The sequence below is a fragment of the Lissotriton vulgaris genome, chromosome 1_1, assembly GCF_964263255.1.
Source record: "Lissotriton vulgaris chromosome 1_1, aLisVul1.2, whole genome shotgun sequence".
Taxonomy (NCBI): Eukaryota; Metazoa; Chordata; class Amphibia; order Caudata; family Salamandridae; genus Lissotriton; species Lissotriton vulgaris.
In genome coordinates this window covers 1,060,500,702-1,060,572,790 of record NC_141685.1, presented here as the reverse complement: position 1 = coordinate 1,060,572,790, position 72,089 = coordinate 1,060,500,702, and positions in this window count along the sequence as shown.

Here is a 72,089-nt window from a genome sequence, read left to right as displayed (position 1 = left end):
GGAGAAGCACAACCTCTGAATTAAAAATGGAACACCATAATTGGGTGTTCCTGGGAATGCCCAGGATGAGCCTGGTGGCTGTGTTTTGGATGGTCTGAAACCATCGGCATTCACTGGGACTCACTCCACAGACCAGTTTGGCTGCTGGCACAACAGGTATTTCGACCTGTATCTTGAAAAAAAGTAAATACCGAGTGAATACTGCATGGAGTGTGTGCCACGCCTGTAAAAAACTACAACTAAGGGGTCTGTGCCTTTTGTCGTGCACTCACTACAGAGTTAGCCATGTGTTAACTAGAATGTAAAGCATCGCTCCACTACAGGCGGGTGTCATATAAGTGAAGGGTGCACAACAAAGGTGAAGGGTGCACATCGTACCCGACCACAGCAACCACACCACTGCACAAACAACCTGAGCCAGGAGCACAAGGCTTGATGACATAGAAAATAAACTTTCAACAGACAATATTGCACCCCTGGGAGAACTGGTATTATTAAAATACCAAAACCAAAGTATATCCGAAAGAGATGAAAAATGCACGAACAGTCAAGAATGTCAGTGATTACACAGAAAGGGGTTAAGGTCAAAGGGCAAGGCCCTGCCCTACTTCCAGCCTCCAGGCCCAGAGCATTGCACATGGTGCTGGCGGCATGATTGCGCGGACTCGAAGTCTGTTTACCAAACTCGGTGACAGTCACCATGTTCATAAAAAACAGTGTTGGTTTGGGTACTTACTGGGTTATGTTATGTTATGTTATGTTAATTGCAGCTTATATAGCGCATATTCACCTGCAGGTCTCTTAGCGCTTATAAAATAAACTCAGATAGATACAATAGTCCTAGACACATGCAGAATTATACTGTAACAGGGCTTCCCTGAACAAATACGTCTTAAGGTCTTTCCTAAAGGAAAGGAGGGCAGAGTCTTTCCGAAGGTTCTCCGGTAGTTCATTCCAGATCTGGGGAATTTGGACTGAGAACGCTCGGCCACCTTTTGATGCCAGTTTGACTTTTGGAAGGGCCAACAGTCCTTCCGTGGATGATCGCAATGTGCGTTCCGAAACATAATTCACCAGACGTTACTTAATGTAGCTTGGGGCCTGACCAAAAATAGCTTTGTGTGCAATGCAGTGGTCCTTAAACTTGGCTCACTGTTTAACAGGGTTGTAACCAACCACAAGGGCAGTCCAGCAAACCTGGACCATGGACAATCAGTCTATACACCTAACACTTGGTTCAAGAGAAAGGTCATTAACAATATGCAATTTCACACAGCAAACTAAGATTTGCAAACCGTAATAAATAAAAAGAAAAGAGAAAGATAAAGAAGCCCTTCAAATTAAAAGCTCTGTGTGTTCAGTATCAAAAAATTATTATTTATTACATATAGTATAAACAATAGGAACAGGTACGTTCAAGACAGGGTGCTGATATACAAAACAACATATCACAAACCAGACAAGTGGCAAACAGAAAAATTACATATTACAATACAGGAACAACATAAACAGAAATAATGTGTCCTTGTGTAAATTAGGCCACAAAAGCGTCGACTGCGTTTCGACCGCTGTATCACTGCACAGTCATCTTCAGGACTCAAAGATTACTTGAGCGTTACAAGTCTGTATAAAAACAATCAATCGGACCAATCTTCCATTGATGGTCGTCCACAAGAATCCTCAAGATGTAAACCACTACAGTAGCTTCAACAGATCACACTGTGTGGTGGACAATAAATTCAATATGTCCAAAGTATTAGGGCATGACATTTCAAAAATCCACCGTATTTGCCGCCCATTTAATCAGCGGTTCAATTCCGTATCCTGCATCGACCGTTCCGGACCAGTCTAATCAAGTCCGGAACGGTGATCTTTGAATCCTGAAGATGACGTACCTGTTCCTAATGTTTTTACTACATGTAATAAATAATTTTTTGATACTGAACACATAGAGCTTTTTAATTGAATGGCTTCTTCATCTTTCTCTCTTTTTCTTTTCTCTGTTTAACAGGGAGCCAATGTAGCCTGTGCAACAGGGGGGTGGCATGAGCCTATCTAGGCAACCTAAAAATCAGCCTGGCCGCGTCATTCATGATCACCTGCAGCTTGCTGATTAATTTCTCAGGAAGACCAATATACAGAGCATTCCCATAATCCAGTCTAGACACGATCATGGCAGATACAATCATTTTTAGAGTAGTATGTGAAAGGAGGAGAGCCAGCTTCCGCAATTGTCACATTCGACCCAGGCAGGTGCCAACCACCGAGGACACTTGATTAGTCAAGGAAAGGTTGAAATTGATCTGATGTCCAGACTTTTAACGACATGCGCTGGCCTCGGGGCAAAGCCAAGTTCCTGAGGCCAGAAGAGATCGTTCCATGGGTTCCCTTTAGTGGAGATCACAAGGATCTCAGTCTTGTCCGGGTTAATTTTTAATGAATTAGCTGTCATCCAGTTCACAGTGTATCTGAGAATGTTCTGAGTGCTGGACTGAGTTTGCAAAGAATTATTAATTTGCAGAATAAGTTGGGTATCAGCTGCATAATTAAATACTTGACAGTTCATAGCAGCTAGTGTTGCCACTAGTGGCTGCAGATGCACGTTGAACAGAAGAGGAGACAGAGCTAAGCCCTGGGGGACTCCACAAGTAAGGTCTCCCTTGTTTGATATTTGGTCGCCCAACTGGGTCCTTCTTGACCTTCCTGACAGAAAGGACTCAACCCATTGATGGATCAACCCGCTGATGCCCAAATTAGTAAGTCTCAGCAGGAGTTGTACATGGTTGACCGTGTCGAACGCTGCAGACAGATCTAACATAGTCAGTGCGCTCGCGTCTTTATTATCAGCTCTAGCTCTGAGCTCATTGAGCCCGGCCACCATCACAAGTTCAGTACTGTGATGGGCCCTGAAGCCAGCCTGCTCCCTTGAAGTAGATTATTGTGGGAGGGCAGGTTTGATAAACAGGTGACGAGGCCTTAATATTTGGTGTAAAGGAGGATTTTTATTTTTAATATGAGCAGTGACAGGAGTTATAGGTGATTTTTCCTGTTCTTCATCCGAAGTGTTCTGTGAAAAGTCTGAGCTGGTTTGGGATCCCACGGAAGGCTGGACTGGCTCCTCTTGCTTGGTGGAAGGGTGGTCTCCCCGAAGGCTCATAGGAGAAGTAGAAGAGGAGGAACCGTGAGATAAGGGATTGTTTCAATAGAAGTTGAAATAAACGTCACCCCACCGTTGTGTAGATAGAATTCTGTATGTCCTGCTGGGGGGGGGGGGGAGGAATAGTGAGGGAAGGGCATTTATTCAGTGCCTAAGGAATCGGGGAAATAGTGATTTGTGCAGGTCTTTAAAGTTGGTGAAGAATATATAACCTGAGGCAAAGATAACGTCAGAAGGCTGACGGGATATTCGCGCAGAGTCGCTCTAGCTCTGAGCTCATTGAGCACGGCCACCATCACAAGTTCAGTACTGAGATGGGCCCTGAAGCCAGCCTGCCTCTCATGAAGTAGATTATTGTGGGAGGGCAGGTTTGATAAACAGGCGAGGAGGCCTTATTATTTGGTGAAAAGGAGGATTTTTATTTTCAATATGAGCAGTGACAGGAGTTATAGGTGATTTTTCCTGTTCTTCATCCGAAGTGTTCTGTGAAAAATCTAAGCTGGTCTGGGATCCCACGGAATGCTGGACTGGCTCCTCTTGCTTGGTGGAAGGGTGGTCTCCCCGAAGGCTCATAGGAGAAGAAGAAGAGGAGGAACCGTGAGATAAGGGATTGTTTCAATAGAAGGTGAAATAAACGTCACCCCACCGTTGTGTAGATAGAATTCTGTATGTCCTGCTGGGGGGGGGGAATAGTGAGGGAAGGGCATTTATTCAGTGCCTAAGGAATCGGGGAAATAGTGATTTGTGTAGATCTTTAAAGTTGGTGAAGAATATATAACCTGAGGAAAAGATAACGTCAGAATGCTGCCGGAATATTCGTGCTGAGTCTACACCCCCGCATATGCACAAAGCTCTCCCTTTAATCGTAGCCTGTCCCGGTTCTACCACCCGCTTCCCACAACCCACCTTCCCTTGAGCCGTTATCACTCACCGGCTCCGCCGCAACTCTCCAGAGGTTTGGCCACTCCCCAGCCTCCTCCAGACACCACCAATCTTCGCCTCAGGTTTCGTCCGGTTCTCTGGTTTCGGTTTCGGGTCCCGTGTCTTCTCTCTCGGGTCCAACGTCTTCTCTCTCGGGTCCCGCGTCTTCTTTTCCAGGTCTCGTGTCTGGGCAGTTCCACGCCCAGGGTCCGTCTTCTTTCCTTGACTTGCTTCCTGTTTTCAGCCGCAAACCGTCTCCGACCCCTCCTCTTGCTGTACGCTTCCTTTCATTGGTTCCAAAAGAGTGTTTCTGGTGTCCTCATGTGTTGTTTCCGGGTTGTTGGTGACGCCGACGTTTTGCTGTGTACAGACACAAGAGGAGCATGGTTGTGGTAGTTTGATTAGGTCCCGGTTTCGGGGTGTAACTTGATGTGGCGTTTCTCCCCAGGATGACGTCCCGCTAAGTCCATCCTGATTATCCCACTTTTCCTCACAATTATGTTCCTCAATAAAAGATGACAATATTATGAGGACATGTTTCTCCAAAATCTTAGCCAGAAAGGGGAGCTGGGAGATGGGCCTATAGTTTTTAAGGTTGGCCACAATCGCCCCTGGCTTTTTCAGCAGAGGGGTGACTCTGGCTTCCTTCATGCTAATGGGCAAGTATCCTGTCTCCAGGGAATGATTGAGTGCTTAAAGGATCATACTTTCTAGCCCAGGAAGGGCCATACAAAAAATCCGTGTTGGGCAAGGATCGGCGGGGGAGCCAGTTTTGACCCTATTCATCAGACATAATATCCTAGCTGAATTTGGGTTAGAAAAGGTAGTGAGCCTCACATCTGGGTTACAGGGGAGTTGGATCTGGTCTATATCTGACTGAAGCATTGGCCTGTTGTCTATTTCAGTGAGGATGCCCCTGACTTTCTGAAAAAAAAGTCCTGAAATGTATTGGTCTGTTGCAACCGCTGCCAAGTTTTGTTCTGACTTCTGGCTAGGCTCCTTTAAAATTCTAAAAGTTTCCTTCTGTTATTTGCGGCCTCGATTATTCTGGCCTCATAATATTCACCTTTCCTGTCTATTATTGCCTTTTTATATAGCATTAACAGGGCTTTATAGTGTGTGAGTGTGTCTGGATTGTAGAATTTACGCCATGCTCTTTCAGCTTGATGGAGGATTTGTTTTCTCTTTCGCAAATATTCCTTATACCAGGGGGGCTCCCTTGGCCTTATCTCTTATTCTTTCCATCTGAACTGGTGCCACCTGATCTATAGCCCTAAACAGATTTCCCATTAGTGCTTCACACTCCTAAACAAGGTTTTCATATGAAGTAGAATTTGGGAAGTTATTGGACAGGGCAAGAGCCAGGTTGTCTGCTTCGATCTTGTTCCAGCTACGTACCCTTCTCCACTCAAGGGGGGGACGGAACAGTTGGCTAATAGTGGCACTGCCTTTTTTAGGCCTGCTGCTGCAGACACACTGCTGCACTATACGCTGGCTGCTTATAATACTTAAATGCGTCACGCTGTACTGGCAGTGACTCGTGCAGTGCTTGTGCGGGCAGTGGAATTTTGAAAAAAAAGTTACGCATGCGCCGACGCCCCTACCCCACATAACCAAATCCAGTGCAATTAGTGACCTGCTCACCGGCAACACTGAACTAAAGGGAGATTCGTGCCGAACCACAGATATGGATTTATTATCGGCACAGCATAGCAGCACTCTTCACCAGGGACTCAGGAGACTGTGATGGAGTGTTGGGCTGAAAATTCGTTCCGCTCGCGGAATTTGCGAATTTTCCACGATATTGCGGTAAATCCGCGAATCAGCGGGGACGAATTTTCAGCCAAGCACTTACAGGGTTACAGCAGCAGGTGCAAAAGTTGAAGCTAATTTTTTGTAACCTTTTACAAAAGGGTTACAAAGAAATTAACTTCAACTTGGGCACCTGCTGCTGTAAGCCTGTAAGTGCTTCCTGGCGCCTCGTTCCCTACTTGCAACTATTCTCTGACCCTGCTCTGACCCTTGAAGCAGGGTCAGAGAATAGTTACAAGTAGGCAATGAGGCGCCTGTCACGAAAATTAAACCTCAACAGGAAGCACTGACAGATATAAAAACAAGCATTCGCAATGCAATAGGTCTCGCATTAGGAAAGTTTGTGTCAGACTCCACGCCGCCAGATCCGATTGATGCACATATAACTCCACCTCCCGATCTCACCAACACGCTCGTATTAACAACACAGCGTGTTCGAGTGATAGGGCGAGGGAAAACAAGAAACAAAACAAGGAGGGGACGGAAGGGAACTGCAGGGAAGGGATAGCTGAAAGACAAGAGAACAAGCATACAGATTATAATTGGTTACCAGGAAATCCTACTCTCATTTCTTTCTCGCTAAGCACGCATAGAAATTCACCTTTACAAAAGAAGGGCACTCCACCTCCTCCCTGGTTCTTGAATAGTGTTAACTGCCACACTAGTCCCTAAGGAACACAAACACTGGTTACTGTCAAATATCTCACAAAACCTTAATTCAATACTCTCTGGTGGTATTTTACATACCCTGCCTTGTGTTGTAGTGTGCTCAAATAATAAACATGTGCATGTCCCACAACCTTTGTGAATTCCAAAACGATCTTCTTCTCTTGAGAAGCTAGTTCACCTATGTACAAAAGTTCCAATTCAATCCTTTAAGGACACGGTAAGACGTAGCTTCCTACTACCGTCTTCCGCTCTCAAATACACAACACAGAGTTCTTTAAATGATCCACTCCAAATACGGAAAGGTGTAGGTTCCCCCCCCCACTACCTTCCGCTTTGGCACTTACTTTGGTAGACACTAGTGACTCGCTTCGTAACGGTAGTACGCAGATAGGGTTAATCCCGCTGTACTCCGTTCTCACGGTATTTCTCCAAACAAAACAATCAATCCGATTGTGGAATCACTTTTGCGCACTCAATTCCCCTTTGCCGGTTAGCAGACGGCCGCCTAAGAATAACGCTTCCGCTCAGGCAAAACAACGCGTTCAAAGTCACGCGCTGCTCAAACACTCACTGTACTGGAACAGCGTTTTCCCGGTCCTTCTTTCTCAGCCCCCTACACGTTGCCGGTAACAGGAACACCAATATTAATCCACTCCGACAGGAAGCGCATTCCTCGCGCTACTGGAGAGATCACACCGCTGAAATCCAAAGCGCGATTTCCTGATCCCTTCGCTCGTTACCACAAACTCGGAAACAGGAACCAAACCCTCTCTAATTCTTCCAGAGAGGAGCCCTATGCAGCACACCTCTCAAGTCACTACCAAACACTGTGGTTGCACAAAATCACGAACAGAGTGTAGAGGGTCCGCCCTGCCTATATAGTGCCACGCCCCCTCTCTGGAATTCTGGGAGATGTAGTTCACTAGTTAGGTAGGCGCATTTGGTGAAACCTGACAGTTTGAGCTATTGGTCTTGTAAATGACAATTTTTTAAATTTATGTGTTGGTTTTGAAAATAGCTAAATTAATAGCTTTGTCATTTACAATGCCAATAGTTATAACTTTCGCAAATGTGACACCTATAGCATTTGTAATGCAACATGTTTTGTATTTACGTGACTTAGATGTATTGATATTACATATTACAATGGCTTTTAATTTTTTTAAATAATTAATACTTGAATAAAAGTGATTTTAATTTATGATGGCAATAGCTTAAACTTTTGTTTGTTGTTTGAACTAGTTGTTGTTGAATGGTTGCACAGATTGATGCTGGGTTGGCGCTGAGTGGTGCTGTGGTGGTGCTGAGTGATGCTGGGGTGGTGCTGAGTGGTGCTGTTGTGGTGCTGAGTGGTGCTGTTGTGGTGCTGAGTGATGCTGTGGTGGTGCTGAGTGATGCTGTGGTGGTGCTGAGTGATGCTGTGGTGGTGCTGAGTGATGCTGTGGTGGTGCTGAGTGGTGCTGTGGTGGTGCTGAGTGATGCTGTGGTAGTGCTGAGTGATGCTGTGGTGGTGCTGAGTCGTGCTGTGGTGGTGCTGAGTGATGCTGTGGTGGCACTGAGTGATGCTGTGGTGGCGCTGAGTGGTGCTGTGGTGGTGCTGAGTGGTGCTGTGGTGGTGCTGAGTGATGCTGTGGTGGTGCTGTGGTGATGCTGAGTGATGCTGTGGTGGTGCTGAGTGATGCTGTGGTGGTGCTGAGTGATGCTGTGGTGGTGCTGAGTGATACTGTGGTGGTGCTGAGTGGTGCTGTAGTGGAGCTGAGTGATGCTGTGGTGGTGCTGAGTGATGCTGTGGTGGTGCTGAGTGATGCTGTGGTGGTGCTGAGTGGTGCTGTGGTGGTGCTGAGTGATGCTGTGGTGGCACTGAGTGATGCTGTGTTGGTGCTGAGTGATGCTGTGGTGGTGCTGAGTGATGCTGTGGTGGCACTGAGTGATGCTGTGGTAGTGCTGAGTGGTGCTGTGGTCGTGCTGAGTGATGCGGTGGTGGTGCTGAGTGGTGCTGTGGTGGTGCTGAGTGATGCTGTGGTGGCACTGAGTGATGCTGTGGTGGTGCTGAGTGATGCTGTGGTGGTGCTGAGTGATGCTGTGGTGGCACTGAGTGATGCTGTGGTGGCACTGAGTGATGCTGTGGTGGTGCTGAGTGGTGCTGTGGTGGTGCTGAGTGATGCGGTGGTGGTACTGAGTGATGCTGTGGTGGTGCTGAGTGATGCTGTGGTGGTGCTGAGTGATGCTGTGGTGGTGCTGAGTGATGCTGTGGTGGTGCTGAGTGATGCTGTGGTGGTGCTGAGTGGTGCTGTGGTAGTGCTGAGTGGTGCTGTGGTAGTGCTGAGTGATAATGTGGTGGTGCTGAGTGATAATGTGGTGGTGCTGAGTGATGCTGGGGTAGCGCTGCGTGATGATGTGGTGATGCAGAGGGCAGAAAGGCACAAAAAGCAGTCTGACAGAAGGGCAGAAAAACAAGGGAAAAACGAGTCTAACAGAGGGCAGAAGGGCACAAAAAACGAGTCTAACGGGGCAGAAAGGCACAAAAACGAGTCTAACAGAGGGCAGAAGGGCAAAAAAACAAGGGAATAACAGAGGGTAGAAGGGCACAAAAAACGAGTCTAACAGAGGGCAGAAGGGCAGGAAAACAAGGGAAAAATGAGTCTAACAGAGGGCAGAAGGGCACAAAAAACGAGTCTAACAGGGGGCAAAAGGGCAGAAAAACAAGGGAAAAACGAGTCTAACAGAGGGCAGCAGGGCAGAAAAACAAGGGAAAAACGAGTCTAACGGAGGGCAGAAGGGTACAAAAAACGAGTCTAACCGGGGGCAAAATGAATCCCGCCCTGCGAGTTTGTCCACGAAGATGCCACCTTTTTGTGCAATACCTCTACTCAACTGGAGTACTTTCTACTGTCTAATCAGTAAGTGCTCCCTCGTTGGCTAAATGTAGGGGCAGATTTACAATAACTGGCGCATCCCCAGGGATGCGCCAGTTATTGTGGGCCGCAGTTCCGCCACCCATGGTGCGCCGCATTTACAATGCGGCGCACCATGTGGCAAAAACGGCACAGATGCGTCACGCATCTGTGCCGTAAAAGCAGGATATTGCTGGAACTGCGTCGCAAGCGCGACGCAGCCCCAGCAATGCTCTGGGGGGCCCTATCTCCCCAATGCTGCGTCAAGCCTTGCGCCTGCTTCAAGCAGGCGCAGGGTTTTGACGCAGCATTGGCCTAAAAGTGTCTGAGTGAAATCTTGTAGATTTCACTCAGCCACTTTTAGGAGGTGTTCCTGCGCAGGAACGCCCTCCCCTGCGCCGGAACGCCTCCTGATGGCACAGGGCTTTACAACGTGACGCATCTCTCAGATGCGTCACGTTGTTAATACCCAGCACCATGGTGCATCTTTTGTGCTGCCGCTGCATCACAAAAGTGACGCAACTGCGGCGCAAAAGAGGCGCAAGCGGCTTGTAAATCTGCCCCATAGTGCTTTTACTACACTGTAGCTCCGTAAAGGGCCAAAAAATGTGTCTCCAGTGACCATGTGTGCCTGTGTTACAGGCACACATGGTCACTGGAGACACATCTTCTGGTCCTTTACGCAGCTGCAGTGTAGTAAAAGCACTATACATTTACCCAATGAGGGAGCACTTACTGGATTAGCAAGTAGAAAGTACTCCAGGGCAAATCGCAAAAAAATCCGAATTTTCGTGGGAAAATTCACGAATTCGCTGATTTTTTTTGCGATTTCGCGGGGAAATCCGCGAATTCGCAGAACGTGAATTCGCAAATTTCGCCCATGCTTACAGTGAGTCAACTATATATATTGTGACATATCACGTGCAGTTGAGTAGTTGATATGAGTTGGCAGTGGCACTCTGGTGTAGACCTGGCCCTGAAAAAAAAGTGCTGGTGCTAAGCACCGGAAACCACTGGCACAAATTAAGCACTGGCGTGGGGAGCCATTTGTAAATCTTTCACAGCATTCTGGGGATGAGGCAGCAGGATGCGGTCACAGTAATGGCCGGTTTGTTCATCGTGAGTTTGTCATCAAGGTTGTAGCAGAGGTTTTTTGCTGGGGGGTGGGCGTGGGACTTAATACGGTTTTCCATCCAGAGGAATTCCAAGAACAGCTCTTGTTTCCGAAAACCTGGATCTCCATTTTGTCTGTGTGGAGTTTAATGCACATTCACTGTCCTTTTCAGAATACACTGTAGGTGATTCTCTGACCCTTGTGGCAGTTTACAAAAACTATGGATGACCATGCTTCTTCTCTCCATTTCTGTGCTGTGAATTTCTAGCACTCTACAGTTATCTCGTTTGTCCCTCTTTTTCTGGTGTCCTTTCCTTCTTCTGCCATGTGGAGCCCTGTGGATGGAAAGCCCAGGCCTGAAAACATCCTCTTATTGTCATTTTTATTATGTGTTCACTTCTCTATGTTTTCACTTATTGTTTTAGGTAATATATTTGGTCAAGAGCTCGTGTTTCTCCACCATATTCCCGCCCTTGTTGCTCAGCTGGGCAGTTAACCAACTGGACTGAAATGTCAAGGCTCCGACTGTTCCTACAGGGCCACCAAACCTTACTACATCTGTGTCGTGTGGCTACGCCCATCTGTCCTATGTTCGAGGCTGTCTAATTTGCCATGCGTGTACTCTTAATCAGCCTGTGGGAAGTTTTTGTCAGGCTAGTGAAATCTCTCATAACTCCTGAATTTTGGCTCACCATAATGTTATTTTTTTTTTTACCATAATGCAGACCAGGAATTTATTTTGCCCTCAAGAGACCAATTTCTAGAGAAAATGTCTTGCCTAGAGATCTTTCTTCCTCAAGGAGACATTGGGCCTGATTCAAAAAGTACACTCGTAAATTTGCACCCATAATACTTCCGCGAACAGGTGCAAATTTACTACATTTAGGAATTCACAAACATTCCACAAATTATGGCTGGAAAGCTCCAGCTCAAGACGCCTGTCACGTGACCATTTACCCAGTTCCCCAATACTTAATTGTACAAAGTGTACAATTACCCAGTGGGGAAATACAGCCCCTTGTTCAGTTAAAAAAAAAACTCTCCACATGGAAAAACAGTTTTTTCACGTGGATAATCCGCTCCCTTACACCTTCTCGTTTGAGAGTGATCCATTCCATTCCCAGCCTAAAAGGGATGTTACTCCAGGACTTTTCTGGAGTAAACGTCCAACAGTTTAGGAAAGGGTCGATTCGAAGCTGGTGAATACCAACAAACTAACGCTATTTTGAGCATTTTTAAACTTCTCTATTCAAACTAGGATCCACCCAGAACCTAAAGTTTGCGGTGCGTTTACTACTGCATGCTTCGTCACACTGGTAGCAGAGTGTCGTACTGCTCAGCAGGCGCGGCGAGGCCCAATGCAAGTGAGGTGAGAAAAAGTACACAGTTTGCTGTCTGGGCAGGAAGTCCTGTGCGACCTCCGCCCGTTTATTTATAATCTCTCTGGCCACGTCTAGCCAGAGAGTGATACATTGGGCATATGCCCTTCTGGGCAAAGGGTCCCTGCATCATGTGCAAGCGGCAACTAGACCACTACATCCCATCCCAAGTCAGTGTTCAAAGAAACAAAAGAATCGACACATAAAGTCTATGAGCCTCTGACTTGGCTTTGGGTTGGGTCTCAGTTCGTACCTCCGGTGGCGGCCTCCCCGGCTCACTTGAGATCTGTCAGGGGTCAAGAAGGTGTAGGTGGTCGCGGTGTCGTCGGTCTCTGTGGCCACGGGTGAAGATGGGCTTCCTGCGGTTTTTTCTTTTTCCAGACCTGGTAAAAGGCCCTCTGCTGTGGCCTCTCCACCTTGTGCCAGCCTCAGAGGTACTTGATTATTGCTAGCTTCTGGTGTTCGCTTGAACCAGGAGATGTTTTGGGCGATGGGCTCATCACCTCTTTGAGCTGTGATGGCGGTTCCGTTGGTCTTCAGCGCGGTCCACGCTCTGGGCTCATAGGCTGTGCGGAACTTTCCTCCGCTGCAGTGGTTCCTTACTAGGACTGTGCACCCTGGCATAATGATCCTGGTCTTTGCTCTTCTCTTCTTACTAGCCCGCTCGTTGGTTGCTGTTCTTCGGACTTGGACGTTGGTGGGGTCCTACTGTTCCGGGACCCAGCCATCAGCTGCGGGGATGGTGTCCTGCCAAGACCCAGCCAGCATCTGTGACCAGGGTGACCTCTGCATCGTGCAGTGTGGAGTACTGCGGTTCTCACGTAGGAACTGGTGCTCCCTGAAAAGTGGGTCCGTTGTCAGTCTTGATGTCATGAGGTAGCCCGAACAGTGAGAACGTCTTCTTCAGCACTGGTTGCAGGTGGGCAAATGCTGTGGATGGGATCACCTTGACTATGGGGTATTTGGTGTAGCTTTCGACTATTACTGCAGTTACCCTGCCATCTAGGAAACTACCGAAGTCCAAACTGATCTTCGACCACGGGGATGTCGCTGGGTCTTCTGTCAAGATGGGAGCACAGGGTTCTTGGCTGCTCATGAGCTGACATGGTCTGCAGTTCCTTACTAGGGTGTCTACGTCAGCTTCCAGCCCCGGGAACCACACTTTCTCCCGCATGCGAGCATTCATCCTCATGGTCCCCTGATGCCCTTTGTGGGCTAGGGATGTGGCACTTTCCTGTAGACTCACTGGGATGACTATTCGGGATCCTCTCAATATCACTCCATCCGCGGTGGCGCTAAGCTCGCTTCTCCCCTTCCAGAGCTTGCCCAGCCGGTCCATGTCGACCATGTTCCAGCCATTTGCTCCGTGTAGAAAGTCTTCCCAGGATCCTTTGTGGAGTGATTTCAGCACTCTTGTCAGGACGGAGTTTGTGCTAGTTTCCGCTCTGATTTCAGAGTGAGCGCTTGCGGACAGGCCCACTGAGAGACCATGTCCACGTACTCCTCCATCTTGAGCTCTTGGTCACCTCCGTCTCCTGCCGCTTCTGGCAGGTGTCTTGATTTACCGTGGGCAATGAACTCCACTCCGCTAGCAGAGGTTGCGGAGATTTGGTAGCTATGCATTTCATTGAAAACACGGAATTCATGCAATAATTCCGACTCCGCTACGTAGTGGAGTTAGCTACTGCACCCAGAACCCTTTGATAAAACAACTTTACCTTTACAGGCTAAAAAGCATATAACGAATTCACAAAAGTGAAACTTAAAAAATACCAGGTGTTCGAAATGGGATTTCTGGTTGGCTGGGGCTTGCACCTAGGCCATGCAGAAACCACCACTCTAGTCAGGGCAGGGGAGTTACATGCTGAAGATAACCCCTGATCACCCCCTTGGTAGCTTGGCATGAGCAGTCAGGCTTATCCCAGGGGCAATGTGTAAAGCGTTCGCGCAACACACACAAAGCAGCAATACACTAGGCACACCACAAAAGGAACTCCACACAAGGTTATATATAAAAATAGCATTTGTATTATCCAAAACACATTAGAATAGTAATCACACAATATACACTGTACCAACTGGCACTAGGCAATATTTACAGGGGATTATATACACATGGCAGGGCCAATTGGGCTACTGTCAGAACCATCACAAAGCACAAATAGTAAATGTAGAAGACAACCAGTTACTACTGGGAAAACACTGTACTCCGCATTTTATCCTGCAACGTAAATCATATTATGCAATCAGTATCACATCAGGCATAAAACGCATTCTGCGCCAACTTCAGTGGTGGCTGGTGACATTTGAAAGTGGTGGGGCGGAAAATTATTGTCTTACTGCATTGCGGCATGTCACACAAAAAGAGTGGCCAAATGGTGCATTTTCAAGCAAATTTGAGGAAGCAGGAAGGTTAATAAAGCAATCCCAATACAGAACCAAATGGTTAGGTTAACTTCATGTAGTTTGAAAGTAGAATATAGGAACGGGTGAAGTTACTCTTGAGTGATTTATAATGGATACGTGGAGCATGTGGAGCGTAGTCACAAGTCTACCAAATACACACTGCAGTTTCAATGTTAGCCTATGGGCTTTGTGCGCCTGCATGCATCTTAATGACTTGCTTCTTGCAACTTTTGTAATAGCATTCGCCATGGCCTGCGGATTTTAACATTTAACAGAAGAATATTTTGCATGCCCACGGGCAGTGCAGCCCAGGTGTGAATTTCCTTATTATTCAGCACATATATTCGTGACTCACAATCGATTTAAAGTAAATTATGGTCACCCAATGACACTACAATTTAAATCAAGTCTAGGCATCACACTCTGCAGCGGTCGTGCAAAATTAGGATACTAATTGTGTACCCTTTGTTAATTTATCCTTTACCAAACAGAAAGAGGCTTCATGCTGAATGTAATACATTCCTGAAAGCAAGAAACCTGACAACTTCCTGAGGCATTGGAAAACTAAAACTTCATCTTCTCATAACACAGCTGCTGCACTTCTAGAAACCCCAGAATCGCAATTGTGCATGACACAGAAAATGAAAATGCTGCCCGTCGTGATGCGAGGAGGAACAATAGCTTTATCGATGTTCAACCATGCGCAGGATTAGCCAATATGCTGTGAAATTGTTTTCTCCCATTATGTCCAGTGCAAAAAATAAAGCCGATTATAAACAATGTTATTCAGATATCGGTGCAAATAATCAAGCGCAGGTCCCCACATGAAGGCAGCCACACGGCCCAAACTCCACTCCAGTTCCATATCTAATCAAGCTGAGGCATTTATCTATTCACACGAGCCCGGCACATTTCAGGATAGGTTGAGGCTTGGCACTGGTTTGTATTTATGTCATAGCATAGCACAATGCTTAGCAGTAGCACCATGCTAAAATTGCCCTACTTCCCCAAAACACAGCATTGCACATTTTTTTTAATGTTCGCTCAGATGGTCCGATCACGGTCCTAGGCCGTGGTGAGAATGGATATGGAAAGGGCCGCGAGCTCCTCTCACGGGACAGGCCTCTCTAGAAGAGTCGGGTCAGCCTGCAGCAAAACTTTCCTTCGATATTGCTTTTCCACAATTTTTTTTTGGGTTTAAAGCATTTTTATTAAGACAAAAAAACATGGGGTAGGGGAGAGGAGGTTAAGGTTACATACAGTATAGCAAGAAGAAGCGTGTCTCAGGAGCGTTGGTCAAAAGTAGTCCGGTGGTCCAGAAAGGAAATACAACAAATATAAGGCAATTAGGCAGTTTGTGTGACCTTCTCATGCACTCCAGCACCCCACCCAAAGTCGAGCGCGAGTAGCCATCAGCGATCCAATAAGGCCTAACCCCATCCCTCCATGCCCCCCACCCCCGATAAAGGAAAAAGAAAGGAAACAACACCCCAACTCCCCCGTCCAATGGCCCTGTCTCGAGATGACCCGCCGCAAACAGCCCACACCCCACCCCCCATGCCCCTATCTTCTGTACACGCTAATCCGCCGGGGTCACCGGTGGCGTAAGCCTGAGAAGGCGAAGGTACCTCGGGCAGGTGAGTTCCCGGAATTCCGTGGACAGTAGTGCTAGGAATGGTTGCCACAGTTCCTCAAATTGGTCCACATCCCCAGCCACTGTAAGCGACATCTTCTCCATACCCAACACCTGCCAGAGTCTATGCAACCAGCCAGTAATGGAGGGGGCAGTGGCGGTGCGCCAGTGAATAAGAATATTCTGGACAGCTGAGCCTAGCGCAATAGCAATCTGTCTACCCCTGCGGGACTTCAACGCGTACATCAGGTCATTGGGAAGGCCTAACAAAACATACGCTGGGAAGCGTGGCAGCTCAATCTCAAAATGCTTATCTACCTCATCCAAGACCTTCTTCCAATAAGCAGTCAGCACCGGGCAAGCCCAAAGAATGTGCGAGAGAGTACCCTCCTGTCCGCAGCCCCGCCAACACCCCTTGTCAGTGTGTTTATGCATTTCGTATAGCCTCTCCGGGGTGTAATACCAATAAGTAGACACTTTAGTAAATGTCTCTGTAAGTCCAGTGTGGTATGCAGAGTGCCTCGCCCGATATGCAATTTTGTCCCATTCTTTATGACTAAGTGTTCTACCCAATTCTCTGTGCCAGCGCTCCCTCCCTGGGTTATGATAGTGAAACGTCGGGGGTTGAAGGAATTTGTACAAATCAGTAATTAGCTTGGCGTCCGAGGTCCGGGTCACCAACCAACGCTCATATGGTGTGATTTGGCGAGCTGCGGTGTCGCGCACTTGGGGTTGGAGAGCTCAGTGTCGGACCTGCATATAGCGCAGTCTGTCCATCTCCGTCAGGCCGAAGTCCTGTCGAAGTTGCTGGAAAGGAATAACGCCATCCGGCCCATAGATCTGGAAAAGCGCCCTGCAACCCGCGCTCACCCAGTGGGAAAAGGCTCCCGGCTCCAGGCCCGGTGCAAAATCCGGGTTACCCACTATGGGCGTGAACGGCGAGGGGAAGGTGGTCAAGTCACGGGCTTCGCAAACCGCGTCCCACACCCGCAGGGGGGTCCGCGTGACAAAGGAGGCGTAGAGATTAGCAGGTCGATGCGTGCGGCGCAAGAACGGAACCTCCTGGAGGGTGCGGCCCGCCACTGCCTGGTCTTGAAACAGCCAGTGCTTATCGGATTCCCACCTGCTCCACTCCACCAAGTATCGCAATTGTGCCGCTTGAAAGTATTTCCGGAGGTCCGGGATGCCAAGACCTCCCGCCTCCGGAGCAAGCGTGGAGAGGACCCTCTTCATCCGCGGCTTGCGGCCTTGCCAAACGAAGTGGGAGATGTCAGCTTGCGTTTGCTGTATCCAACCCACAGGGGGTTGGAGAGGTAGAGTGCGGAAGAGGTACAGAATCTGGGGCAGCACCGTCATCTTAACCGCCGCGATACGACCCAGCCACGACAGCAGACCCTTGTTCCACCGGCCAAGTTCCTCCTTGATCTTCCTATGAGGGAAGTGTAATTGGCTGTGACCATCTCGGACAGTGTGGGCGCCAGCAGAATCCCCAGGTATGGCACCGCAGACGAGGACCACTGCATTGGAAAAAGACGTTGGAGGTCTCTCCAGGTGTCCGCAGCCAGTGACACGTCCAACGCCACCGACTTGCTCATATTCATTTTGAAGCCGGCTACTCGCGCAAAGGCGTCCAGTTCCTGGACGCAAGCAGGGAGTGACCTCTTGGGGTCGTCTAGGGTCAGCAAGACGTCGTCCGCGTAAAGGCTGACTGTGTGGACATATTGGCCCATCTTAACCCCAATGGCGTCAGGATTATTGCGAATCCTCTGAGCAAACGGCTCCATATAGAGGGCGAACAGAAGCGACGAGAGGGGACAACCTTGTCTTGTACCGCGTTCGATGGCAAAACTACCGGAGCTGCACCCATTGACTCGCACCGACGCCGATGGACTTTTGTAACAGTTGAAAACCATGGTGCGGAACTTCTCACCGATACCCAGTTTCCCGAGAACCAGCTCAAGGTACGGCCAATGAACCCTGTCAAAGGCCTTCTCCGCATCAACTGATAGCAACATCCGCTCCCCCGGGATACGCGAGGCCTTTTCTAATACATGCGTCACTCTTTTGGTGTTGTCCACCGTCTGTCTACCGGGTACAAAGCCCGCCTGGTCCGCCTCCACCAGTCCCGCTAAGTGTAGACCAAGCCTGGATGCTAGAATCCCTGTGTATAGCTTGAGGTCAACATTTAAGAGTGAGATGGGCCTATACGAACCACACAAGGTCCGGTCCTTCCCGGGTTTCGGGATGACTGACACCGTGGCGTTGCGGAGGTCCGGTGGGATAGCGCCCGGCTCGGAGAAGGAGTTAAACAGTCGAGCCAGGATTGGGGCCACAGCGGTGCAGAAGGTCTTATAAAACAAAGCTGTGTAGCCATCGGGGCCCGGGGCCTTACCGTGCTTTAGTCGCGCTATAGCGGAGATGACTTCCTCAACATGGATGTCTCTCTCTAGATGGTCCGCCTGGGCGGAGTCCAGCACCGGGAGGGCTACTGACTCCAAATAATCCTCGGCGTCCCGCAGCGAGGAGGGCTCCCCAGCGTACAGTGACTCGTAGAAGCTGCGAAAGGATTCCGCCACCTCCGCGTCACCAGAAACAGTAACCCCGTCCGCTCCCACCAGTTCCTTCACGACATTACGCTGCTGCGCCACCCGGAGTCGATGGGCCAGGAGCTTACCACACTTGTCTCCCCCTGAATAAAAGGCATGCTTCAGGCGCAAAGCGGCATATTCCGCCCTATCAAGATCTAGCGCTGATAAGAGCTTCCTCGCTGCTTTCAATTGCCGCCAAACTCTCGGAGCCCCTGTGCGGCGGTGAACCTGCTCAAGCTCCCTGACCTGCGCAGTCAGTTCGTCCCTCTTACGCTGCCGCTCCCTATTTTCGGCTGAGGAGATGGAAATAAATTCCCCTCGGAGGACCGCTTTCAAAGCTGCCCACTGCGTTGCTTGAGACGTGTCGGAGTTGCCATTGTGGATCAAATAGTCCTGAATGACCTCCCCTATGCGCTTCACAACCAACTTCTTATGTAAAAGAGTATCACGAAGACGCCACGTCCCTCGAGAGGGAGAGGCCCACGGCCACTTGAAAACGCCGGAAACTGGCGCATGGTCAGACAGGGACAGGACCCCGATATCCGCCGCTACGGCGGCAGTGCGCATCGGTCCACTCACCAGAAGGTAATCCAGCCGCGAGTAAGTGCGGTGCGCGTGGGAGAAGTAGGAGTATACCCTATCAGTGGGGTGCAAAGAGCGCCAGAGGTCGTGCAGATCCATCTCCTCAATCCGATCCTTCACCGCGCGGGGAAGTTCCCCGGTCTGCGGGGAGCGTTGCGCCGACCTGTCCATAGCCGAGTCGAAAACGATGTTCAGGTCTCCCCCCAGGATAACATGGCGATCGGGCGAGGCAGTAACGTCCACCAACACTGAATCTAGGAAACTATCCTGGTGATCATTCGGGCTATAAATGGAACCAACCGTAAAAGCTGTTCCACCCAGGCGCATGCGATATGCAAGGAGACTCCCCTTCTGTTCGGCATATTTATACAGAACCTCGCCTCTAAAGGAGCTATCTAAAAGAATGGCCACCCCCGCTGTCTTGGTCGCTGCTGAGGAGAAGAACTGAGTGGGGAACTTGGCAGAGCGCAGCCTATGGCAGTCCCTGGGCAACAAATGGGTCTCCTGCAGGAGGCATATATCCGCCTGCGTCCCCTCCAGCAATGACAGGATCGCCCTACGCTTCACAGGGTTATTCAGACCCTTAACGTTCAGGGTCACTACCGTTAGGGACGGCATTCTACCCGGGGAACAGAAGCGCTATGCAGCAGGCATGGGGTTGATAGGCGGGGCGCACGGGACAGGCGCGCGGAAGAGGCCAGGACAGGCCATGCGTAGGCATGGGTAACATCGGACGGGACCCTCCCAACAACAAAACAACCCTTACTCCCCCCCAAAACATACTCATGGCAACTAGCCAAAAACAAAAACAGATGTAAACACCCCATTGTCTCAGTCAAGCCCAAAAAACGGGCAAGTCCGTAGGAAACAGAAAAGTGGACGTCCAGCCACTCACCTCCAACCGCCCCCCCCCCCCCGGCCACAAACCCAGCGTCGTAGAGGCTAAGAATCTCTCCCCCCGGAGTGAATTCAGGCCGTCAAGGCCACGCCACTGGAGTCGGCCAAGTCCCTGGCCGCTGCCCTCAAAGCATCTGCCATGTCCGCCCTGATAGTAGGGGAATCAGGGCGACTTGCACTCGCTTGTGACTGTCTCCTCGTCGACCTCCGTCGGCTCCGTCTCTCTGGACGCCTCCAGGACGGTGTAGCTCCGTCTTCCTCCGTGGCCGTGAGGCCCAGTACTCCGCAGATGTCTTGTAAGGAGCGCAGTTGGTGTAGCACCCCGTTCCACCGAAAGATCAGACGGAAAGGGTGTCCCCAGGAGTAGGGTGTCTCGTGTTCACGCAAAAAGTCAGTGGCAATCCTGAAGAACCTGCGCTTCTGAAGCGTGATGGCGGACAGATCTTGGTAGAGCGCCACAGGCCGCTCCCTGAAAGTTAAAGGCTGCTTCTTTCGGGCCTCCGCCATGATGCGTTCTTTCAGCGGAAAGTCGGGCAAGAATGCCAAAATGTCCGGGGGGGGCGCCGATGACTGGCGCTGTCGACCCACCCTATGCGCTCTGTCAATGCGGACAGGGAAGTCTGCTTCTTCTCCCAAGATCTCACGGAACAGGTCCTGTAGATAGGCCACCAAGTCGGTCCCCTCGTCCGCGGACGGGACACCCCGCACCCGGATGTTGTTCCGCCTGGACCTGTTCTCAAGGTCTTCAGAGTGGGCCTGGAGCTCGACACATTGCTCCCGGAGGCGGAGAACGTCCTGTTGAAGATGGACTATCTCTTCGTCTCGGCGCTGGCTCGCCAAGGCCTTCCACCTCCCTGCGCACTTCACGGACTTCACTAGCCACCTCTCGCTTCAACGTCTGAAAGTCTTCCTTGAGGGAGCTGAATAATTCCTCCATAAAGGACCTCGTGACCGGTGGTTCGCCTCCAGTCGCATCCGCTGAGGCCCGGGAAGACCCCGGCGACGGTTGCGTTCTGTCCCGCAGCTGCTGGGCCCTGCTGAGCATATCCGGCAGGGTGCGGTCCCCCTTCTTTGAGCCGCCTCTACCAGTCATCGTGATCGCTGCAATGGACAAGGCCTAAGTCCGGCCGCAACAAAGTTGCCCAGCTGCCCGTGGGCGCCAGATGTGGAGACAGCTCTGCAAGCGAGAGTGCTGCGTCACAAGCAACAAAATGGCGGTCCAGCTCGGGTACCACCAGTCGCGGGGTCCGACCAGGGCGGCAACTGGGATCCAAAGCAAGGGTCACTCTTGAGCACGCCCCTCGGGAAGTCAGTTCAGTAGTGGAGGCGACAACAAGTGCCCGCCAGCCAAAGGCACCGACGGAGGCCACCAACACCAGCTCCTCAGGGACAAGATGGCGGCAGGGCGGGGCCAGGTAGAGCGGCCCGGGCTGGCAACACCGCCGGCGACCCTCGGGATACAGCGATCCGAGAAAGCCCACAGCCGTTGTCATGCAGTTCCATCTGAGGGCCCCGACGGGCCGATCCCAGTGTCGAGGCCTCCGGTCGTCGTTCACGGGGCCGGGACCCGCACAGCACAGTGTGTCGCTGTCGCTAATCGGGGGGACAAGGCGCAAACTCAGTTCCAAAGTCTTCGGAGTCCCCAAGACACCGTCCGCGGGGCACTGATATCCTCCAGTGCGCGGCGGGTCCGGTCCCCTCCGGATCGGCAGCTTTCAGCACCAGGCCCAGCCGACGGATCGGCAGCTTTCAGCACCAGGCCCAGCCGAGGCGCCTGGACAGCATTGCAGTTCGCTCCGCCCCCTAGGTTCTCCTCCGTGCTCCGATCTTTGATCAAACTTTCAAAGTGCTTCCTCCGAGGCGATGTGAGCCAAAGTGGTATCAATGTGTGCACCAGAGACTCCGGCACACTCCTCTCGCTCGCTGAGCAGCAGCGGGGGGAGAGAAGCGCAGAAAAAGGGGCTCGAGCTGAGCCGGGCCGGAGGAGCTACGGGAGGAAGCGTCCGCTCACCCCGCCATCTTGGCCACGCCCCCCACAATTTTTTTTTAATAGAAGGTGACAAATGTATTTTTGTGTTTATTCAAACTTGGATTAAATCTTTTCCAATGTATTCTGCAGCTAAATTACATTTTGAAGTGTTCTATCCCTGTCATACCAACCGTTTTGGGTGCCAGCCTTCAGTCTTGCCCCAGGCTTCTAAAGGTCACACGTGGCTACTTAGAGGTTTCTTTGACTTGCCTCTGAAGACTGTCTTTGGTTCGATTTTTAACACTGTTCAGACGTAGCATTTTTAAACGCCTTTTCCCAACTTCTTCCTCCTCAGCCTCTCTCGGACATTGTATGACTGTAATAAAAACGACCTGGCCCTACTAATCACCGTTCTAGATAACCGCCAACCTGTACGGTTACCGCTATTTCCAAGAAACTATAACATTATTCTACGTTTCGTTAAAGAAATGCCTTTCCGTTTTAAAATGAAAAAGGTGCGTGCTCTTCTGTATTTAAACAAGTTCAGTGAGCTGCTCTGTATCTTTTTTCGTGCATTTAAAAGTTTTGTTACCCAAACTTTCACGCCCCAGGGGAAGCAAAGACTAAAATAATGGCTGCTATGCCCCAAGACGAGGGAAGAACATAGTCATTCCTCAGGCCAGTGTGTAAGTGTATTCAGTAAACGCGGGCGACTTCTAGCGCGTCAGCTTCATGATCGCATCTAAATGCCGGCTCCTGTCTTTACAGCAGACTAGCAGAGCAGTCGCGGCTCGCAGGGGGGGGGGGTTCACGTGGGGGTAGGTGGCACCGTGGCAGGGAATTCAATTAAATAAAGAAAAGAAATGGAAAACTTACCTCAGCTCGCCGCCGGCCCGCGCCACCTCTGCAGCTTGGCGCCTTGTTCAGATTCACGAACGGCCCTGGAGGAGTGCCTCCTCTCAGCAGCGCCAGGCATGGCAAAGGGCACGACTAATTTTTGCCCGAGGCACACCCATTAGGAGCCAACAAGGGATAACACAAGTGCGCATGAGTGGGCAAGGTGCGAAAATTCGCCCTCCGTCCCCACTCATGCGCACTTGTGTTTTGCTGCTACCCCTGGTGACAGTCGTCATGTCAGTCAACATGACGCCAGACCGCCCACCCCCTTCGTGGGCGGTCCGTCCGACGTCATGCTGACTAGTTCTCCCTCGGCGTCTTAGAATTTAAGTAAACTGATTCAGTTTACTTAAGTTCAAACGCCGAGGGAGCTGCGGGGGGGAGGAGGGGGGGGGGCTACGCCCCCACGCCCCATTGGACGCACCGCGGCTGGCCAACCTCATTAGCATAAATACATTTTGCAATAAACCTCACCAGCATAAACACAGTATGCAATAACCTCATAATCATAAATCACATTAGGGCCATAAATCAGGGTGCCTAAATCACATTTATCATAGGCACTACATAAATCACATTAGGCAATAACCTCATAAGCCTAGACCTCATATTTGGGAATAACTCTATTAGTATTAATCACATTAGAGGCATAAATCAGGGTGCATAAATCACATTTCCTGGGCACTACATAAATCACATTAGGGCCTGGTGCCCTACCAACCTCACACGGGCCCCCTGCCCAACTGGCCTTCTCAGAGGGCTCAAAATGCCCTATGTCCCAAATGTCAGGGTGTGCTGCCAATGCAGCAGGATCCAAAGTGCACAATTACGCTGTCCAAAACGTGGCAGCTGCTGCTAATTGTGGTACAGCCGTAAAGATCGCTGTGGGCACAAATTGAAAAGGGGCACTGGCACCTCTGTGCCCTCTGGGTCCCCACTGGGACTCTCTAAAAACAAAAGTGCCCCAACGTTGCAGCTGCCCTCTATCAGGCGGGGCAGCTGTGAAAATAGCCAAAAAGAAGGCACGGGCACCACTCTGCCTCCGGACCCCCACAAGGGCCCTGTGCACAAATTATGGCCAACGTTGCAGCTGCCCGCTACGGCGGTGCAGCTGTGAACAAACAAAGAGGCCCTGCTCTGGGGCTCTCTAAACAAATCTGCCCCCATCGTTGGAGCGGCCCGCTCTCTTGCAGGACCGCTTGGGCACCCGGGACTCCTCTCGTGCTGGCGGCATGAAAAAGAGCCCCCAGTTACATCAAAGAGCCCCGCTTACCGGGACTCGGAGTGTTTCCTGGAAGCTGGTCCCGCTCTCCTGAGGAGCCCGTGAGGCTCCCTTTTCACTCTCCCTTCACCCGGTCCCTCCCCTGGAACACAGGACGTTGGAGGGGAGCCTGCGAGGCTCCGAACGGTTCCGGCAGCAGGCGGGACTTCCTCTGTAGTGTACTTCCTATATTCTTAATAGGCTCTGCGCATTGGAATAATATAGCCTATAGATGTGACGAAGGTCTTATGTCTACTAGGTCTCTATCGAATATATTAGACTTAATTGTGAGTGCCAGCTAGCTCAGAGGTCACTAGAAACTTTCTTGAGTTCACAAGAAGAGATTTAGTTTCTGACAACTGCATAAACATGACAACTTTGTTTCCCCAAGATATAACTGATCTTCAGAGTCGTGGAAACAAAAGATAGATATTTTACTCAGTCATTCGTGCATGCTTCGTTTCACCAGAGTTTGCAGAGAAGTAGATAGACGGGCATTTTCAATAAAAGGTATTTATTGAACAGTCTTCTTTCTCAAGCAGAAGAAATGAACTGCTACAATCGTAATACTGGTGGCAAAGTATAATGCGTACAGTAAAAAGGGAAGGACAAAATAATACTGTAAGAGCATTGTATGGTTCCTAGTCCATAGATAAATACATACATAAATAACAAAGGCTAAAAAGTACTCAACTGGGGCTTCTAAAATACGCCTACCCCGATGTACCTAACCTAAGCCTAGTACGAGGGAAGGAGTAAGTGAGGTGTAGCATAAATCTAGTATTCTTTGCCAAGAATCTATCAAAGATTTCTCTAAGGGTCTAATCAGCTCTGTACCTTGGTTTAGAATGAAGAAGGTCAGGCTCAGGACTCGATTTCCCAACAACCTGCAAGGGTAGCTTGGAAACACTGGAGCTGGAATTCTCGGCAAGAGAACAGACAGCGTCTCTCTCAGTGCGTCTGCTGAAGGGTCGTCTTCCTTCGGCACTTGCTGAAGCAGGATGAGTTGTGCAAGTAGATAGTCGAACTGCTCCAAACCACTGTGTGTTTGCTAAGGCAAGTGTGGGCATATTTATACCTTGAAGGTGCCGAGTTTGACGTAAAGGTGGACATAATAACATCATCAAAGAGTCTCAGTTCTTTGAAAACTCCATGAGCTCTTGGACAAGTCGGTATTCAAGCAAGGGGAAGTCTCTAGCTGCTGAAGCAGAGTTTTCCAAGAAATCGTTGTGGTTTTTCGGAACTAGTTGAAGTAGCCCTGCCGTATTTGGACTGCATGAGCTATGTCTAAATAGGGTTATGATTTCTATGCCTATATAAGAATATGGTGATTTATACCTATATAAGGGCATGAATCTGGAAAATTACAGCAGGGTCCTAAAATGCTATACAACACCTCTCCCTGCTTGCCAGACGTTCTTTAAGCCCCGCCCACAGTCATGCAAGGCCGCCTGGCTTCCTGGTCGGGCCGGCGGCTCCTCTTCTCGGCGGGGCAATGAGGGGTGGGCACACGCTCGAAATAAAGCATGAGGCGGGGTAGGCACCCACCCAAAAAGGAACCACAATGTGGGGTGGGCACCAGCTGACAAAATGCCCATAAAGCGGGGAAGGCTCCAGCTCGGCCGCAACAATGCGTGGTGGGCTCCCGCCAAATAGGCACAAAAAAGTGGGGGAATCCCCACGTTGGGATTCCCTCTAACAGGGCTGCAGCTCCGTGATGCGAAGCCCACGCGCTCCTCTTCTGGGGCAAATTAGAATATAGTGCTCACGAGGCACTGGATCCCACAAAAGTCTTTAGAGGGGAAGGGGGCAAAGCTGGGCCCAGGGAGGCCAGCAAAAGGGTCATCCAAGAGGTAGGCAGGCACTCGTGGTGGTTCCTCCTGGGCCCCAGCAGCAACAGCAGGCCCCCCTCAGCACAGGCACAACACAACTCATGGGGTCACAGCCCCTATATTTATCTCACACATTCCTTTGTCTGCCCTGGCACAGGTTTTGGGGGAACCAGACAAAACTGGTTCAGGGGGGGATTGGAGCACTTAGTTTTCCAGGCTTCTCTTCCCCTATGTCAGGTAGGGGCTCGTCATCAGACACACCACAGGGGTGGAGCCAGCATTGTACAGGGCAGGCACAATCCTATTCAGGGTCAGGGGATTACTTCTCTCACTACCCAAATATAGATGTCCCATTCAGCCTAGTGCTGACTCACCCTGCCCCTCCTGGAGCCACACACACCTCCCAGGCCCTGGCAACCAAAAGCTAGACATGCAATTCACATCAGGCAGGCAGACACATAGCACACAGAAATGCCAACTTCTAAAAGTGGCATTTCTAAAATAGTTATAATAACTCTGGGCACTCCATTGCGCAACATTTATTATTACCATTCCAAATATACTAAACTTGACCACGCTGCTCCTCTCAGATCAGGAATTACCACTGAAACACTTATCAGGGAATCCCCAATGCATTCCTATGGGAGGGCAGCCCCACAGTAGTGAGAAACTAAAATGGCTGTTTGTCACTACCAGGACATGTCACACACTTAAGGTACATGTCCTGTCTTTTACCTACAATGCACCCTGCCCATAGGGCTAGCTAGGGCCTACCTTAGGGGTGACTGACCTGCAGTAAAATGGGGGTCACAGACACTGCATGCACAGGCCCTGCAATGGCAGAGGCCTGAGATAGGTTTGCAAGGCTACTTTGGTGGGTGACGCAATCAGCGCTGCAAGCCCACCAGCAGCATTTAATTTACCAGCCCTGGGTATATGAGATACCACTTTACAAGGGACTGGCAGGTAAATTAAATAGGCCAAACATGTGTAGACCAATCTTACCATATGTAACACAGAGAGCACACGCACTTTACACTGGATAGCGGTGCTAAAGTGCCAGAGTCCTAAAACCACCAACAGCATGTCAGACAAAATGCTAGGAGAAAGGCAAAACGTTTTGGGATGCACCTGCAAAAAGGGCCAAGTACAACACCAGGCAATGAGAGAGGTGATGATTTTGGGGTTACCCCTAACCTAGGAGGAGGGCAAGCAGATGCCTTGAACACAAAGAGCATATCATGGTGAACGATTCGATGACGGTCCCATCTTCATAGGACCACCCCAAGCAAAGTTTTGGGCAAAATTACAATGCCAACCAAAGGCCCAGCAAAGCATTATGGGACTAAATTCTAGAGTTTAGTGAATATTATAGTATTAGCTCTCAGCTGAGCCAGAGAGCCTGCCCCTTGAGGAATATTTTGATATTGAATACTATAAGATTCACTGCATTCTAGAATATCGTCCCATAATGCTTTGCAGGGCCTTTGGTTGGGATTGTATTTTTGCCCATAACTGTGCTTGGGGTGGTCCTAGGAGGATGGGGCCACCACCAATCATTCAGCATGATGTGCTCTTTGTGTTCAAGGCATCTGCTAGGTTAGTGAGGACACCAAAATCATCACCTCTATCGCTGCTTGCTATATTTTCATTTTCACTTTAGTGAGATGACTATATGCATGTTTGCATGTAATGATAGACATGCTTGTTGTTTTATCAAGGGTATGTGAGGTTTCTGTTTTATTAATTGGGGTGAGGCGGAACGGAGTTGCGGAGTGGAGTTCAAGGAGTTTTTGATCAATTCTGCAGAATTCCGTGCAGTGGTACTCAGCCAACTACTCCCACCCTTAGTTTTGATAGGAGGTCAGTGGGGTTCTTTGCCCTGGTGCAGGTATTCCAGCTTCATTTGGTACTGTTGCCGTTGTATTGCCCAGCATTCGATTCTTGGTGGAGGATGTGGCGCCGTGCATCTGAAAAGCAGGATTACTGGCTGATGGTAGGTCACCACTTGGAACGAATGCCCACTGACGTACAAGTGGACGGGATTGCAGGCCTACCTGATGGCCAGCACCTCCCTCTCGATCTAAGAATAGCGGGCTTCTGTGGGCATGAGCGCCTTGCACGCGAATGCGAGCAGAGTCCATTTTCCTGGTTCGATCTCCTGGGTCAGGAGGGCCCCTAGCCCTACGGGGCTGGCATCCACAACGAGTTCTGTCATCCGGGTGGTGTCGAAGTATGCCGTGGTGGGTTTCTCTAACAGTGCCTCTTTGATTCTTTGGAAAGCATCTTCTTCTTTTTGGCCCCATTTCCAGGACGTGTCTTAAGGCAACTGGCCTAACAGCTTTGTGAATATGTAGTTTGATCGGTTCTTTCTTGATCCATCCGAGTCCTTCAAATAATTGCGGGAATAGTTGTAGGATATTCTTGGTATGTAGGTTCTTGACGGCTTCGGCAAATGTGACAAGGCCAAGGTCCTCAGCTGTGTGGCTTCCCACCAGGATGTCAGCTTCTCTGTCTACCACTTGCAATGTGGTGGTGATCTCATGTCATTCTAACTTTCACTTGGACGGTCATTTTATCCTTGAGTGGTAGTGGCGTTTGGCTGCCATTTGTGAGGATCCTGATATGCGACTGGGATAATACTGGCCTAGGGTTGTGTTGCTTGTACTGTTGACACCTCATCACATTGACGGATGCTCCTGTGTCGATCAGTGCGGTGTCCTGGGATCCTGCTATCTCTAGGGCGTATGTGGGCTGTGGACACCTTTTTCCGCTTGAGGTCACTCGCGAATGAGATGAGATAGCATTCGCCCTCCTCATCGGTTGATGAGTCTTCGAGGTAGTGCCTTTGTCATGTGAATTGCCGGGCCGACTTTGGGTTTTCAGACTCTACGAGTGATAGGTTTGTTACTGCTTTGGACGGAGGGCATCATCCTTGGGCTCCTCAGCTCCGCGGGCCTCCTCTGCATGCTACTGCAAAGTGGTTGGGAGTGCCGCATTTTGAACATGTCTGCCCTTGTGCCAGACATTCTTCTGCGGGTGCTCTTCTATTCCGCAGTACCCGCAGTGCAATCCTTGTGTGTTCCTTCCAGGCCAACCTCCATGGGCGCCTCTGTTCTTGGTGCAAATTGCGTCCGCCCTTACCGATTTGATCGCAACAGGTTTTTCCGCTTGTTGGGTTATGGCGATATCCATTGCCGTTGCCCTTGCGGCAGACGAGGATGTCTTCTAGGGGATGTCTGGTTGGCGCAGGATGAGTGTCCGGAGGTTTTTGTTCCGGCAGCCTTGTATTGCTTGGGTCCTCACCTCTTTGTTCTGGTCGTCATCTGTACACGTGCTCGCCAGTTCTCGCAGTTGTGCATGGAATGCATCCATCAAGTCCCCTTCCCTTTGGTGTGCCTGGGGCAGCTTACACCTCTCGTAATCTGGGTTTAGGTGGGGATCAAAGTGTGTGTTCAGGGCCTTGACCGGCTGCATTGTAGTCGTTGGGCGCCTTGATGTTGGGTAGGTGAGTAAATAGCTTGTAGATCTCCTCACCTGCGAAATGCAATAGTAGGGACCTCTTCACCACCCCATCAGTTTCCCGCGTTGCAGTGAAAAAGTTGTCCAGCCTGCTGATCGGGATAGTCCATCTGGGAGATGCTGTGGGCGGGTCTATGAGTTCAATTTATGGGGGTAGCGTGGTGATCTGGGAATGTTGAGACGTCGGTTGTGCATGTGCAGCTGGGGGCCCAGGGTGCTGGGTGGGTGGCTAGTGGGGCGGTGCTGTGTGGGCTGCTGTGTCTGTCATGTCCACACGTGCGCTGTGTGTTTTGCCTTGCGCTGCGCCTTTGTCACTCGGTCCTAAAGCGTTGGGTTCTTAGGGGTTTGCTCCCTTTCTCGTGCTCCCCCTTGCTTAAGGCCTTCTGGGGGGTGCCCTTTGCGACCTCCGTTGCTGCATCCCTGATGTCTGTGGGGTTACCACTCCTCGCCTGACTGGTGCCTAGTCGTGAGGTGTCTGTATGCCCCTATCAATGCCTGGCACTGCCACCACGTGGCATGAGTCTGGGGCAGAAGATGTAGGCCAATCGGCAGTAGGCCTGGGCAACGTGCGCGCTGTCTCTCCGGGCACCACTGCGGATGGGTTCTTGAGAACCGCGGGTCAATCTGTGCATGGGCGTGTGCCTCTTTGCTAACTGCGAGCTTCAGCTGGGCCATCACCGATAGTGAGTAGCCTCGCCCTGTAACTCTGTGGGAGGGTGTCAGAGACCCCACTAGTAAACTGTCAATAACTCTTACCAAATACTTGCACAGGAGCAGAAGACGAAAGTTCCCAACTCCCTCTCCAGGATTCCTCGCTGACCGATATAATCACGTCTCCAACTAACCCTAAAGGGGGAAGGGGGAGTGGATAAAATAATAAAGAACAGAAGAGACTGGTTCTGGACCTTCGGATTTTCAGTAGTTTCTTCCTAAGGAACATTGCCTTAATTATTGACTTTGAGGGACTCTTTTACCTACCAATTATTTAATATGATGTCTTCCTATAAAACGTCTCTGTAATATTCGTTTATTTACTATTTCGTTAGCTACATTTGTTGAACAGGCTTTCTTAGTTAATTATTCTTCTAAAGTCGTTGTCTCGTTTTAACAATCTCTCTTTTGCTTTAATCTAGGTACTTCTGATGCCTTATCAATTCCTGTAGTTAACGCTGCTATTAGCAAGGTAAGTAACAATACTCATTAACGTCACTATTCACAAACTGTCTTTTCATTTTAAGAAAGAGTGTTTTTTCACTTAGCTGAATTATGTTTCTTTCTTCTTTTCTTGTACTTCAAGGGTTAATTTAGCCGGAGCTTTGAGGCAGGAGTAGTCACGGACCGGAGGCGTTCCCACGACGTCTCCGACTCGCCAGGGGGAAACAAGCACCAGGACGAGGACTCGCGCTGTGCACAAATGATGAAGTGAGTGTTTCAAGTATTTACAGCAACATATTTTTGTTTATCTAAGATTTTCACGGAGCTATGAGGAACTGAACCGAACACCAGAATCACCTCAGTGAAGTGCGCACTCATTAGGGAGAGCACGCTTCACCAAGAATCCAACCCGGTGTGTGTGTGAGGAACAACTACACCGCTACTCAGCGGCGGCCATCTTGGAAGTCCTTTTCCGCCACCAGTAACTCCAAGTGTGGCCTTTCATGGAGTTCTTTCTTGATATCAACCAACAGGAGTTAGACAAGGCGCAGGCTGAGGCAGCCAATCTGTTAGAAGGTTCAACGGTTCTGACACCGGGTGGGTGGCAGGAGGGAAAACAGGTATGCATGTACCTTTGTATTAACTCTTCGTTTTGGCTGTGCTGCGCCTTCTGTCGGACGGGCATGGTGTCACTGGTGTCGGCGGCGCCCAGAAATCAGTGGCGGCGCTCCGAAGTGTTCTGGTGTGTGGCACTGGCACTACTGGTGGGGCCTGAGTCATTGGGACCAGGGCTCGAGTTGGGGGTTCACACAGGTATACGGCTTACCCCCACTCTTTTCACAGGGTGGCCACCGTCCCCCTGCCAAGAATCTGGGCCCCACAGAAATATACTGAATGTGTCCCAGTGTAATTGTCAGACACCGGGACACGTTCAGCACGTGGCGTCATGAGGCCATTTGCATATTGCCAGTCCCCCACTTCTTTTTATAGGACTTGTGCCCTGGTTGGGGCAGTCCGCGGAAACTGCAATGGCGTCAGTCTCCGCTCCGCAAAGCCGATAGGCCAGGAGCAGGCATCTGGTGGATGGCGGGATGCCAGTCTTCGTGCGTTTGCACGGAGTGAACGAAGAAGGACGCCCACCCTCGTCCCCAGTGTCATGCTGCTCAGCAGGTGCGGCAAGGCCGAATGCAAGTGAGATGAGGAAAGGCACACATGCACACAGCTCGCAGTCTGAGCAGGAAGTCCTGTGTGACCTCCGCCCGTTTATTTATAATCTCTCTGGCCACGCATGCAGCCGCGGTGCGTCCATTGGGGCGTGGGGGCTTAGCCCCCCACCCGCAGCTCCCTCAGCGTTTGAACTTAAGTAAACTGAATCAGTTTACTAAAATTCAAAGATGCCGAGGGAGAACTAGTCAGCATGACGTCGGACCGCCCACGAAGGGGGTGGGCGGTCTGGCGTCATGTTGACTGACATGACGACTGTCACCAGGGGTAGCAGCAAAACACAAGTGCGCATGAGTGGGGACGAAGGGCGAATTTTCGCACCGTGCCCACACATGCGCCTTTGTGTTATTCCTTGTTTGCGCATGCCCATTAGGAGCCCTTCGGGATCCTAATGGGCGTGCCTCGGGCAATAATTAGTCGTGCCCTTTGCTATGCCTGGCGCTGCTGAGAGGGGCCACTCCTCCCCGGCCGTTCGTGAATCTGAACAAGGCGCCAAGCTGCAGAGGTGGCGCGGGCCGGCGGCGGGCTGAGGTAAGTTTTCCATTTCTTTTCTTTATTTAATTCAATTCCCTGCCACGGTGCCACCTACCCCCACGTGAACCCCACATCCCCCCCACCTGCGAGCCGCGACTGCTCTGCTAGTCTGCTGTAAAGATGCGATCATGAAGCTGACGCGCTAGAAGTCGCCCGCGTGTACTGAATACACTTACACATTGGCCTGAGGAATGACTATGTTCTTCCCTCGTCTTGGGGCATAGCAGCCCTTATTTTAGTCTTTGCTTCCCCTGGGGAGTGAAAGTTTGGGTAACAAAACTTTTAAATGCACGAAAAAAGATACAGAGCAGCTCACTAAACTTGTTTAAATACAGAAGAGCATGCACCTTTTTCATTTTAAAACGGAAAGGCATTTCTTTAACGAAACGTAGAATAATGTTATAGTTTCTTGGAAATAGCTGTAACCGTACAGGTTGGCGGTTATCTAGAACGGTGATTAGTAGGGCCAGGTCGTTTTTATTACAGTCATACAATGTCCGAGAGAGGCTGAGGAGAAAGAAGTTGGGAAAAGGCGTTTAAAAATGCTACGTCTGAACAGTGTTAAAAATCGAACCAAAGACAGTCTTCAGAGGCAAGTCAAAGAAACCTCTAAGTAGCCACGTGTGACCTTTAGAAGCCTGGGGCAAGACTGAAGGCTGGCACCCAAAACGGTTGGTACGACAGGGATAGAACACTTCAAAATGTAATTTAGCTGCAGAATACATTGGAAAAGATTTAATCCAAGTTTGAATAAACACAAAAATACATTTGTCACCTTCTATTAAAAAAAAATTGTGGAAATGCAATATCGAAGGAAAGTTTTGCTGCAGGCTGACCCGACTCTTCTAGAGAGGCCTGTCCCATGAGAGGAGCTCGCGGCCCTTTCCATATCCATTCTCACCGCGGCCTAGGACCGTGATCGGACCATCTGAGCGAACATTAAAAAAAATGTGCAATGCTGTGTTTTGGGGAAGTAGGGCAATTTTAGCATGGTGCTACTGCTAAGCATTGTGCTATGCTATGACATAAATACAAACCAGTGCCAAGCCTCAACCTATCATGAAATGTGCCGGGCTCGTGTGAATAGATAAATGCCTCAGCTTGATTAGATATGGAACTGGAGTGGAGTTTGGGCCGTGTGGCTGCCTTCATGTGGGGACCTGCGCTTGATTATTTGCACCGATATCTGAATAACATTGTTTATAATCAGCTTTATTTTTTGCACTGGGCATAATGGGAGAATACAATTTCACAGCATATTGGCTAATCCTGCGCATGGTTGAACATCGATAAAGCTATTGTTCCTCCTCGCATCACGACGGGCAGCATTTTCATTTTCTGTGTCGTGCACAATTGCGATTCTGGGGTTTCTAGAGTGCAGCAGCTGTGTTAAAAGAAGATGAAGTTTTAGTTTTCCAATGCCTCAGGAAGTTGTCAGGTTTCTTGCTTTCAGGAATGTATTACATTCAGAATGAAGCCTCTTTCTGTTTGGTAAAGGATAAATTAACAAAGGGTACACAATTAGTATCCTAAGTTTGCACTACAGCTGCAGAGTGTGATGCCTAGACTTGATTTTAATTTGTTGTGTCATTGGGTGACCATAATTTACTTTAAATCGATTGTGAGTCACGAATACATGTGCTGAATAATGAGGAATGTGACCTCTGGCTGCACGGCCCGTGGGCATGCAAAATATTCTTCTGTTACATCTTAAAATCCGCAGGCCATGGCGAATGCTATTACACAATGTTGCAAGAAGCAAGTCATTATTAAGATGCATGCAGGCGCACAAAGCCCATAGGCTAACATTGAAATGGCAGTGTGTATTTGGTAGAATTGTGACTACGCTCCACATGCTCCACGTATCCATTGTACATCACTCAAGAGTAACTTCACCCGTTCCTATATTCTACTTTCAAACTACATGAAGTTAACCTAACCATTTGGTTCTGTATTGGGATTGCTTTATTAACCTTGCTGCTTCCTCAAATTTGCTTAAAAATGCACCCTTTGGCCACTCTTTTTTAAATATTTTCTAGGGGGGAAATTCCCCCGAACCCCCTGTAGGTTGTTCGGGCTCGCTCTCTACGCTGACATGCCGCAGTGCAGTAAGACAATAATTTTCCGGCCCACCGCTTTCAAATGTCACCAGCCACCACTGCACGCATGGCCAGAGAGTGATACATAATGCATATGCCCTTCTGGGCTAAGTGTCCCTGCATCATGTGCAAGCAGCAACTAGCCCGCTACAACAGAGAAATCCGCAGAAGTAAAACCATTTATGGCGATCAGGAATCCTTTTGCGAATTCCTGAGAGGTGAAAATAAAGCCATGTTTGGCAATAAACTAAGTTTACAACTGAAAATGACATTGTGAATTAGGCTCTTTCTCCTCGAACCAGAGCCCAGGTGACTTTTCTCTGCCATCTACACCCTTGTGGGAAAAAAGCTATGAGGGTTTCAGCGAAGTGTATTTTGATAGAGTTTATGGAAAATATGTAGTACGCTTTGCGTACTCTTAAGTTTATCTGCAGCAGTTCCGAATTGATGTCGCTACATATTCAATTGTAGTCCATTTCACAGACCACTGCGCCTACAATTAATAGCGTAGGAGTTTCACAGATTAAGCTGCTGGGCGCTACTTTCTTTTTATGTTTTCTTTTTTTCTTTCAGGTCAAAGTTTAGTCATACATAGACTCATTGCAATACATATGTTATATATGTGAAAAGATGAAAGAGAAAGAAGCAGAGAAACAGAAGGGCAGGAGAGAAAAGAAAACAAGCATTTTCAAAGCAATAGGTGTAGGAGAGTAGGGTCTGCAATCCTATGATCACCCAGATTTTTTGCTTTTGTTTCACTGGTTTACGACTTTCTCTGGCTGTGGGCCTGCTAATCAGACCCACAGCCTGGCTGTTCTCTTTCTAAATTACGATATGTACCCTAGGTGCATTTACCAATTGGTACTGGGCCACCTTATCAGACCCCGTAACGCAGGGCATAGGTGTACCCAGGGCCGCCAGGGGCTGAAGCATGTATTATGCCACCCCTGGCTGGCCTCCTAAATTTGACACAACTGGCTGCACGACAGCTGGGGCGAAGACGTGTAACCACCCTTCGCTTTAGGTATAGTAGTTCTATATCTAACCATACAATGGACACCCGAGTTCCTATCAGTCACTCCTATGGCAGGCCTTAACGATCCTGAAGGCAGAGTGCGTGGGCTCGTGTGAGCTAGGTTCAGGCCCGAGCCGAGCCCGGTTGCAGCTTGCGGAATCAAGACCCAATAGCTGTTCCATGATAACGCGTACCATATCGGTAACTCCGGTGTCGCGTTATCAAGGCATGTCGAGTAAGGTGTCATACGAATCGGGGTGCTGCCCTCTCACCAATGCTGGCGACGAGGTTAGCATTCCACCCTTCTAGAGGGACACGACATGTACGTAACTGTGAACCCCGGTTAAAGTTAACTGAAGCCTCAGCTCCACAAAATGGATGCTGCCACCACAGACACGAGTCTGACCTCCTGCTGCTGGGAGTCCTTCCAGCGAGGAGCACTTGGACAAAGGGTTTCCTGTCGAGGGCGGTGTTCGCACCGTCCCAGACAGGGTTTGTGTATTCTGGGTAGGTAGGGCTTTGGCGAGAAGGTGACTGCGGAGTGGCACCCCGGTGCTCACTACGCATCTGCCGGTTAGAACCAGTTCCAGGGGCGACAGCCCTGGCCTGGGGAAAGTCCGGCAGGGGAGAGGGGTGTAACTACCCCCCTTCCTGGTCCCACCCTTAGGGCAGGACCTAGTCATGTACCCACCCCTTTCTTTAGAATAAAGACCGGAGCGGGGACCCTTCCAGATTAGATCATCTTTGATTCAAGAACTACTTTCTACGAAAGGACATTCAAGACTCTTCTCAAGATTTCTCCCTTGTGACTAAGGAGTAGTCACCCTGCATCAGCGGGCACCAACTAAGAACTCTGCGGTTTGCTGTAAGTCCTTCCTCAAGGAATCCGACGGCCCAGCTCGACGAGAACCGGCTTCCCTGGCACCTCTGACCTCTACCCACGTCATCAGCTCAGCTGTGATCTGTGGGTGCGACGAGACCTCGAGGGACCGGCCATCATCAGAACCTGCACGCTCTTAAAACCAGCACGACCATCGAGGTAACTCTCTGGTGAGTGCTCTGGGGTCCGAGAAGCCCCGACCCTGAGCCGCTCCAGCACCGAAGTGCAGTCTCCCAGCATCTCCACGATCTGCGTGGGGCCCTTCTGCTCGCTGCTCAGCACGTTGTCTGGTCACTAGCCGCTGGCTTGTGCCCTTCTGTGACGACATCCGAGAATCATCACTGCTGGTCTGGTTGCTCCAGACTGGCCCTTGCTTCCATCTTTGCGAGAAGCACCCCGGACCCTCCTGGTCCACTCAAGACGCCATCTTAGGCCCACCACGTGGCCCTGAGATCTGCCAAGGCTTGTTGCCCCATCCTGGGCCCAGCGACGCCGACAGCATCATCCTTCGTGGGACAGCTCGCACCTCCACCGTGGTCGCCGACAACGCCTCCTGGTCCGTGAGACTGCAGAGCCTAGCGTCGCCCACTCACCTGGTCGAGGTGACGGCCAACCGGTGCCTTCCTGGTACCCTCTGACTACTGGCTAGTAGTACGAACTTGGTCCCCTCTGCTTTCAGGTTTCATCAATCTCCGATCCAGGCTTGGATCTCTACGAACTATTCAGCACTGGTCGCCGGCCAGCAACTCCTTTTCTTCCGGCTCCTGGCTCGTCAGCGAAGACCCCGACGCCTGTAAGACTTGTGCAGCCGCAGCCCTCGTGGCTAGGTAACTCGGCATTTCGGTGCCTGCATAGCCTCTTTACTCTAGGGTCCTGAGTCCCTCGCTTCCGACTTGCCTTATCGGGTCCGCCCGAGACCTTAATCTTTCCGTGTCCTCGGACACTTGTTTTAATTGTGCACTTGAAGTATTTGCTAAAGAGATTTGGTTTGTGCTTAGTACCCTGTCCTCATAAAGAGTACAGGGCTGTTGTGATTCTTAATAAATATACTGTTTATTTTCATAACACTTGTGTGGTGTCCTTTCACGGGGTGTTCAAGGGGTACATGTGTGGTAAACAGCTGGCTTAACGCGCCCTCTCGAGTCTTTAGCCTTAGACTGCTCGTATCCACGCTACTAGGATAGCTGGTCTATAGGTTGACTTACAACCAAACACCATAAGGGTCGTTGGAACGATACATAGCGGTCGCTAGAATAGCGAACGTTGCATATCGGGCCAACTTCTCACATTGGTGAGCAGCGGGTGGGATTTGAGCTTGCTGTTGTTTTACCACACGTATCCTAAGAATATCTTGTGGAAAGATCGCACAAGTACTGTTAGTACATATAACTAAAAGCTTAGAATACTCTGAGTTCTACTGAACCAGCTGTTGTAGCTCCTCAAGGCTTAGCACACCTTGGCTACAACTCTTAGCAAGGGTACAGTAGGTAAACACGTAGTGTAGGTAGGTGCATCACTTACACCACACTAGAAACAGTATGTCGGACAAAGGAGGAAACTCTGGGTCTCCCCTTGTGTCAGTTGACCCTCCACAGGTCATCCCTTCAGGATATACTGTGCTGAGCTTCAAGGAGTTAAGACGACTGTGTCACTCCAGGAAGATTCAGCAGGGGTCTAACCCCACAACGTCCTTTCTGATTGGTCTCTTGGAGACTTATGATGCCAGAAGAGCTGAGAAACTTCGTAGCTCTTCTAATCCAGAAGGAGACATGCCTCCCCTCGAGGGAACCCGAGACGATCCTGACCTCATCCACCTCGCAACTGAGAACGAAGATGTGGAGGAGGATGAGGATGAGGATCTCTCTGGGGATGAGGCAGATAAGGGACAGGTAGAAGTCGTCAGACTAAGCAGGTCCAACTTAAGCAAACATGATAGCGGTACTGGGGGACCCCTGGGGCCACTATCAGGTCAGCTTAACATTGGGAATGGACGAGCCCGATCTCTGTCAAGAGACTCTGGCAGATCCCTTCAAACCAATGGCTCTCACAACTCTTCTCAGAGAGGGATGACGTCCCCTCAGAGGAGAGTGTACGAAGCTAAGGAAAGGGCAGCCAATCTAAGGATTGAAAGGGAAGAACTTGCCCTGGCCAAAGAAAGGCTTGCCTTTGCTAGAGAGCAACAGTTAAGTGGGGCAGTCCCCACTGGTGGCAGCAATGTACCTAGTAATAGGGAAAAGAGTTTCGATACGAAACACCTTGGTAAGATAGTGCCCCCCTTTAAACAAGGGGACGACATCCACAAATGGATTACTGCTTTGGAGAGGGCCTGCACTGTGCAGGGTGTTCCCCAGAGTCAGTGGGCAGCTATCTTGTGGCTCTCCTTTGAAGGAAAAGGAAGAGACAAGCTCCTCACCACAAGGGTGGAGGATGCTAACAATTACCAAATCTTGAAAAATACACTCGTTGAAGGGTTCGGCCTAACCACTGAGCAGTACAGGGTGCTGTTCAGGGATACCCAGAAAACGCAGTCTCAAGATTGGTCTGATTTTGTCGATTGTGCCACTAAGGCTTTTGAGGGCTGGTTGCTGGGCAGTAAGGTTACTGATTATCAAGGATTGTATAATTTGATGATGAGAGAACAAATTTTAAACAATTGTCAGAACCAGTTGTTGCATCAGCATCTTGTCGACTCGGATCTGACCTCTCCCCAAGAATTGGGAAAGAAGGCAGACAGATGGGTTCGTACAAGAGTTAAACAGAACCAGGGCCAGAATCAAGGTGGTCAGAAGAAAGCAGACCAGAAGGGTAAAGATTCTAAAGGGGAACAAAATGACCAGAAGTCTTCGACAGGTCCCCAACAACCCAAAGAGGGTGGGGGTCAGGCTCCCCAAAAGAAGAAAGAAGGCCAATCCAAAAGATGGTGCCAGTACTGTAAAAGTAAATCTCACTGGTTTAGTGAGTGCACCAAGAAAGGAGGAGGGCAGACTCCTGCCACTGCAGCCCCTAAGGCACCTGTGCCCCCTAGTACAGTCAGCAGTGGTAGTGCGCCTCCCAAGGGTTTAGTAGGGTTAACCCTGGGTTCTGAGGGGCGTGACAACTTAGTTGGCACACTCACTCAGGCTGTCCTTGTCAGTACAGGGGACGCGGACGTATCCCCTGACGTAAGCCCCAATACTTTGGGCAAATACCGACAGACGCCTTTCATAAATGGAAAGATGGCTCAGGCCTATAGGGACACTTGTGCCAGCGTCACCATGGTGACGCCTAACTTTGTGGACCCTGGACAGATCATGCCAGGTACAGAATTCCTGGTGACCAATGCAAGCAATGTCACTACCAATCACAGTATGGCAATTGTAGCTTTCTCCTGGGGAGGGGTAACTGGCCAAAAGAAGGTTGTAGTTAGTCCAGACCTCCCAGTGGATTGTTTGTTGGGCAATGATTTGGAGTCGTCACAATGGTCAGAAGTGGAGCACCGGACTCACATGGAAATGTTAGGTTTGCCAGCACATGTGTTCGCTGTGACTAGGTCACAGGTCAGGAAATGCCCCACTGAACAGGTGCTGGATCCTGGAACAACGGACCAGACACCTCCCAAGAAAAAGAGCAGTAGGGTTAAGGCTGCGCCTTCCCCCTTGCCCCAGGTCGAGGATCAAGTCTCAGAGGAGGCTGACCTACAGGAATTGAGGGAAACTGAGCCTAGGGAATTCGAACTTGATCAAGTTGAATTCTTGGGTTCAGGGGGGCCCTCAAGGGAAGACCTGGGGAAGGACCAGTTAGACTGCCCTTCTCTTGAACCCCTCAGACAGCAGGCTGCTGCTGAGGCTGCTGGGAACGCCACAGGTACCCACAAGGTATACTGGGAAGATGGACTCCTGTACACTGAGTCAAGAGACCCCAAGCCTGGCATGACCAGGAGGCTGGTTGTACCCTTGTCTCAGCGTGGTTTCCTACTTACCTTGGCCCACGAGATTCCCTTAGCAGGTCACTTAGGCCAGACGAAAACGTGGGACAGGCTTGTCTCACACTTTCACTGGCCTCACATGAACGAAGATACCAAGGAGTTTTGCCGCTCCTGTGTCACTTGCCAAGCCAGTGGTAAGTCAGGTGGCACGACAAAGGCCCCCCTTATACCAATGCCTGTGGTGGGGGTGCCCTTTGAACGGGTGGGGATCGACATCGTCGGTCCCATGGAACCACCTACAGCATCAGGGCACAAGTTTATACTGGTGGTAGTGGATCATGCCACCAGGTATCCTGAAGCTATTCCCCTTAGGACCACTACAGCACCTGTTGTGGCAAGAGCCCTAGTTGGAGTGTTCTCCAGAGTGGGCTTCCCTAAGGAGGTCGTCTCCGACAGAGGTGCAAACTTTATGTCGAGCCACTTAACTGCTATGTGGAAGGAATGTGGTGTTAACTACAAGTTCACTACACCCTATCATCCACAATGCAATGGGCTTGTTGAGAGATTCAACAGGACCCTAAAAGGGATGATTCATGGACTACCGGAAAAGCTTCGGCGTAGATGGGACGTCCTGATCCCCTGCCTCTTGTTCGCCTACAGAGAAGTCCCGCAGAAGGGGGTTGGCTACAGCCCTTTTGAACTTTTGTACGGGCATCCTGTAAGGGGACCCCTGTGTTTGGTGAAGGAAGGATGGGAGAGACCTCTCAAAAAGCCTGCAGCCAACATAGTGGACTATGTGCTTGGCCTCCGCTCGCGGATGGCTGAATACATGGAAAAGGCATCTGAAAACCTTAAGGCCAGCCAAGAACTCCAAAAAGCTTGGCATGACCAAAAGGCTGTCTTGACTGTTTACCAGCCCGGACAGAAGGTGTGGGTGTTGGAGCCAGTGGCCCCAGCAGCACTCAAGGACAAATGGTCCGGGCCCTACACCATCCTGGAGAAAAAGGGAGAGGTCACCTACCTGGTCGACCTGGGAACTCCCCGGAGCCCCCACAGGGTGCTTCATGTCAACAGGCTAAAAGCATATGTCGACAGGGAGGACATGAGTTTGCTCATGGCCCTAGATGAGGGACAGGAAGAGGAGAGTGACCCTCTCCCCGACCTGCTCACTCAGAATCCTGACGATGGCTCGGTAGATGGTGTTGTCTTTTGTGGCAGCCTCTCCGAACATCAACAGAGCGACTGTAAACAGGTTCTTCAGTCGTTCAGACATATGTTTTCTCTAACACCCAGTCAGACCGATTGGTGCACCCATGAGGCTGACACTGGTGACAGCTTGCCCGTCAAGAGTAAAATCTACAGGCAGCCTGATCACGTTAGAGACTGCATCAAGAGTGAAGTGCAGAAAATGTTGGAGCTGGGAGTCATTGAACCCTCGGATAGCCCTTGGGCTAGTCCCGTAGTTCTAGTGCCGAAACCTCACACCCAGGGTGGTAAGAGAGAGATGAGGTTTTGCGTAGACTACAGGGGTCTCAATGCAGTCACTAAGACTGACGCCCACCCAATACCAAGGGCAGACGAGCTTATCGATAGATTGGCTTCGGCCAACTACTTAAGTACGTTTGACCTGACAGCTGGGTATTGGCAAATCAGGTTAGCTGAGGACGCCAAGCCTAAAACCGCATTTTCAACCCCTGGTGGGCATTATCAGTTCGTGGTGATGCCCTTTGGTCTGAAAAATGCACCTGCCACCTTCCAACGGTTGGTGAATCAAGTCCTTACTGGGCTGGATGACTTCTGTGCGGCGTATCTTGACGATATTGCTGTCTTTAGCTCCACCTGGGAGGATCACCTGGTCCACCTGCGGAAGACGTTAGAGGCACTGCAAGCAGCAGGTCTCACTATCAAGGCCACCAAGTGCCATATAGGGCAGACACAGGTTGTATACCTGGGCCACCTTGTAGGTGGAGGTCAGGTTCAGCCACTGGAGAGCAAGATACAGTCAATCAGGGACTGGGCTCCTCCAACCACCCAGACTCAGGTTCGAGCTTTCTTGGGCCTGACTGGTTACTATAGGAAGTTTGTCAGGAACTATGGTTCCATTGTGACACCATTAAACGAACTGACAAGTAAGAAAATGCCAAAAAAAGTTCAGTGGACAGCGAGCTGTCAAAAAGCATTTGATGACCTAAAGCAGGCCATGTGCACGGCGCCTATCCTCAAGAGTCTGGACTACTCCAAACCATTCATTGTCCAAACAGATGCTTCTGAGTTGGGTGTGGGAGCTGTTCTTTCTCAACTGAATTTTGATGGTCAAGACCAGCCCATTGCTTTTATAAGCAGAAGGCTGACCCCTAGAGAGAAGAATTGGTCAGCTATTGAGAGGGAGGCCTTTGCTGTGGTTTGGGCCCTGAAGAAGCTGAGGCCATACTTGTTTGGCACTCACTTCAAGATTCAGACCGACCATAAGCCCCTCTTGTGGCTAAATCAGATGAAGGGTGAAAACCCCAAACTGCTTAGGTGGTCCATTTCCCTACAGGGGATGGACTTTACAGTGGAACATAGACCTGGTACTGATCATGGCAATGCCGATGGGCTCTCCAGATATTTCCACTTAGAACAAGAAGACTCACCTGGTCAAGGTTAGCTTATTGTTCCGACGTTTGGGGGGGGGGTCATGTAGGAGAGTAGGGTCTGCAATCCTATGATCACCCAGATTTTTTGCTTTTGTTTCACTGGTTTACGACTTTCTCTGGCTGTGGGCCTGCTAATCAGACCCACAGCCTGGCTGTTCTCTTTCTAAATTACGATATGTACCCTAGGTGCATTTACCAATTGGTACTGGGCCACCTTATCAGACCCCGTAACGCAGGGCATAGGTGTACCCAGGGCCGCCAGGGGCTGAAGCATGTATTATGCCACCCCTGGCTGGCCTCCTAAATTTGACACAACTGGCTGCACGACAGCTGGGGCGAAGACGTGTAACCACCCTTCGCTTTAGGTATAGTAGTTCTATATCTAACCATACAATGGACACCCGAGTTCCTATCAGTCACTCCTATGGCAGGCCTTAACGATCCTGAAGGCAGAGTGCGTGGGCTCGTGTGAGCTAGGTTCAGGCCCGAGCCGAGCCCGGTTGCAGCTTGCGGAATCAAGACCCAATAGCTGTTCCATGATAACGCGTACCATATCGGTAACTCCGGTGTCGCGTTATCAAGGCATGTCGAGTAAGGTGTCATACGAATTGGGGTGCTGCCCTCTCACCAATGCTGGCGACGAGGTTAGCATTCCACCCTTCTAGAGGGACACGACATGTACGTAACTGTGAACCCCGGTTAAAGTTAACTGAAGCCTCAGCTCCACAAAATGGATGCTGCCACCACAGACACGAGTCTGACCTCCTGCTGCTGGGAGTCCTTCCAGCGAGGAGCACTTGGACAAAGGGTTTCCTGTCGAGGGCGGTGTTCGCACCGTCCCAGACAGGGTTTGTGTATTCTGGGTAGGTAGGGCTTTGGCGAGAAGGTGACTGCGGAGTGGCACCCCGGTGCTCACTACGCATCTGCCGGTTAGAACCAGTTCCAGGGGCGACAGCCCTGGCCTGGGGAAAGTCCGGCAGGGGAGAGGGGTGTAACTACCCCCCTTCCTGGTCCCACCCTTAGGGCAGGACCTAGTCATGTACCCACCCCTTTCTTTAGAATAAAGACCGGAGCGGGGACCCTTCCAGATTAGATCATCTTTGATTCAAGAACTACTTTCTACGAAAGGACATTCAAGACTCTTCTCAAGATTTCTCCCTTGTGACTAAGGAGTAGTCACCCTGCATCAGCGGGCACCAACTAAGAACTCTGCGGTTTGCTGTAAGTCCTTCCTCAAGGAATCCGACGGCCCAGCTCGACGAGAACCGGCTTCCCTGGCACCTCTGACCTCTACCCACGTCATCAGCTCAGCTGTGATCTGTGGGTGCGACGAGACCTCGAGGGACCGGCCATCATCAGAACCTGCACGCTCTTAAAACCAGCACGACCATCGAGGTAACTCTCTGGTGAGTGCTCTGGGGTCCGAGAAGCCCCGACCCTGAGCCGCTCCAGCACCGAAGTCAGTCTCCCAGCATCTCCACGATCTGCGTGGGGCCCTTCTGCTCGCTGCTCAGCACGTTGTCTGGTCACTAGCCGCTGGCTTGTGCCCTTCTGTGACGACATCCGAGAATCATCACTGCTGGTCTGGTTGCTCCAGACTGGCCCTTGCTTCCATCTTTGCGAGAAGCACCCCGGACCCTCCTGGTCCACTCAAGACGCCATCTTAGGCCCACCACGTGGCCCTGAGATCTGCCAAGGCTTGTTGCCCCATCCTGGGCCCAGCGACGCCGACAGCATCATCCTTCGTGGGACAGCTCGCACCTCCACCGTGGTCGCCGACAACGCCTCCTGGTCCGTGAGACTGCAGAGCCTAGCGTCGCCCACTCACCTGGTCGAGGTGACGGCCAACCGGTGCCTTCCTGGTACCCTCTGACTACTGGCTAGTAGTACGAACTTGGTCCCCTCTGCTTTCAGGTTTCATCAATCTCCGATCCAGGCTTGGATCTCTACGAACTATTCAGCACTGGTCGCCGGCCAGCAACTCCTTTTCTTCCGGCTCCTGGCTCGTCAGCGAAGACCCCGACGCCTGTAAGACTTGTGCAGCCGCAGCCCTCGTGGCTAGGTAACTCGGCATTTCGGTGCCTGCATAGCCTCCTTACTCTAGGGTCCTGAGTCCCTCGCTTCCGACTTGCCTTATCGGGTCCGCCCGAGACCTTAATCTTTCCGTGTCCTCGGACACTTGTTTTAATTGTGCACTTGAAGTATTTGCTAAAGAGATTTGGTTTGTGCTTAGTACCCTGTCCTCATAAAGAGTACAGGGCTGTTGTGATTCTTAATAAATATACTGTTTATTTTCATAACACTTGTGTGGTGTCCTTTCACGGGGTGTTCAAGGGGTACATGTGTGGTAAACAGCTGGCTTAACGCGCCCTCTCGAGTCTTTAGCCTTAGACTGCTCGTATCCACGCTACTAGGATAGCTGGTCTATAGGTTGACTTACAACCAAACACCATAAGGGTCGTTGGAACGATACATAGCGGTCGCTAGAATAGCGAACGTTGCATATCGGGCCAACTTCTCACAATAGGTCTTGCTTTTTTTAGAGTTAGAGCGTTTGGCATTGTAAATGGTAATGTTTTATATGTATGTATTTTGTTTCTTAGTGTAGTGTCTGTATGTGTTGTGTAGTGTAAACAAGTTCATTTTCTATTTGTTAGTGTATTTGTGTTAAGTGTGGACTGTATTTGTGTAATGTGTAATGTAATTGTTTGGTAGGTTCTTTATTGGTAAAGGATTATGGTATTAAGACGGACCAGGATTTCATGATTTGCAAAAAAAAAAACGTGAAATCTGCAGTTTTGTAAAAAAGCAACGCTTTTGACAAAAGTGCCCCCGCAAATTGATTAAAGGTACGGCATGAGTTCCCCCTTGCATGCTGTTATAAATATGAAGAACATGCCATAGCCCCGCACAGTGTAGCCTTTTTATACAGCTCCACCAGACCAGCAGGGGCCAACAAACATTAGTATATTGAGGAGGGAGAAGAAAACATGGTTATTTTGATTGGTGTGTGTGGGTGCCACAGGTAAACAAGCATTGGCATAGCCAATAGGTCTCACCTTTGGGACATTATAAGTGTTTAGCAATGAAGTACATTGTCCCCCACTGGCATGCCTACACATTGAGCCCCACCCCCTTTTCTGAATCGTTTTGTCCACCCTGAGCGTGGAAGGGTATGCTCAGACATGAGTCCCTTGCTCACTGCACCATCAGGATTCAAGCAAGCCGGGCCGAAGATGGCTGTAATGCCAGAAACCGGTCCCCGGAAGCTTGTTTCCTTTCCAGTATAAGAATTGGCTTGGTAGTTTGGTCTGCCCTGTTCCCATGATGCACTGGGCCAGGGACAGACTAATTTGCATGTAGCCAGGTTCTGAGCTGGGATGGTGCAGTGAGCTAAAAAACGGTGATGGATCAAGCCCTGATCTGTTGACTGGGTAAGAGTGTTCTGCTTAATTCAGATACTCTGTCCATCACCACCCCCTTTTCTGAATCGTTTTGTCCACCCTAAGCGTGGAAGGGTATGCTCAGACATGAGTCCCTTGCTCACTGCACCATCAGGATTCAAGCAAGCCGGGGACCGAAGACGGCTGTAATGCCAGAAACCGGTCCCCGGAAGCTTGTTTCCTTTCCAGTATAAGAATTGGCTTGGTAGTTTGGTCTGCCCTGTTCCCATGATGCACTGGGCCAGGGACAGACTAATTTGCATGTAGCCAGGTTCTGAGCTGGGATGGTGCAGTGAGCTAAAAAACGGTGATGGATCAAGCCCTGATCTGTTGACTGGGTAGGAGTGTTCTGCTTAATTCAGATACTCTGTCCATCACCACCCCCTTTTCTGAATCATTAAATATTATAGCGCCACATACCTCGGAAGAGCACAGAGAAGTATGCTTTTTGCCTCCGCTAGGCTTAACCTAAAAAATGGCATGTGGGGGAAGGAGAATGACAGGATGTAGACAGCATAAAGTTAAGTTATGCTGAGTCCGCATTTGGTTATTGACAACTTTTTTGCGGACAGGATGTTGTGTTTGCGGAAGTAATTTAGGCAAAATTCATTTCAAGAAAATGCATCACAAGGGGGCGCTTCTCAAGACAGCGTAGAGCTGGGCCGGAGTCAGACTACACAAGACTTATTCTATCCCAAGCCTGCCGCTAAACCTACAAGCCTGACAGGTATGTACATTAACTCTGCAGGCAAGGCGACTACTACTGTAAAAAGCTATGAAAAGATATTTAAAATTAAAAGAGAAATGGAAGAGTCAGTCGCCAGCGCAGCGGTATATCGAGTGACTGGATTTGAGAGAGGGGCAGCGCGCTGGGCAGGCACAGGCCTGGGGGTGACCGACACTGGCGCAAGCTCCATCTTGTATAAGTCAAGTGGCAGGTGGGGCAAGATCCCATGGCCCGTGGAGGAAGAGACAGGGTACTGAGTATCAGATCCAGGGCTGGCACGTGGCAAGCCTCCTCGAGCCACTTCAATTGGGACAGGGTTTAGAGGCTCATCGGAAAAGGAGAGGTACTGAGGAAAGATTTAATTGGGAACTGGGCAAGAAAGTAGTAATATGACTCATGCAGCTCTTGAATCATTCATGGAGAATAATATAACTGAGCTCGAGCCTGTGGATTAAAGTGCCTACGCAAATACCCCCAAAACAGCACTTGAAACAAGTGCCATAGACCTGCAATATGTCCCAAAGCCCACACCGCTTGCTCGTTGATGTGCACATGTGGAGACGCAAAGAGGGAGATGAATGCGGGGATAGCGCCGCCCTCCACCACAGCCCTGGTCTGGTCCGAAGTATCGGAGGCTATGTGTTGGTGAGGGCCCAGGACGCCTCCAACTGAATGAGTCTAGTGTACGGACCAAAAAAGCCACATACTTTGGAATCAGACCAGCCCGGATAATGCTGTCACCCACAAAACTCAAGCATTTCCTTTTCTCTCGGGAAAGAAGTTTCCTGTGAACAGAATATACGTTCAGAAGTTGGTAATGGGTACAACAGAAACCCTGAGCACCAAGACCTCCACAGTAAGCAGTTTGTCGGGCAATCACTACGACACACTTGGATACAATAGTTACACAGATGGCAGTAGGTGTTTCAATTGTTCGGTCAACAAAACGGGAATACAATGGCAACCACTTTTAAAGCACAAAGTGCTGGAATAGACCACGTAACTTTTTTTTACCTTACACAACCACTACTTTCAAACCGTGATCTGCCTCAAGCTGCAAAACACACAATATATCAGTGGCAGCTGCAATCGAGAACCACACGGTGGAGCAACAATTATATTGGCCAAGGGGTAATTACAGATGATCAGTATGGGAGGGGACTAGGAGCACATTACACAGTCACACAATGGTGGTTTCTGGCACATGGCTGCGATATCGACGAGTTGCAGGAGCATTCCATCATCGCAAGGGAGGGATTCAACACAAGGAAGCTTCTGGGAGCCAGTCACCTTTAGATACACTGACCAGCAGTGGGGAGGCTTCAGTTAAACAACGCTGAATGTATGAATAACAAGCTAACAGTCTGATGGGCGCTTGTTGCCTGGCACTGGATAGACTGTGTGTGCAGCCACTTCCAGGGTGCAAGCTTACCCTCTCTTGAACATGTGTGTAGAGCAGAGGTTCTCAAACTTTTGGATGCCGAGACCCCCCTGTCAACATTTTCAAGCGTAAGGACCCCCTCCTGACAAAAAGTTCGAAACCTCTAGGTTATGAGGAAGGTGAGGACGAAATTATGCGACAGGCTTGACTAAATTGTGTGAGAAGAAAATGTAAATAATGTTCTGTGATGCTGCGTATTTTGGGGTAGCATTGCTTTATTATTTATAATTATTTTAAACACAGTAATACTGAGGAAAGATTTCACCTCATCAGTACCAGTTTATAACCAAAATACAGCATTTATTCAAACCGTGGTGGTCTTGTGCAGAGTTAAGCAGTTTACCCAAGCCCCTTTCCTCTCAACCCCTTCCTTCCATCCCTCTCTTCTCTCCTCTCCCAACCCCGGATCCCTCTCTCACATTGCAGGCAGATGGTTATTAGCCCCAGGACACCTTTTGGTAACAGTAGCGCACTACAATGTAAATAATAAGCAGAAGCAGGGGATCCACTAGACCCGAACTTCGGGGGGGGGGGGGGGTTTAACCCTCCCAGCCAGGGCTTGTCCAAGCACTGTACGCACACGGTGCAACAGTCTTTCCACCTTCTCCATGAATTCCATGAACAATACACCTCATCTCTCTATAGCACCTGTCTGACAAACATTTCATTTTTTTATAGCGCTACTCATAGTTTACTCACACTCAGTTCTGTGATGTACATGGTACATCTTCTTTGTACCAGGCACTTTAACCTTCTGCACTGTGTGGGTGACAAGAATGCCCATGTGACTGCACGGTGAGCAATGCAACAGTGTGAGAGTAGGGTAAAAGGAGTGACTGCAGGGTGAGTGAGGGGACCATATGAATTTGGGTTCGGCTGTAAGTGCAGAGTGGGACGAATTAGTGCATGGTTAGTGATGGCCTTGTTTGAGTAAGCTACAGATTTAGCAGTAAGGGGGGGACAGGTGAGTGAAGTGTCACATGAGTGCAGGGTGAGAAGTGTGCTCGTGTGACTGCAGGGTGGGGTACAGAGTGAACAATGCAAGCAAAGTTTTAGTGCAGAGTGATCACTGTGAGAGCAGGGTGAGCGGGTGAATGTTGTGAGTGCATGGTGATCAGTGTGAGTGCACTGTGATCAGTGTGAGTGCATTGTGATCACTGAGTGCAGGTGAGCAGGTGAAGGGTGTGAGTGCATGGTGAATGGTGTGAGTGCATGGTGAATGGTGTGAATGCATGGTGAATGGTGTGAGTGCATGGTGATCGGTGTGAGTGCATGGTGATGGTGATCGGTGTGAGTGCATGGTGATCGGTGTGCGTGCATGGTGATCAGTGTGAGTACATGGTGATCAGTGTGCGTGCATGGTGATCGGTGTGAGTGCATGGTGATCAGTGTGAGTGCATGGTGATCAGTGTGAGTGCATGGTGATCGGTGTGAGTGCATGGTGATCGGTGTGCGTGCATGGTGATCGGTGTGCGTGCATGGTGATCAGTGTGCGTGCATGGTGATCAGTGTGCGTGCATGGTGATCAGTGTGCGTGCATGGTGATCAGTGTGCGTGCATGGTGATCAGTGTGCGTGCATGGTGATCAGTGTGAGTGCATGGTGATCAGTGTGAGTGCATGGTGATCGCTATGAGTGCATGGTGATCGCTATGAATGCATGGTGATCAGTGTGAGTGCATTGCGATTGCTGGGAGTGCAGGGTGAACGAGAAAGTAAAGGCGAGAATGAGAAGTGAGTAGTCTGAAAGTAGGGTGCATTCCCAGAAACTTAAAGCGTAGGCTTTCAGATATAAGTTAAACTGTTGCTTTAATGGCATTAATCATTGTTCGAGGGTGGAGGAAATAAATAATGTGCTGATCCTGCAACAAACTTCCAGTCTAATGATTAGGGTTACCAGCTCATTATTTTGATGGCCCAGAAATAAGCAGCCACCTACAGCTGTATTTTTGCACTTATCTATGAATATTTAGAACAGCAAATATAAATAGAAAGCACTTTTAATTGTGTTCTAGGGATGCCTCAATGATCCATGACTAATATTTAAAGAGAATAAAGACAGAAAAGTCACATAACTAATTAATACCTACTTTTTTATTTATAACCCAATTTAGTGTCAAGAGCAGGTCTCTGCAGGATCTTTAAACAACACATTGCAGGCATGTTTCTTTTGGCAACCCAACTTTATATTTCTTTTCTTTAAATGCATTCTCACACTACAGCTGTAAGTGTAAAAATACAAATGTAAGGAATAGGCAGAGTGGGAGCCCAGGGGGTGCTGGAACCATAAAAAAACTAAGCTTTGGTAATCAGTTAACAAAGGCATGTAAATATGCTAATGGTCTTTAAAGACCTGTGAAAAACTCGGGCCGGAGATAAGACTCTAGACACTGCCCAGCCGAGGCCCCAGGAGCGCGAGCTGCACTGCAGCAGCCCGGACTGAGACACAGGATGAGGGAGGAGGGGGGCTGAAGCCCTGGAGGCCAGGGCAGAAGTGACACTGTGAAGGCGCGACCCCCTTTGCATCGCTCCACGGCCCCCCTGGGGATCGCGCCCCACAGTTTGAATACCCCTCGTGTAGAGGAACCCAATTTGACAAATGAGGGAACCAAAATTACAGCTCCCAGAATGCACTGGGTTTGGAGGAGTGCTTCAGACTGAAACACGCGGTCTTTAATGACATTGCGTCATCTGGTAACCTTATCCACGATTCTTGCTGTGTAACAACCTCCAGAAAGCATGCAATCTCAGTACACGTGTACCCGTGGTGCTGCCCCGATATCTTACCTCAGAAGTCGGCAGATAAATGGAGAAAACTAGGCAGCTAAGTCGAGACAAAGACTAAAATAAAAAGGGAAAAACACAAGTGTTGAAAAAAATCCCAGACCAGACTGAGGAAACAAAAGAAAACGGAAACAGACAATGAGTGAATGCAATTGAGGGCTGCATCCGGCTCACTCCTGTGTAGAGGGCAGGGCTTATAGACCAGCACAGGAAAAGCTTCTGACCTGAGGGCAGGGGCCAGACAAGAAAAGGAAATGCTCGAGTTTTCGGGGTGACATTTCTCACAAAAAAGAACTGGGAGGGGGTAACCGTCTCATTCAGCAGGCTGTGTGGATGTGTGGCCGGGAGCCCATGACACACACAGCAAGCTTTGGGGGAGGGGTAGATGACACAATGCTGGTCTGCCAAAAACTCATTTACCATTGGCTGTGAGTGACTCAATCCAGATGTAAAAATAAAAGATCCACTTGATGTTTAATGTAGTGCTGCATAGCGCACAGAAGGCAGGTTTAATGTGCTCCCATCTTGAAGAGATACAGGAACTGCAATCAAAAGAGGCGAAATGCTAAGTTCAGGGTCACAAAGTCTATAAAAGTGAGGATGTGATTGAAAAACTACATTCCTCGCTCCCAGGGAGATACCTCGCTGTTTAATTATTTCAAAAGCAAGTAAATTCTTCCTTACTGGGAAAAGTAGAAGTTACCAGCAGAGTGATCAAAAAAACATATGGCGCCTGTGCCTGTAGACGCTGAGTGCATGTCTGGCATTTCCCTTGCGGGAGCCAACAACAAGGCCCGATAATTGCTAACAGATGGCGCCTATGCTCGCTCCCGCAAAGGAAACGCCAAACGTGCACACATTGCAATAGAAAGCAAAGCAAAACGTGCACGCTTTAGCCAAAATTCTGATGGATTGCAAAAGGTCCCCTCCTATGCAGTGCATGCGTGCTGCATAGGCGAGACCTGAAAATGCAGTTTTGCCAATGGCACCAATAATCCTTGCATTAGTCCTAGCCAAGAAAACATTTATTTTGAAGAAAAACTCTTCTCCAGGGAAGCGTGCAATGACATAGAGACATGGGTTATCATCAGGTCGAGGTAACTATAGACCATAAAAACATTTGATTCCCAATTTACTTCGCATAGAAATCCAGGATAATTGAACTTGCACAAAAAGGGGTACTTGAAGTGATAGTTAAGTATATGTTCACAGTAAATCCCATACAGAATGTGAGCACTGGCTGATGCAGTGCCACTCATTACAAGCCTTCCAGCACTGAGCTGTTTCCATCTTGTGCCGGTTTCCATCTTGTGCTGACTTCGGTTACCACATTATCAAGTTCACATTTACCGTTCCTCTTGACAGATGTGGCCAGTGTGTTGCAGCAAAGACAGGCTGTGTCAGGACTGGTAAGGCAGGACAGGGTTTGACACGTAAAAGGGGTAGAAAAGTGTGTAAAAAGGAAGGCAGGTAAGACTGTGTGAGAAGTTGACCTGGCATATGCTGTCCACTAGTTCTAGTGCGCACCTTGCACCATTCCAAATATCCCTTATTGATGATCGGTTTAAGACAACCTTTATTTAAAGCTATCCTAGTGGTAGCTATGGAGAGAAGCCTTCAGGCTAAGTCTTGAAGGAGTGTAAAGCAGCTTAGTTTACCAGAATATAACCTCTTGCATGTCTAAATGAAAGGAGATTCACGCATATAAAATATTTGTATTTATTACTAAACGCTCTCTAGTAATCTATTTATGAGATTACAGAGCAAGATACACAATATCAACACAATAGAACTTCAGTATACAGTAAGCATGGGCGTAAAATCCGTTCCGTTCGCAGAATTTGCGGATGTTCTGCAATTTCGCAGTCCGCGAATCTCGCGAAATTGCAGAAAAATCCACGAAATCGCGTGCGGGACGGATTTTAAAAAACTGAAGTACATGAAGCACTTACAGGGTTACAACAGGTGCCCAAGTTGAAGCTAATTTCTTTGTAACCATTTACAAAATGGTTACAAAGAAATTAACTTCAACTTGGGCACCTGCTGTAACCCTGTAAATGCTTCCTGAGCGGCGCCTCCAGAGTTGTTGCCTACTTGGAACTATTCTCTGACCCTCGAAGCAGGGTCAGAGAATAGTTACAAGTATGGCACAATGCTCCAGGCTGTCACAAAAATTAAACCACAACAGGAAGCACTTACAGATAAGGAAGCAGGTGCCGGACTTGAAGCTCAAATTCAGTAACACATTAACCAGTCCCCGGTTGAGGCTGAGCAGGTGTTCTTTCTCCCCATAATCTACAGTGGTGAACCAGAGGGTGCTGCGATGAACCAGAAGGTGCAGTAATGAACCAGACGGTGCTGTGAAGAACCAGAGGGTGGCAGTGGTGAACCAGAGGGTGCCAGTGGTAATCCAGAGGGTGCTGTGATGAACCAGAGGGTGGCAGTGATGAACCAGAGGGTGACAGTGATGAACCAGAGGGTGGCAGTGGTGAACAAGAGGGTGGCAGTGATGAACCAGAGGGTGACAGTGATGAACCAGAGGGTGAGAGTGATGAACCAGAGGGTGGCAGTGGTGAACCAGAGGGTGGCAGTGATGAACCACAGAGTGGCAGTGGTGAATCAGAGGGTGACATTGATGAACCAGAGGGTGGCAGTGGTGAACCAGAGGGTGGCAGTGGTGAACCAGAGGGTGGCAGTGGTGAACCAGAGGGTGGCGGTGATGAACCAGATGGTGGCAGGGGTGAACAAGAGGGTGGCAGTGGTGAACCAGAGGGTGGCAGTGATGAACCAGAGGGTGGCAGTGATGAACCAGATGGTGGCAGTGATGAACCAGATGGTGGCAGTGATGAACCAGATGGTGGCATTGGTGAACCAGAGGGTACTGTGATGAACCAGAGGGTGGCAGTGGTGAACCAGAGGGTGGCAGTGATGAACCAGAGGGTGCCAGTGATGAACCAGAGGGTGGCAGGGGTGAACCAGAGGGTGGCAGTGATGAACCAGAGGGTGGCAGTGGTGAACCAGAGAATGGCGCTGCTAAACCGCCCGGGAGCCCTGTGGGTGTGAGCCCCCGCGCTGCTGAGCTGCCCAGGGGTTATGAGCCCACGCGCTACTGAACTGTCCCGGGGCCCTCTCAGTGTGAAAATCATTTGTGCTCAATTGCCTGGGAGCTCTCTGGGTGTGAGCACACATTGTGCTAAGTGCCCCCCTGCGCCCAGTACATATATACCCGTACCGCACAGCACCATTATGCTCTTGCACCAAGAAGTCTGGTGCCAAGATGCTCCTGATCCGTGTAAGTGGTACCACCGTCTGGTGCAGTCAAAATGTAAAGTCATAACTTGCTACACAGCACCAATAAACAACTGTCCCCCCTGGCACCGGTATGCGCATGAACCAGGCGCGGAGCACTCGCATGCCACTGCACCCTACTGCCCAGCGCCAGCATTTGCCTGTACGGGGCAGTTTAGTATGAGATGGGACATTGTCCAGCAGCAGCAGCTGCATGCACCTGAACCCACTGAGCAGGATCAGAATGGCTGTGTACCAACATGCGCAGCAGAGCTATCTTGGACATCTGAAGGATTCTAGGGTCCTGTGCCAAACATATTTTTGCATCCATGAGTTTCCCAAGCACCATCCCCGTGTAGCTCCTGTGACCAGGAGGCTGCTTTCTCCTCATCTGCTGCTCTGCTCGGTCTCGGACCCTTTATAAACAAGATGCATGTGAACTCGCATAGAAGCCCCGCCCGTTTGGCCCCGTCCACCACATACTAGAGGTATGAAACGTCTTCCCACCCGTCCCCACTATAATTGCCAGCTCACTCAAGGGACCTCGGCGCCTTTTGGCGCACTGGCAAAGTTACAGGCACATGTGGTCACATATTTGTGCAAATGGCACAAAAATCCGCGAGTTCGCTGATTTTTTTTGCCATTTCGCACGAATTCACGGACGACGAATTCGCAAATTTCACCCATACTTAGTATATAGCACAATATACAATGGGCCCCAGGGGGAGGCCAAACCATATATTAAGAAAATGGTATAAGATCCACGACTTGACTTGATGCTTCTGCAAATAGTCACGGTGTCCAGGGGTTTGAGTTGCATGGGCTCCACGAGGGATACAAGCCTCAGACTTGCTGAGCACACAGATCGACCTCAGAGACCACGAAAACCCACCTCCTGTGTCCTCAGGAGCTTCGGAGATGCAAACCGGTCAGATGTGTCTTTGGTCCCTGCCACGCTGGGAAGTAACTCCTTTACCCCAAAAGAGATTCTTCAGTTATCTAGCTCCTTGTAAATCATCGAAGTTCCAGGATTATGTATAAGAGTTTCGTCCAGGTAAATCTAAAGTCCTGTAGTCAGGGTTTCTCCAGAATTGGGGTGTTTTTCATAGATTCACATGCCTGAATCATTCCCCGTCGTCGGAGTGGGAGTCCCACAGTACATAAAAAAGCAATAATATGCATAAAATAACCAGAAAACCTTGCTAATAACCAACCAGGAAGTAAAGTAGCCCTAAGCTACAGGAGCAAAAACTCTCACACTCATGACTAACCTAGTCATTATGTATAGACCAAAATGCAGCCAATCAGGCGTCAGCACCCACCAGAATGCTCTCCCCAGAGGCTCAGGTTCTCAGATTTTCTACTGCACGTCGTGTGAAGGGAGTCTCCCTGAACTCTGCTCAGTTCTTCACCACTTTATTGTTTTTTTCCTTCTTGAAGATGTCATCTTCTAAATCCCTATTTAGACCTTGTGAATCTTGTGGAAAGCCTAGGCTTTTTAAGGAAGATACCCACAAGAAATGTATTTATTGTCTCTATCCAGATCATGAGGTAAAGGAGTGTAAGATCTGTAGAACCTTTCCTCAGAAGACCCTTAGAGACAGAGAAGGTCGTCTTCTCCTGTGGCTGCAGAAGATCAAGGACCAGGATAACCCTCTTTCTAAGGTAGGGAGTATAGCTTCGGGATCTTCTATGTCCTCTAGAAAGATGAAAGCTGAGGTTGAGATTTCTTTTCCTGGGGCAATGGTGTTGAGAACAGCCCATTCCTCCAAGGGTTGTGGTGTGCCTTCGGCTTCATCTTCAAAAAGGGCTTCTCCATCTGCTAAAACTGGTCCTGGAACGCTCCAGAGAAAGTCTGGAAAATCTTCATCTTCCAAGAGACTATCTCAAAAAGATTAACCTCAGAAAATGACTCCGTCGACGTCAGCGTCGACGACGGCTTCTCGGTCGACGAGTATCATCGGCGACGCTTCTTCTGCGTCGACGATTACCTACTCATCGCCAAAGCCACAGATGGTAATGTCTTCAACCTCTTCTCCGTCGACGCTGGTCTATGTAGCAGTTTGACCCATCTCGTCGACGAAGGTAATGCCAGCGATCGCCGACGCTCCATCATCGGCAAAGATTCTTAAGGCTTCGTCGACGAGCGCATCGTCGTCGAAGCAGACCTCGACAACGCACATCTCGTCGACGAAGGTCAGCCCGTCGACGGAATTCTCATCGACAAAGACCACCCTACCGTCGACGGTCCCATCGTCGACGAAGAGTACATCATCATAGACAGCCACATCGTCGACGAAGTCCACCTCGTCGTCGACGGCCGCATCGTCGATGAAATCCACCTCGGCGTCGACAAAGACCGCCTCATCGTCGACGTAGACTACCTCGTTGTCAAGAACTTTGTCGACGAAGACATCGTCGACAATGAATGTACCTTCAACGAAGGTTACTGTACCGACGACGACCATTACTGTTCCACCTTCTCCGTCAATGGCACCGCCGATGGTTGTTCCGTCGACTCCTCCACTTTCATCATGTAAGGAGTTGCAAGTCTGGTCTGCTGCTTCGTCGGCAGTTTCTTTGCCATCACCGTCTACAACAGCTTCATTATTGGAAAGACGGGGTTCTTCTTTAACGGTTCTTTCCCCGCTTAAGTTGCCTGAGCAATTGTTAGACTCTGAGGAGGATGAGGAGTCTGAGGAGGATGAGGATTTCGGGCAGCCAGGAGTCCATCTGAGCTGCTTATAAAGTGCCAAGATGAGGACCAAGAAGAGGAAGAAGGACAACAATTCCTTGAACCTCAGGGTAGGGCTCCTACCTCTGGACATACGACACAGATGCCCTTAGATCTCCTCAACAATTTACAATACATGCTAAAGTGGAGAAGTGTGGCTCACTGGTTAGAGCAGGCAGACCCTGAAGCAGAGGTCAGACCCGGGACCAGGGTTCAATTCCTGACGCGGAGGGTCTTGAGCTCAAAATGTCCATGGACTCGATAATTCTCGCTTCGGTGCCTGACCTAATCATGGGTTCACACTCTGCAACTCTGGGCATTAAGCTTGCTTAATCTCCACAACGGCCCCCCCGCGGCGGGATGCCTGGCTTTCACCTTGGGGATGCCCTGTAGGGGCTATCTCACAGGGAAAAGCCAGGACGGGTTCCCAAGGCAAGCGCGGAGATACCCCTTCGGGGGTCGATTCTGGCGCTATATAAGAAACACAATAATAATAATAATAATAATAAATGACTACTATCACCGGTTCCCACCATCTGAATCGGGCGAATCACACCTTTCTACACCTATGCCTCAAGCTTCTACGTCAAGTTTTAGACCTTCAAGGCAATCTTCTCCGATACCAGCTTCAGAGAAACGACCTACAGTTCCTCCTTCTCCTATACCATCTCACCACACACAAGGGGATGTCACTTCTGATGACGACAGTGAGGAAGGAGAGGTTGATGATAAATCAGTATAGTCGGAGTGGGACGATTATCTAACACAAACACATCCTCCAACAGACCCACCTGCTGCGGACTCTCCGCCTGCTTATATCGGAGGGTTCCATCTTATAATGGAAAAAGATTCTTAATCACTATGGAAACTAAACAGGATGACTGTTTCCTGTATGATTTTAAAGATCAACCACAGAAACAGGTTAAGACAATTCCAATAATTGACTTTATTTGGAAAGAGGGTCTAAAGATAATGTCTGCACCGAATTCTCTTCCGGCAGTGCTGACTCGGGTAGATAAAAAGTATAAGGCACCTCTCACTTCCCCAGCGTGCCTTATAGGACAGTCGAAGTTTGAGTCAGTTGTGGCCCAGGCGGCTCAGAGATGCGCAAGAAATCCATCTTGCAAATATCAGCTCCACCGAACAGGGATGGCGGACGGCTGGATTGCATCGGCAAGAAGGTTTCGACTATAGCAGCAACTACAGTGCGTGCTGCCAACTCCCTATCGATTTTAGAGATACGACAGGCAGATGTGGTCAGACATATCGCCATACATCGACAAGCTTCCGAACCCGAAAGATCTGAGGCAAGGAAGATATTGCACGAAGGAGAATGTACCTCCGGAAAGATCATTGATGCTGCAGTTGATGTAGCAGCTACTGGTTTCAGGCAACTGGCAGGGGCTGCAGTGCTGAGAAGGCAAGGTTGACTGAAATCGACATCTTTCGGCCAAGACGTTCAGTCAAAGATCATAGACATGCCTTATGATGGAGAGTTTCTCTTTGGTCAACATGTGGATGAAGCATTACAGACCATAAAGAAAGACACAGAGACAGCAAGATCGCTAGGAAGTCTTCAATTTCGTAAGTCGTCCTTTCGTGGGGCAAGAGGACGTGGAAATTTTACCAAAAAAGCGGGTTACTCTCAACAATGTACATATCAAACCTCTCAAAATAATCAAAGATACCAACCGTACAAGCAACAAACGTACGGTCAACGAGGAAACCATTATTCACAGGCAAGAAGGAAGTTTTCTTATCGAGGAAGAGACTCCTCCAAGAATAAATGAGATGGACAGCCTGCCACCATCCCTACCCTTCCCAAAACCGAAAATTGGAGGAAAAATATCCAGTTTCTTATTGAACTGGTATAAAATTACTACAGACAAGTGGGTCTTGGATGTAGTGGCCAGGGGCCACGCATTGGAATTCGTCAAATCCCCTCCAAATTCACCTTCAAAGGGCCCACCACCAGCTCATCTAAAGGAGCTGTTCTCCCAAATACATGCAATGATTCGGAAAGGAGCGATAGAAAAAGTTCCACAACTTCAAAGAGGAAGAGGGTTTTATTTGAGATTTTTCTTCATACGCAAGAAGTCAGGAGAATGGCGCCCTATCCTTGATCTGCGTGCCCTCAACAAATACCTCAAAATATTGTCCTTTCGGATGTTAGCGCTTCAAGAAATCCTCCAGTTGGCAACCCTCGACCTTCAGGGTGCTTATTTCCATGTGGCCATCCTTCCCAGGCACAGGAAGTTCTTAAGGTTCAGAGTGGCTGGCAGGGACTTTCAATTCAAGGTCCTCCCTTTTGGACTGCGCTCAGCTCCCCGAGTTTTCACAAAGATATTAGCTCCAGTGGCAGCACACCTTCGTTTGGAAGGCATTCAAATTTTTCCATATTTGGACGATTACCTTATCAAGGCCAGTTCTCTGGGAACAGCAAAAGCACACGTTCAAAGATGCCTGTTGCTTTTTAAGTCTCTGGGTCTCTCAGTCAACTTCAAGAAATCACATCTGATTCCGGCTCGAAGAAAGTCTTTCCTGGGAGCCACTTTAGACACTCAACTGACTCAGGCTTTCATTTAAAAAGAAAGGCAACTCAAATCTATAAGATGGCTTCACTTCTACTGCAAAAAGAGTACATTTCCCTTCGGCTGTTCAAGTCTTTCCTAGGGATGATCTCCTCGTGCATCCCTCTAATTCCCAACTGCAGTCTCAGAATGAAACCCTTACAGGAGGAACTCAGTCTCCAATGGGTGCAAATTTCAGGGTCATTCGAAGACCTGATCAGCATAACTCCGCGAATGAAAGAGACTTTCCAATGGTGGATGAACAGAGACAATCTAAGAAAGGGATGTTCATTCCTGACAGATGTACCAAGTTTTACCATCACCACAGATGCATTCCTGGAAGGATGGGGTGCACACCTTCAGGGGTTGACGATCAACGGAAAATGGAGTGTACAACAGAGGAAGTGGCATATAAATTACGAGCCATTTTTCTAGCCTTAAAGTCCTTCCAAGCAGTCATCGAAGAATCCACAGTTCTGATTCGAGCAGACAATACAACAAGTATGCATTACTTGAACTAACAGGGAGGGACATGATCGGCCGTACTATCTCAGAAGGCGCAGGAGATTTGGGATTGGGCTCTGGATCAAAACATCAATCTGTCAGCAGTTCACGTTCCAGGGGTTTCCAACGTGTTAGCAAACTCCCTCAGTCGGTCTGCAATATCCAGACACGAGTGGGAGTTACACCAACCGACTCTGGATTGGGTATTTCAGGAGTGGGGTCACCCCGACCTGGATTTGTTTGCAACGAATCAGAACCCCAAATGCCATCACTTTGCAAGTTGGATTCCCCACAAGAAATCATACGGGGAAGTGCTTTTGATGAACTGGTCTCAGATATATGCTTACGCCTTTTCTCCAATTCCGTTGGTTCACAAGGTCATCAGAAAGATGAAGACGCAACTATGCCGCCTGATCCTCATTGCGCCCAGGTGGCCTCGACAGTATTGTTTCACCAAACTTCTCCTCCTCTCGGAGTGCAAACCCATTCAGTTGCCACCAATATCTAATCTATTGACCATACAAGGGGGTCAAATTTGCCACCCGGACCCAGCCTCCTTGAAATTAGCAGCATGGCTCCTCAACACATTGAGTTCGCCCATTTAGACATTCCTGCGGATTGTCAAGAGGTTCTAGCCAACTCTAGGGCACCGGCCACAGTTAAAACATACAAGCTCAAATGGAAAAGATTTTGTGCCTGGTGTCAGTCGGCTAATCTTCATCCAATTCAAGCTACACCAGAACAGATCTTACCGTTCTTCCTTCATCTGCCCAGATTGGGGCTTTCTCACTCCACTCTGAAAGTATTTTTGGCTGCCATCTCCAGGTTCCGTCAGGACGGAACTACTTCCCTGTATTCATCAAGAATAATTCAACAATTTTTCAAAGGCTTATTCCGATTGTTTCCTCCTGTTCGACGTCCCCCTCCATTCTGATACTTAAATGTGGTGCTCGCTCAGCTTATGCGTCACCCCTTTGAGCCTATTCACAAAGTGAATCTCAAGTTCCTTTCATGGAAAGTTTCCTTACTCTTAGCACTAACGTCAGCTAGAAGGGTCAGTGACATTCAAGCGTCCACAACTAAATCTCCTTTTTTACAATTTACGTCAAATTCAGTAGTACTGCGTACCAATCCGACCTACATGCCAAAGGTTTCCGCTGACTTTCATCTTAATGAAACAGTGATTTTAAAGACATTCTTTCTAAATCTACAAACAACGGCGGAAAGAGCCTTACATTCGTTAGACATCAGAAGATGTCTCAAATTCTATATACAACAAGCTGCTGCATTAAGAAAGACAGATCAGTTATATGTAGCATACGGAAGACTACGTCAAGGATATGCTGTATCCAAACAAACTATAGCCCGATGGGTGTCTTCAGCGATTAGCCTATGTCACCAACAAGTGGGAAAACCTCTACAAGCTCTGCCAAGAGCGCATTCTACAAGAGCGGTCTCCTCTTCTATCGCTCTCTTTGCTGGTGTGCCATCAGATTTGCAGAGCAGCGACTTGGTCCAGCAGGCATACCTTCACCAAACATTACTGTTTGGACATTGCAAGTGATGCAGATGCTTCGGTGGGAAGAGCAGTTCTTCACAATCTTTTCAAATAAGGTGAGCCTCTGTTCTCCCTCCTCCTCTATGCTCTTTTTAGACGCTTATTTTGACATGTTATTCTCTTTTGATAACCATACATGTATACTGTGATACAAGGAGCCTCTAATGAGCATGTTGTGTTTGTACTGCTATCTACTCTGATTCAGGCATGTGAATTTATGAAAGACACCCCAATACTGGAAAAGAACAATAGTTTCTTACCTGTAATCCGTGGTTCTCCAGTATTGGTGTCTTTCATAGATTCACATACACCCGCCCACCTCCACTTCAAAGGCTCCTCAGGCGAGTATAGTGGTTTCACTCCTGTGCGAGAAAATCTGAGAGCCTGAGCCTCTGGCGAGAGCATTCTGGTAGGTGCTGATGCCTGATTGGCGGCATTTTGGTCTATGCATAGTGACTAGGATAGTCATGAGTGTGAGAGTTGTTGCTCCTGTAGCTTAGGGCTACTTTACTTCCTGGTTGGTTATTACCAAGGTTTTCTGGTTATTTTATGCATATTATTGCTTTTTTATGTACTGTGGGACTCCCACTCCCACAACGGGGAATGCTTCAGGCATGTGAATCTATGAAAGACACCAATACTGGAGAACCACAGATTACAGGTAAGTAACTATTGTTCTTCCTACTTTATACCCAAGGAAGGGGTGGGACAAACTCTGGGAACACACCTATGGGAGGGTCAGAAAAGAGGGGTGGCTACGCCCATTTCCTTTGTCCAGTTTCGCGCCAGAGCAGGGGCTGGGAGCCCCTGCAACCGGTTTGAACTGGGCTATTCACAGGGACACCAAATGTGCCCCCAGTGCAGACTTCAAAGCACTCTTGAAGTGCACCCACACAGCCCCAAAATACTAAAGCCTGTCTGGAAGTTGGTTACACTTCCATGTGAAAGGAAACCTATTATCCAGGCCTCCCCTGCCGGAGTTTCGTTCAGCAGCAGGAGACCAGACTCGTGTCTGTGGCTGCAACATCCATTTTTTGATGCCAGGGTTATGTTAAGCTGGTGCCGTGTGTACCGGTGTAGTCACATTTTTCCCTCTAGCAGGGTGGAATCATACGTCCACCGCCAGTACTGGTAGGGAGGTATGATTCCAAGGTGTTTGACACAAAAACTCAACATGTTTCCTTGCAGCCTTTCCAAAGTTAGAATATACCGCAAGGTTATAATGCACTTAAGAGTATATGGTCTGGCTGCATCACAGAACAACCCCGGATAATAGATTCCAAAGGTTGCAGAGGGGCCCTGCTCATGCATGGGCACCCTCTCACACAAAACCCAGCACCCTGCCTTAAGGATTGATAAGGCCTGCCATAGGGGTAACTGATAGGTTTATATGTGTAGTGATATACGCTAGATATAGGGAACCTATATCTAAGTAAGGGGTGCATACACCACCTTACACAGACTGCTGTAGCAGACCTGTGGTGTCATTTTGATCGGTCTCCCAGGGGTGGCATAATACATGTTGCAGCCCCTGAGAGGCCTCTGGGGTACCTATGCCCTGGGTGTATAGGATACCAAATACTAGGGACTCCTATCACAGATTTTTTAGGAACTCACCAGCAACCTGCTTCTTTGCCAGACCTGACTCGTGGTCACAGGGGCTCGCCTCCCGCCGCCGCACTTCACAACCAGGGAGCGGCCGCTGAGTGGAGCGCGGGCCTGCTGGACCACATTTCTCGGCAGCCCTAGCACCCGGATACCGCGCCAGGGGAGCATAAATTACAGCGACTGCCTTGGCAGAGCGTGGAAACCTATCACGGATTTTTGAGGAACTCACCAGCAACCTGCTTCTTTGCCAGACCTGACCCGTGGTCACAGGGGCTTGCCTCCCGCCGCCGCACTTCACAACCAGGGAGCGGCCGCCGAGTGGAGCGCTGGCCTGCTGGACCACATTTCCCAGCAGCCCTAGCGCCCGGATACCGCGCCAGGGGCGCATAAATTACAGCGACTGCCCCCGCGACGCGGGACGCGCGCGGGTGGGCGCCGGGCAAAGGGCGGGCCCTCTGAGGCCCTCAGAGACCGTAAGAGACTGGGCTGGGCCCCCCCTCTTTCTTTGACTGATTTGTGATCTAGTAGATTCGGTATTACATGTAGCAAGCTGCAGTATCCATAATCACTCTACAATATTGTTTGATAAGTTGCAGTTTGCGCATTTAATTGGACCATAGTGTTTGATTTATTTTAGTTGTTTCTGTTTAGTTAGAATTGGGTTTACCATCAAATTATGACGTCATCTCCCACGAAAGACAAGTACTCATTGATAGGAGGAGTTAACCAGCGTACGCTGGACGATTTCTTATTTAGGGTTAACTCTGGGACAGACAAGGAAATCGCTCTGTCTGAGCGACGGGCGGAGAGACGCCGTTCTATTGAATGTATCAAAAACAAGAGAACATCCATAGGCTCCCCAAAGCTCACGATTGCCCCAATCCACAGTATTTCCCCTGTAATTGGGGACAGTGAGGCAACCCTAAATATTAGTATCCCACTACTTTTACAAGAAAACACTCCCCCTCCAGCTGTAGTCAATGTTCTGACCATAAATGATTCATATTTGAATTGCAGTCTGATTGCAGACGCAGAACCCTTGCCCGACACTTTGCCAACGCAAGTGGACTTTCCTTTCATAGTAAAGGGAGCACCAAAAACACACAGAGCCCAAGGTCCACCACCCAAAAGAAGAAAAAAGAGGGGGGACTCTCTACTTAAAAACAAGGTGATTGGTAAAAATGGGGGGACCTCTATTAAACCTACCCCCAATATGCCTGCACCTACACCAATCCTGATGGTCAAGTCAACACCCACCCAGCTAAACGATCCATCTAGTATAAATGTATTGAGCAGCATAGAGCAATCATTAAGATCGTTCACGTTGCCACTAGTTGAGAGATTGAAGGGATTAACCAGCCAAATGGAGAAGTTAGAAAGAGATTTAGGGGACATCAAAGCGGCAATTAAAGATAATAAAAATAATACAGAAATTTCTAAAGCGCGAACAGCTACCTCGCAAGGAGGTGTCCCGGCGCTATGTGAGCAGCTCAAAGTAAACAATAAGTAAAGCCGGTGGATCAGATCTTTTGATTAAAAAGCCAAGTTTTTAAATGTTTCCTGAAACCAATCTCTGATGTTGCCGACTGAATGGCAGGCAGTAGGGCATTCCACAGCTTCACCGTGTTTGCTGAAAAGGTCCTGCCTCCCAAACGCGCCTTTCTGACTCGTGGGACGTGTAGCTGGAGTAGGGAGTTTGACCGTAAGAGTCTCGCCTGTTCATATCTAGGGAGTCTTGCTTTAAGATAGCTAGGACAGGTGCCACGGAAAGCTCTAAAAGCCAGTGTTAGCGCCTTAAATTTAATTCTGCTTGCCACCGGAAGCCAGTGCAGCTCGCGCAAATGCGGAGAGACATGCTGTTTAAAAGGAATATGTTTTATCAGCCTCGCAGCCGCATTCTGCACGGTCTGCAGACGTTGAATCAAATATTTGGGTAGGCCCAAATATAAGCCATTTGCATAGTCCAGCTTCGAGGTGACCATTGCATGGACTACCATTTTTCGGCAGTCTTCTGGAAGCAGCACAAGGAACTTGCGCAAATTCCTCAGCTTGCTTAAGCACCCTGTTGTCACTTGCTGAATGTGGGCAGAGAAGGCCAAGCTCTCATCCCACATTACCCCCAAGTTTTTAGCCTTTGTGCCGGGGGAAGGCGCAGGGCCCATCTCAGATGGCCACCACAGATCCGGGGAAGGGCGAAGGCCTTTCCCAAAAAAGATCACCTCCGTCTTGCCAGCATTCAACTTTAATTTATTGGTGTTCATCCAGCTGGCTACATCGCGAAGGCACCCCTTAAATTTACTGAAGGCTGCCTCCGACACTTCTGAGTAGGGAAAGACGAGCTGGGTATCGTCTGCGTATGAGATTGCCGTGACCCCCCATTTGGCAATCATAGTAAAAAGTGGTGCCAGATAAATATTAAAGAGTAGCGGGCTAAGTGCCGATCCCTGAGGGACCCCACACCCCAGTCGCTTAGGTTTGGAGGAAAAAGAGCCCAACGCCACCTTCTGTGACCGGTTGGTCAAATAGGAATGAAGCCACCCAAGTGCTTTATCCTGAAGGCCAATGTCCTCTAGGCGCTGCAGAAGTCTGCCGTGGTCAACCGTATCAAATGCGGCCGATAGATCCAGGAGCACCAGCATAGCAGATGCTCCTGAATCTAGAGACCACCTAACCGACTCAGCTACCTCAATCACGGCGGTCTCAGTGCTGAAGCCCGGCCTAAAACCCGATTGAGTTTCATGCAAGATCTTATTCTCTTCAATGAAACTATTCAATTGGCGCTGAATCAGTTTTTCCATCATTTTACCTGGGGCAGCCAATAGGGAAATCGGTCGGAGATTGCTCAAATCCCCCGGATCTCCATTTGGTTTTTTCTTCAGAGGGAGGAGTGTGGCATGTTTCCAACAGTCCGGAAACACCCCAGATCTAATGGACGTGTTCCCAATGTGCAGGAGGGTGGTCACAATTGACTTCGACATCATGCTCCAGAGCTTCGGTGGGCAAGGATCATCAGGATCCTCCGATTTGCACCTCTTTATTTCCTGCAGTGCCTCTTTAAATGAGATAGAATGAAATTGACCTAAGATCGAGGTAGATGGGCTATTATCAACACTATCAGCCATTATGGTGGGACGAGAGTCAGAGAAGGTACCATACACTTTCTTAATTTTGTCATCAAAATAATCCGAGATACCTTCACAAAGAGACTCGGATGGGGTGACTTCTGTTTCAATAATTCTCGGCTTGAAAAAGGACTGCACTATATTAAAAACTTCTTTACTGGATTGTTCCGCATGACGGATAGAGGTGGCAATATGACGCCTTTTTGCTTTTTTTATAGATTTATGCAACTTGGGGAGGGTTGTTCTATAGCGAGCCTTAGCTGATTCACAATAGTTCACCCGCCAAAGGCGCTCCAGTCTCTTGCATGCACCCTTCTCTGCCCTTAGCTCTGTAGAGAACCATGGGGCAGAAGGGGATTCCCTGCGAGATAGGGCGAGTTTGGCTGGAGCGATGGTCTCCATCATGTCGCCTATCCATCCATTCATTGCCACTGCCTCTGCATTTGGATCTGTAGTTAGCACTGGAGGGTAAACTGTCAAGGCCGCGCCAATAGTGTCAGGTCGAAGATTTTTCCATTGCCTGAGCACAAAGGAGCGTCTACCAGTGGCCTGAGAGCAAGATGGTAGAGTAAAGGCAAAGGGGGTCAGGAAGTGATACGACCAAAGCAGAGGCAGTGGGGTCTCAACTATTGTATCATGGATGTTAGAAAAACTAAGGTCCAGCGTGTGGCCTGCTCTGTGCGTGGGACCAGAAACAATTTGTGTTAAATTAGCTGCTCTCAGAGTAGATATTAACTGGTCTGCCAAGGGGCAGCTCAACCCATCAACCCGAGCATTAAAATCGCCCACTACTATAAAGTAGGGGTGTATAAGAGAGCTTTGGACAATAATGTCCATAAGATCACCTGAACTGGTCCCAGTGCAGTCCGGGGGTCTATATATAACTATCCCTGCCAATGAACATTGGGGATTAACTTGCAAACAGAAGTGAAGCCCTTCCATCCCTGTGATCGAGGTAGGTAGCGAGGATGTGAGGGTAAATTTATCGTTGAAAACAAGAGCCACCCCCCCACCCCTTCTGTTCTTCTCCCTGTTCGAAAAGATCATTTTGAAACCTGGAGGGATAGCTAAGGCGATAGTAGTCAGGTTGTCTTCATTCAACCATGTTTCTGTCAAGAACAGGGCGTCCCACTCCGAGTCCATCAACAGTACCCATATGTCATCAGCATGCCTAGAGAAGGATCTACAATTCAGTAGGCCAGCTCTAAAACTTAGTTTAGGGGGACCCACTGTAGGTTTAGATTGTAACTTGCCGAGCGGGTTGGCTGCTATAAAGTTCCCACATAACGCCTTGTCGCAGTGTAAACATACCAGCGGTAGGTCGGTGTTAGCTAACGCAACCCTTTCAGCCTTACAGTCCATCGCTGTATTCATCGCGAATAGGTCCGTCCTAGACCACGAGATCCTCTCCCTGTCCCTACCATCACCGGCAGCGTTTCTAGCGCTAGTCGCGATCCCGTCGTGAACGGGCGCAGAAGGGCTCGCCTCTGGCGCTCCTTTGGCGTGCAGACGGCGCGCCTGCTGCGCCCGTCCGCTACGCTCCCGGCACATCCCCTCTGGTTTGTGGGGCTTACCCACGTGACTCCGCCTGTCAGCTGACCCTCCTCTGTGCCCTGATTGGTGGTCCCGACCGTCGGACCCCGGGGGCACTGCTGCTTTTCCCTAATCTGTCCCTCGAGCCAGGAGAACGGTAGGTAGGCAAGTATGACCTTAGAAACCGTTTCCAGTAAAGTGCAATATGCGATGTTCAATAGGCAATTAAAATTAGGAGCTAAACTCCCGGCTGCGCCTCAGGAGCGGCTTCTTTACAGTGTGCACGAGGTAACACAGAGATAAAAGCAAATTCAGGACGTGCAAATGTGCAATGTGCAATTAGTTAAAATCTGATCTCCCGGCTGTGCCTCAGGAGCAGTGCAAAGATCCCTCTAAATCTGAACTAGAGCACAATCCCCTTGTACCACCGCTAAATACCGTTGCTCAGAAGGGTATCAAAACCACATCCTTGCCCAAACCGAAACCCCGCAAAATATTACCCACTAATACTGAAGCTATAAATAGTAGGAATAATGCCAAGAAGACACAAGAAGGGGCAATTTCAGACAAACCAGGAAACGGACCACTATTACACCCGCCCGCAAATACGTCTAAACCCATTGAGCAAGACAAAATTGTTAGGACATTCCCAGCGAAGAAACTCAGAGTAGAGCTGCCCCCGAAAGCGGCGCCATTTGTTGCAGTCCTGACCGGGGTACCAGCACTTGTGGATGGATGTGTAGAAGATCAACGTGGGCTAAAAAATAAAGTCATACACTGGCTGAGGCAGAACTGCCCACTTCCACCAGATATAAATGGGGCAATACTTAACGTTAGACGTTTAGCCTGGTTGGGGAAAAGAATTAAGGATTTAGCTGGTGACATTGTCATCATAAATTTTCAAGATGACAGAGTTGTTAGGTACATTGTAAATGGGTTTCCACAAAACGTAGGTAACGCCATCACTATACGTGATCTAACTTACTTTTACCCAAGAGGAATAGTTGCCCCGATACCTAACCTTAGGCCTTTGAGTTACCAACAGAACAATCATGTAACCCCCTTATTCCGCCACCAGAACCTGGGTCGTGGGTACTCCACTCAGAGACAGGATGGTTATTTTAGACCCATTCCTCACCATCAGCAGAATAACCAAGCAACCCCCTCATACTGCCCCGGGAATTTTGGTTTTGGTCCATGCAGCCAGAGGCAGGATGATTATCAGAGACCACCTTCGTTCCATCAAAGTGATTATTACTGGCCCACTTTTAACCACTTTACAACATTAGCGGACATGGAGGGTGTCGACTGACTCTGTTCAGGGGATATAGTAGATAATCTTGCCGCTGAAAAGGGCCCCTGCACAACTGTAAAGTCACCCATAATCTGTAAGGTGTATGTTTCCCCCCCAAAACTTAACTATCCCCAAAAATTAGCGCATGTTTGTGTGAGCACAGATAAGGGGCAACCAGCCCACGCACAAGCTCCAGGCAGGGGAGACATAAGGGGGAAGGTGGCCAATGAGGCAGTTAGAATGGTGTCTTGGAACATTGCTGGTTTGGCCGCTAAAATTAGCAACAAAGAATGGTGCCAGTATATACACCAATTCCCTATAATCTGTTTACAAGAAACTTGGGCAGTTGACAACCACTCTTTACATTTACAAGGGTATACATGTTTTTTTTGTTCCAGCAAGGAAATCTAGATCAGGCAGGGTGGGCTATCTGTATATGTGGACCTGAACCTCCCTGGCACATGGTCAACTACTAATTGCTATTCTCATGATATCCAAGAGGTGCGGCTCAAGGGTAAAGGACTTCACCTGACAATACTGAATGTGTATAATAATGTGGCGGGTGGGGGATGTAATGCTCTGATACGTGAACTGGAGTATAGACTTTGCCAAGTCCCTACCTGTAAAGCCAAAACTCACACCCCAAATAGCCTAATCGTGGGGGACTTCAATTGTCACCTTTGCCCAGCCCTTCTCCCAATAGACTTGACATGGTCGCGATGCCCAAAGGACAACGGGGCCCACTTTGAGCACACTGCAGAAGGCGAGGCTTTAACAAAATTTCTATCGAACCAGGATCTGGTCTACACCCTAGATATGGTGCATATGTTAAAGGACGAGACCCTGCCAACTACCTTCAAGGGGAGAGGATGCTCTTCGTATATCGACTACATCATCGCTTCAAGGGCCATTATAAATAGAGTCTCTAGGGTTGGCATAGAATGGAACCCGTTTAGCAATCATAACCCCCTGGTGATGGATATACTATACCAGCCCGCCCCAATTAGGGAAAAGTTTGTAGCGGTATCTGAGAGGGTTATTGACCAGGGTAGACGCCTAAGGTGGTCTAAGATCAATGGGGAAAGGTTTTATGAATCACTCATGGAGAAGGAGAAAACATCCATTGAGGCGTGTTTAGATGAGAGAATTGAAGGGCGGCAATTACTTACAGCATTTGAACAAATAGCACACCTGGTAGATGGGTTGTTAAAGTCTAGTGCCCCAGCAAAAGAGACTGGTAGCCAGCCGCGATGGTTCGACCGAGACTGCTCTAAAGCCCTGAGGGATCTCAAAGACAGTATCAAAGCAAAGCCTAGGGATGTTACTCGGGTTGCATCCTGCAGGAAAAAATATAAAAGTGAGTTGAGCAGGAGGAAAAAGGCATTACAAGCAGAAGGTTGGGCAGACCTTAGAGAAGCTGGGGAAAAGAGGGACATGACCGAATTCTGGAAAATAATTAATAGACCCACATTCCAGGATGATACGGTCCCTAAATTAGGGACGAACATCACGCCCGATATGTGGATCACTCATTATAGGGGTCTATATAACCATGAAATAGATACCGAGTATGAAAAAGGGAATACAGATCTAGGTCAGCTTGTAGTTTTTTCCTTAAAGGAAATCAAGGTCGGCATCGAGGGGCTATCAAAAAATAAAGCACCAGGCCCGGACGGAATCCCGCCTGACCTGTTCTTAGTTCAGTGGAATTATGGGCTCCTATAATTACAAGAGTCATTAATACTGCAATCCGCTGTGGCTTACCGCCCTCATGGTCTACTGCCACCATCGTCCCCATTTTTAAAAAGGGTAATAGGGACGACCCACAATGCTATCGCCCCATTTCCCTAATCGATGTATCCGCAAAAATCTTGGGAAGGGGGATACAAAACCGGTTGTCTGAGTCGACAGAAGTAAATAACACCATCTCAGACGCACAGTATGGCTTTAGGAGGGGTCGTTCTACGAGCGATCAATGCTTGAACCTTTATATGATAGCAGCCAAATACACAATGGCCAGTGATGAATCCCTTTACTTGGGGTTTATGGATCTGGCAGCTGCCTTTGATCATGTTAACAGAGGTAAGCTCTGGAACATGATGACTAGTATGGGGATAGAGGTTGGCCTTATTAACATATTAAGGGAATTGCACAGCACTACATCAGCACAAGTTAGGTATAATATGCAGGGTGGATGCACAGACTCCTTCCAATGTAATAGTGGGGTCCGTCAGGGTTGCATCCTGGAGCCTTTTTTATTTTCTCTTTATATTAATAATCTTGAACAGCATCTTTTACAGTTGGGATCCGCCTGCCCACGAGTAGGGTCGCGTCATGTTCCTGTGTTACTTTACGCTGATGACGCAGTCCTCCTCGGGCGCACACCAAAGAGTTTACAGATTTTAATTGATGGTTTTGTCTCTTTTATGGGTCTTTAGACCTTTCTGTTAATTTGGGCAAATCCTATGTTTTAACTGTTGGTAAAAAACCCTCTAACAATTGTAT